This window comes from Rhinopithecus roxellana, chromosome 13 (assembly GCF_007565055.1).
Source record: "Rhinopithecus roxellana isolate Shanxi Qingling chromosome 13, ASM756505v1, whole genome shotgun sequence".
NCBI classification, from domain to species: Eukaryota; Metazoa; Chordata; class Mammalia; order Primates; family Cercopithecidae; genus Rhinopithecus; species Rhinopithecus roxellana.
The window spans coordinates 95,469,624-95,541,712 of NC_044561.1; the positions used below are offsets into that span (position 1 = coordinate 95,469,624).

At 39.2% G+C, this 72,089-nt stretch overlaps 1 protein-coding gene across 3 annotated transcripts; it reads left to right on the plus strand.

Annotated features, from left to right (window-relative positions):
- The first annotated feature begins 11,896 nt into the window (after positions 1-11,896).
- On the plus strand, positions 11,897-56,363 carry TMX4 (thioredoxin related transmembrane protein 4). Of its 3 annotated transcripts, XM_010387778.2 has the most exons (9): positions 11,897-12,774; positions 20,646-20,761; positions 30,837-30,882; positions 32,513-32,641; positions 36,319-36,364; positions 45,591-45,692; positions 49,440-49,503; positions 50,671-51,081; positions 56,055-56,363. In XM_010387778.2, exons 1-8 carry the CDS (start codon positions 12,206-12,208, stop codon positions 51,042-51,044), a joined length of 1,446 nt encoding a protein of 481 aa, XP_010386080.2. In that variant the 5' UTR covers positions 11,897-12,205; the 3' UTR covers positions 51,045-51,081; positions 56,055-56,363. The 3 variants fall into 3 exon arrangements, with proteins under 3 accessions (XP_010386080.2, XP_010386079.2, XP_030770604.1); XM_010387777.2 differs by lacking the exon at positions 56,055-56,363 and having other exon boundaries at positions 50,671-52,307; XM_030914744.1 differs by lacking the exons at positions 32,513-32,641; positions 56,055-56,363 and having other exon boundaries at positions 50,671-52,307.
- Positions 56,364-72,089: the final 15,726 nt, after the last annotated feature.

The following is a 72,089-nucleotide window of genomic DNA, read 5'->3' on the forward strand; positions in this document are numbered from 1 at the left end:
TATAATTCAATACAGTAACCATTTGAAGGAAAAAATATGGTATTTTTAAAAGGTGCAGAAACAGTGTTTGATAAAAGTCAACATTTATTCCTGACAATAATTCTAGGGATAGACAACAATTGCTTAATATGATTAAAGAGTATCTATGAAAAACCTACAGTAAATGTCATACTTAACATCAAAACATTGAAAATCTTCCCTTTGATATACAGAACTAGACAATGCCACTACCACCTTTTCTAGTCAACTTTGTACTAGAGGTCTTAAAGCAATAAAGGAAGAATCATAAGTAAATGGTATAAAGATGGGAAAGGAAGACTCTATTAATTTCTAATATATTTGTGTATGTAAAGAATCTAAAAGAGGCTTGTGTAACAAGTTACTACAAACCTAATGGCTTAAAAACCACACATTTATAATCTCATTGTTTATGGGCCCCAAGCCAAGGAGAATATAACAGCGTTCTCTGCTCATGACCTGAGTTGACCTGGGTGTTTTCAACTGGAGCTCAGGGACCTTTTCCAACCTCATTCATGTTGCTGGCAGAAATAATTTTCTTGTGGTTGTAGGACTGAGGTCCTCAGCTCTCTCCATAGCAGTTCCCAGGGTGGCTGCTTGCTTTTTCAAGGTTAGCAGAAGCTCTTTTTTCAGGAAGAGCCCATTCACTCCTTAAGAGCTCTCAACTGATTAGACCAGGCCTGTCCAGAATGAGCCCGTGTTGATTAGCTCAAAGTCAGCTGATTGGAGACCTTAATCACTTCTGCAAAATCCTTTTATCTTTGCCACACAGCTAAACCTATTATTCATGGAGTGATATCCCATATACTCACAGGCCCTGTCCACATGCAAAGGGAGTGTCCACCAGAGGGCGGAAATCTTAGGGATCATCTTAGAACTCTTCTGGCCACAAAGCTTCAGACAATTTTTTAAAAGTCAGTAAGAGTTTAGCAAGTTTGGTGTTTACAAAACGTATATACATATACAAAAACATTCGTATTTTTATGTACCAGAAATAAAGTTTGAAAAAAATGATAAAAATACCATTTAAAATAGAATTAAAAATTGAATAATTAGTAGTTAATGTGATACATAATTGTATAAGCTATATAGAGAAAATATAAAACTTTAATGAAAGACATTAAATAAGGTGTATTAAAAGGAATACTCTACCTTAATTTATATAACCGATATAACCCCAATAAAACTAATAAGCAATTTTTGTTTGTTTGATTTTAGGCTTAGCTAAAATGAAATAATTCTAGAATGTACATGAAAAAATAGAAAAACAAGAACACCCAAGGAACTAACAAAAAAGATAGACAAAGGGGCACAATTTAATCTATCAGATATCAAGATGTGCCATGAAACATACAAATTAAAACAGTATGGTGTTAGTACAGGAAAGACAAATAGTTTAATGAAACAGAACAGACAACTCAGAAATTGAATTACATGTGTACCAATAGATTATGACAGAGTGGTAGATCACTAGGGAAAGTTAATACAGTTCATTAAGTATTTCTGGGACAATTGGGGACCCATCTGAGAAAAGATGAAATTACACTCCTACTTCACAGTATTAAAAAATTAAAGAGTGTAAAGGCCTAAAAAAATAAAGGCACAAGTGGAAAACTTTTAAGGATAATATAGGAAAGTAGCTTTGTAGCCTTACATTAAGAAAAAAAAGTCTTAAATAGAACACAAAAGGTACTAACAAAAAGTGTAGGTAAACACATTAAAAACTTTAAGAAATTTATCAATCAAAATGATACCATAAAATTATTGAAAAGAAATCTACATGTAACTGGCAAAGAATTTCCAAGATATACAAAGAAATGCTACGAAACAATTAAAAAAAGATAACCCAGTAGAAAAAAATGAGAATAACAATTACCTAGCCCTTTATTAAAGACAAGAAATTGGCCAATAAACATTTATAAAGATTATCAAGGCCGGGCGCGGTGGCTCAAGCCTGTAATCCCATCACTTTGGGAGGCCGAGACGGGCGGATCACGAGGTCAGGAGATGGAGACCATCCTGGCTAACATGGTGAAACCCTGTCTCTACTAAAAAATACAAAAAATTAGCTGGGCATGGTGGCGGGTGCCTGTAGTCCCAGCTACTCAGGAGGCTGAGGCAGGAGAATGGCGTGAACCCGAGAGATGGAGCTTGCAGTGAGCTGAGATCTGGCCACTGCACTCCAGCCTGGGCGACAGAGCGAGACTCCATCTCAAAAAAAAAAAAAAGATTATCAATCTTGTTAGTGATCAGACAACTAGATTAAAATCCCAATAAGATATAGACCCATTGGATTGGTAGACATAGTATCTGACAATAGCAAATATTGCAGATGTCATTTAACAGGGATTCTCATAGAATGCTCATAAGAGTATAAATCGGTACAATTTTGGAAAATAATTCAACACTAGTAAAGCTGAAAATACACACACCTCAGAATTTAGTATTTCTAGCCTATGTAAATAATGTAGAACAACTGGTCCACGTCTGTCCCAAGGTTCATGTACAGCAATGGTCATAGTGGCATTGTCTTTGGTAGACTCAACCGAGAAACAACCTAAACATCTCTCTGCATTAAACTGGACACATGCCATGTTTTGTTCATACAATGCAACAGTAAACAGCAATTTCAAAGAAGAGACCACAGCTACATTCAATCAAATGCATAAGCCTCACAGACATAATGTTGAATGACAGAAGCAATGTGTTAAAGAAAATCTGATGAAAGTATAACATTCATCTAAAAATTATATTCATATAAAATATGAGACTGACAATACTCATGTCTGATATTTAGTGATAACATGCAGAGACAGAAAAACTATAAATGTGGGTAGCAAAACAATTGCCACATAAGTTGAGACAGAGATCGCCTCCAGAGGGAATGGAGGGTGTTGTGACTCGGGAGGGCCATGTGAGGGGCTTCAGTGGTGCTAGTGGTGCTCTGTTTCTTCATTTGTGTGATTTTACATGTGTGCAAATATTTGGGTATAGTACAAGGTTTCTATTGAAATTTTAGCTTTTTATTGTGGGATGCTGTCCTGTGCATTATAGGGTATTTCGCAGCATCTTTGGTCTCTACCCACTAGATGCCAGTAACATTTCATCCACCTCAAGTTCTGACAACCAAAATATCTGCAGACATTGCCAAATGTCCCCTGGGGAACAAGGTCACCTCCCACCCTTCCTTGAGAACCACTGGTGTTCTCTGATGAAAATCTCCACTAATATAATCCAAGAATGGCTGTTACTCATTCACAACAGCCAACATGATTTTTACTTGAACCTACCACATTTTAGCATAAGTGAGAAATGGTAGGACATTTCTGTACTTTGTCACAGGAGCTTTGGCTGCTGCTTATGCAAATCCTAACTTTGAGACTGCTATCATTCCCCAGTTTCTTTATTCAGAGATAGTTTTACAGGCCACTAGTTAATGGGAGAAGAATTTTTAATCACCTTCAAAGATTTGATGAAAATTTTAGTTTAGTTTGGTCTACTGGGGCCTAGGGCATGAGCTCAGTCCAAAACAATGACCTCCCATAATTTTGTTTTAAAACAATTCCCTCTTTTTGGCCAGGTTGTCACTTAGGTGAGAGTGTGACCAAAACGTAGGGCCTTAGCGCCACTCTCAATTACATCATTTTGGGTTTCTGGTCTCAGCATATCATTCATAGGTTATGTACGGTGTCCTCTTTCAGCTTTTGTCATTCCAGTTGAAGAGAGACCATTTGATGTTCTAGAGATGGCTGCACGCAAACATTTAAAACCTTTGAAAGAATACAGCGTACTAGGAAGACTATTATTAGGACTACCAGGAGGATAATATCAACAGTTTGGAGTATGCGCCTTATCCAGGGTCCCTATAAACAAAACCACCTACAATTAAATAAATTAAATAATGAGCTAGATGAAGAGTCTACTCACATGATTATGTGGTCTTTTCATTAATCCCCTAGAACTGAAGTCTTACAATCTACATTTGATGTGTTTCTCCATAGGCCACAAGTGCCAGGAGCTGCACAGGTACTTTTCTGTTTAGCTAATTCTATTATTTAGCATAACTTCCACAAGAGAATGTAAACTCTGTTGTGTAACCATAGCTTTTACAGTAGAATCTGCTGTAGAGCATATCATGAAGGATACATTTCGAATGATTGCTTCTCTTATTCCAAACCATGGAAAAAGGACCTAATAAATGATGGCCTGCTAGAAAAGTGAAGGCCTCCTGATGACAATGTTCTCTTTAACTCATGATGTGGGTTAACTGGAGTTTTGACTGATTATGAGGCAACATATGTACCAGTAAAGTTTCTCACCTACATTGGGTCTTCATTTATTAGCTATCAAAGTATAAGGTTATTCATGTATAAGGCTGGCTGCAAAATCCTTCACAAACAAAAGTACACCCTATAATTGCACATAATAGACCCTCTTTTCACTTCTATTGTTCATAGAGGCATAAGCAAAAAAAAAAAAAAAAAAAAAATTCAAAGATAAGGGTTTCATGATAGTAGAGAAGTATTGATCCATGATTTCGGAAAAAGCTGTTTACATTAAGGATGCCATCTTCTTCTGGAGATAAAATGTCCTGGTTAGCTTTATCTTAAGGGTTCCAATGGGTATACAGTTCCAAGAATGTGGAGGAACTCTTCCCAGTTGTGACATTCTAAACCCAAAGTTCAAGGTCCCGAAGTTTTGCTGTAGTGTGGCAAGGACAGTCTTTCTCTGATGTTTTCAGAAGATCCAATCTTTGGGCTCTAGATTGCAAAGGGGTTGTCCTCAGTGAACCACAAAAAGCTTTCTTTACCTGGTAAAAACACATTATAGCATAATAATCTACCATTATAACATCAGCCCTCTTGCATGGGAAAGCTTTTGTACAACCAGAAAATATGCATTAAAAATGACAATTGAATGAAATCCCTTTATAAATGTTTAAATGGCCCATCTGGTAGTCAAATGGTGAAACCCTTTCTCTACTAAAATACAAAAAAAAAAAAAATTAGCTGGACTTGGTGGCACATGCCTGTAGTCCCAGCTACTTCGGAGGCTGAGGTACGAAAATCACTTGAGCCTGGCAGGTGGAGGTTGCAGTGGGCTGAGATTGTACCACTGCATTCCAGCTTGGGTTACAGAGTGAGACTCCATCTCTAATAATAATAATAATAATAATAATAATGAAATTTTTTAAGCTTTTAAATATACTACCAAAAAAAAAAAAAAAAAAGAAGGGAAAGACAAAAGACAGATTGTTTGGAAAGCTATCTTCCCTCTATCAGTGAGTAAAGGTTTTTGCCTTTAAAAAAATTTTTGAGTCATGATTTTAGCTAAAAGAATGATTTTTGGTGAAATATACAAACTGTATTGGTATAAAATGTATATTTCTGATCAGCAATATGTATGAGCTGCTTTTCATATTCGTATGTAATTTGTTTTTATTCTTCTACAATATTCTTCATTTTCCAGCTGGCTTGAATATCTTTTTCTTAATTATTTGTAGAACTTTTTGAATTCAATAATACTAAACCTTTGTGTGCTGTCTATAGCTCAGATCATTTCACCTGGTTTGACTTTGCTTGATTTTTTTTAATTGTGTGGCAAATTTCCTAAAGCCCTTTCATAGCTTCTGTGTTTCATATGTTACGTAGGAAGGCTTTGCCCACTAGAAGATTATATAATTATTTTCCAAAAACTTTTCCAAGAGCATGTTAAAGTTTGTGCCCTTTCATGAGTGGATGTAGAACTTATTTTGGATATAGATTGAGGTAGAGATATACTTTTTTTCTTAATGAAGAGGAAATTGTTCTAACACTATTGTATATTAGACTAATTTCTCCCACTGGTTTGAAATATCATGTGTGAACATTATTATGTTCATCAATATTTAGTTCCCATGGTAGACCATCTTTTCTTTCTTTTAGGCAAGGTCTTATGATTAGTTCTGGCCAATGGCTTGCAAGCTGGATTGGTAGGTGTTACTTGTGGACTACAAAAGCAAAAAGCTTCCTGCAGCCTTTTATATTTCTGTGATCATGGAAAAGGTTTCATGTTGAGACAGCAGAGATACAAGATTTAAGCAATGTTTATTGTGTAGACCATCCCCAAGTTATAGCTTCCCTAGACAGCCTCTTAGTCCCAAGGTCAATTTTGCACAAGAGAACTTGGCTTTTTGAGTTAAGCCTCTGGAATTTTAGGGGTTGTTTTTTTACTGCTGCCTAAGTCTGTCTTATCCCGACTAATATACGACCCTTAATATATATAAATACCCATAAGCATATGGTTTTGTTTTTTGAGTCTTCATTCTGAACCATTTATTTGCTTCTTCTCATGCCAACACCTCCCTCTTTAATTGTAACTTTATAGCAGATTTTAATACCTAAGAGGGTCAAGACCTACATCATTATTCATTTTCAAAATCCTGTTGGTTAGTTTTAAGCATTATTTTTAAGGTAGATTTTTAAAATTCTATAGAAGGGAACTTGGTGAGATTTGCAATGGTATTGAATTAGATTTATAGATTAATTTATGATAATTGTCATATAATGTCCTGTAGTTTTTTTCTTATGTCTTTTATATTTCCATTAGTTTTTTGAAACATAAGGGGTTTTTTTTTTTGCTATTGAATGAGATCTTTGTCTACATTACATTTTAAAACTAATTCCAAGCAGTGTACAGGAAAATAATTGATTTGTATGTTTCTCTTGCATGCAACTGCTCTTTTCCTCAGCTCATTCATTTGTTTTGATAATAATTAGATGATTTTCTTGCACCACGACATTGTCCTGGGGTTGTTTCTTAGAGGCTTATCAAGTCTTCTGGATTTGTCTCTAGGCAGAAGCCTGGGTGCAATTCAGTGTATTTTCATCGTTCATGGTTTCTTCTACCATCTGTTCTAGTGAAGGGGTGGCCTGCCCCTCCACACCTGTGGATGTTTCTTGTTAGGTGGAAGGAGAGACTTGAGAAAAGAAATGAGTCGCAGAGACAAAGTATAGAGAAAGAAAAAGTGGGCCCAGGGGACCGTCGCTCAGCATACAGAGGACCCGCGCCAGCATGGTCTCTGAGTTCCCTCAGTATTTATTGATCATTATCTTTACCGTCTTAGAAAAGGGAAGTGGCAGGATAATAGGATCATAGTAGGGAGAAGGTCAGCAGTAAGACATATGAATAAAGATCTCTGTGACATGAACAAGTTTAAGGAAAAGTGCTGTGCCTTGATATGCATATGTAAACGTCTCCATAAACCTTTTTAGTGCATAAAGAGCAGCATTGCTGCTACCACGTCCCACCTTCAGCCCTAACGCGGTTTTGTCCTTTCTCAGTAAACAGAACACACAATGGGGTTTTACACCGAGATGTTCCATTGCCCAGGGACGGGCAGGAGACAGATGCTTTTCTCTATCTCAACTGCCAAGAGGCCTTCTTTCCTCTTATACTAGTCCTCCTCAGCACAGACCCTTCACGGGTGTCAGGCTGGGGGGCGATCAGGTCTCTCCCTTCCCACAAGGCCATATTTCAGTCTATCACATGGGGAGAAACCTTGGACAACACCTAGCTTTCCTAGGCAGAGGTCCCTGCGACCTTCCACAGTGTGTGTGTCCCTGGGTACTTAAGATTAAGAGAATGGTGATGACTTTTCACAAGCATACTGCCTTCAGGCACTTGTTTAACAAAGCACACCCTGCACAGTCCAAATCCGTTAAGCCTTGAGTCACCACAGCACATGTCTCTTGCAAGGACAGGGTTGGGGGTAGGGTCACAGATAGGTGGGCTGTGACCCAGGTAGGTGGGCTGAGTCCGAAAAGAGAGTCAGCGAAGGGAGATAAGGGTGGGGCCGTTTTATAGTATTTGGGTAGGTAAAGGAAAATTACAGTCAAAGGGGGGTTGTTCTCTGGTGGGCAGGAGTGGGAGTCACAAGGTGCTCAGTGGGGGAGATTTTTGAGCCAGGGTGAGCCAGGAAAAGGAATTTCACAAGATAATATCATTGCTTAAGGCAAGGACCAGCCATTTTCACTTCTTTTGTGGTGGCATGTCATCCGTTAAGGCGAGGCAGGGCATTTGCACTTCTTTTGTGATTCTTCAGTTACTTCAGGCCTTCTGGGTGTATACGTGCAAGTCACACAGGATGCAATGGCTTGGTTTGGGCTCAGAGGCCTGACAGTAACTATATGCTATTATTATAGAGTTTGTAATCTGAATACCATCTCCTTATCTTTCATTGATTATCCTCTTAATATCTAGTCCTGACCTACTTTTATCAAAGGCATTATCTATAGCTATGTATTAAAAATTTCTACCATTAGAATATAAGTTTTATCCTTCTTTGTAAATTGTTTTCCTACTTCATTATTCAAGGGTAAAATAGGTGTGTTTACACAAATCTCAGCATATGCTTTTGGATGTTTTTTGAATAAGCTTAACAAAAATTCTGTAACATTTAGTGAACACTTAAATACCAAGGCATCAATCCATCTACCTGCCCACAGGCTTGAAAATCATTTTCTCCAATACCTTTTGCATAAGATGCATCTTACAGGACCTACTCACAGAAGGTGCTAATGATGTTACCTCATCAGAGTCCTGGGAATTCCTTTGCCTATTAGGAACCACATATTTTTGTGTAACCATAGCTGCCCTGCAGTGCCACCATTACTCTGGGGGAAAAAAGCCCTTTCTCCTAGTATCAGGAACCAATCTTCTTAAAACTGTAAATTCATGTTTTAAGCATAAACATGGATCACATACTGACCGAGGATACCATTACAGCGTAACAAATTACCCCAAATCTTAGTAGCTTGATATTATATAACAACATTGATTACCTCACAGTTTCTGTGGGTGGAGGTCCCAGCAAAGCTAAGCTTTGCTGCCTGGTTCTGGGTCATTTATAAGGCTTACCCATCTCAAGAGCACTGGTGACAGATTTGCTTCTAGGTCACTCATGTGGTTGTTTGAAGATCCAGTTCTTTGAGGGCTGTTGGGCTGAGGTCTCAGTTGCTTAGGCTGGAGGCTTCCCTTGGTTCCTTGTCACATGGAGCTCTCCACACAGAATCGCAGAGTGAGTGTGCGAGAGGAAAAGAAGATTCCAGCAAAATGGAAGTCTCAGGTTTTTGTAACCTTATCACAGAAGTGATAACCCATCAGTTTTCCCATCTCCTGTTAGAAGTGAGTCACCAGGTCCAACCCCCACTCAGGAGGAAAGGATCACACAAGGGCCTGAATACCAAGAGGGAGAGATCTCGGGAGCAGTGTCAGAAGCTGCCTATTCCAAGTACACCTATGGGATGGGTATTCTGCAATACAGGGGACACAAAGATATACAAGGTAAAGAAAGCCCTTGACCTTGAACAGTTTTTAGTAGTGGTTGGAGGAGAGAGGATAGAGGGTGATAACTACATACAATTGCATTATACTATAAAAGGTATGTGATGAAGTTATTGTATTAGTCCATTTTCACTCTGCTGATAAAGACACACCTGGCCGGGCGCGGTGGCTCAAGCCTGTAATCCCAGCACTTTGGGAGGCCGAGACGGGCGGATCACGAGGTCAGGAGATCGAGACCATCCTGGCTAACACGGTGAAACCCCGTCTCTACTAAAAATACAAAAAAACTAGCCGGGCGAGGTGGTGGGCGCCTGTAGTCCCAGCTACTTGGGAGGCTGAGGCAGGAGAACGGCGTAAACCCAGGAGGCAGAGCTTGCAGTGAGCTGAGGTCCGGCCACTGCACTCCAGTCCGGGCGACAGAGCGAGACTCCGCCTCAAAAAAAAAAAAAAAAAAAAAAGACACACCCGAGACTATGTAATTTATACAGGAAAAAGCGTTTATTGGACTCACAGTTCCACATGGCTGGGGAAGCCTCACAATCAGGGTGGAAGGCAAGGAGGAGCAAGTCATGTCTTACATGGATGGCAGCAGGCCAAAAGAGAGAGAGCTTGTGCAGGGAAATTCCCATTTTGAAAACCATCAGATCTCATGAGACTTATTCACTATCACGAGAACAGCATGGGAAAGACCCGCCCCCATGATTCAATTGTCTCCCATGGGGTCCCTCCCACAACATGTGGGAATTAGGGGAGCTACAAGATGAGATTTGGATGAGGACACAGAGCCAAACCATATCAGTTATACAGAAGAGCAACTGGATCTGAGAAGAGACAGCAGCTCATTCTGCATGAGCTATCAGAGCTACAATGTGGGCTACATGACAGAGACTGAATGATTCACTGGACAACTGGAGAAAAGTGTTCTAAGCAGAATGAAGGAGCAAGGAGACACTGAAGTACACAATGTACTTTGGGAATGGGGAGTAGCTTTGTGTTATTAGGACACAGGGAATTGTGGGAATAGTGGAATGTAAAGTGGGCAAAACTGAAGCTGGGCTGTGAAAAGCACTGTGTATCACGCTAAGTGAAGTTGACTTTAGCATAGGAAAAATAGACATTACAGCATATCGTTGCCTCCAAACATTAATATTAGTGTTGGCAATATTGCTGTGGGAAAAACCCCAATTATGTTTGCACCAACCTAATTTATAAGCTTTTTGAGTCAGACTATGTGCTAGGCATTATTTTTATCTCATATAATCTTCACAGCCACCTTTTGGAGCAGGTTCTATTACTACCTGTATTTTAACAGAACCTTGGTGTTAACTAGTTTTAGCCCCAAATCACATGGCTAGGAAGCGTCAGGGCTGAGATGCCAATCATGGTCTGACGGCAACAGCTCCCTTACCCTCGTCTGTGACTCCTCACCACAAGGTCAGTCCCACACTTTCTTGCTACTTTCTTCCTACTATCCTTTGTCTGAAGGCCAAAAAATGAAATATTTGAACCCACAGTTTTTGTTAAAGATAGGAAGTGCTTCGGTAATGACTGTCTTTTATGCTGCAGATGCTCTCTCTTTCCTTTTAGCTTTTCATTTTGTAAATTTTCCAACAAATGCACGAGTAGGTAAAATAGCAAAATGAACTTAGTTAGCTTCAACACTGACTAATGTTGCACCACTTTGCTTTCACCTATCTTCTTTCCAGTCCCTACATTTTATTTCTGGGGTATTGTAAAACAAATTCTAGACATCATGTTGCTTCATCCATAAATATCTCATTATCTATAACCAATAAAGCCTTTTAAAAATATAGTTATCACATCTTTATCACCTTCAGCAAAATTAATAGTATTTCCTTAATATTAGATGCTATTTTTAAGAATGCTTTAAAACCAATTACATATTCTATGCAAAAAAGTTGCACTGAAAATGATAGAATGATAGAATTCCTGTTTATGAGTCACTTCTTTTTACAAGCACAGTAAAATGTTTTCCATCGAGTTTATGGGATTGATGTGTATGTACTTCATAACAGTGAGTCTTAGTAGCATTCACTGCAAAGACATTTTCTTAAATTCCAATAGTTTGTAAACCCTTGAGTGTTTTATTTTAATGATAAGGGTTGGGTCCACATTGTTTTTAGCTAATACTAATTAATGCATAATCCAGGCCAGATCTTTTCTTCAGGCAAGTTAATTTCCCTCTCCTATAAGTACTGATTGAAATTTGCTCTCATGTGCCCTGAAGTACTTTTAGTCTTATTTTTAAAATTTATTTTAGTCTTTGTTTTAAGCCGAAGGCAGAAACCACATCCTTTTCATGATCTATTAACCACATTACCCAGGTTCGTAGTTTGCACAACTAGTAAACACATACAAAGCACCCTTTGAGAAAGCTTCCTCATCCTTTAATTGTAATCCAGTCTTACACACTAACAGTGTGGTGGTCCCAAGGTACAGATTCATCTAATGTGACCTGCAAAGAAATTTGGAAATCACTTAAGGCTACCCTCATTTTAGATCTGACAAAACTGTAGTCAAGAGAAATGTCAGGTCCATGTTACTGCAGGTGGCAATAGTCTTAACTGACTCATTTTATCGGTTATTACCCATGTTTTTAAGAGTTTCTACGAAATTAACATTTTTTTTTGTAAAAACAAAATGCAATTGCATAGCCTAGTTTCATCAATATCCTCAATTAGTGATGCTTCAATATACACATGCAGAGAGTACTTAAATTTTCCTCTCTTCAGCAAGAGATACTACGTCCCTCCATTTTTCATTAAACGTAAGTGTACTTTGCATCCCGTTGCTTTTATGTTTGCTATTATTGAAGAGGGGATGGATTTTAAAATTATTGGCCATGTTTCCCTTTAGAGAAGGACACACGCGCCAACCCTGCCCTCACTGGAGCCTGGGCAGCAGCGGTGCGTGTTCTAACTTAGGCAACATTGGGTCATCTGTTTATTGTCAGCTTGGCGGTCAGGAAGAAAGGGCGGCGGTTGCTGAGGTAACAGACACCCCGGGCAACGGCAAGTGGAGGCGGGAGGGGGCGTGGCCTCGACGGGCAAGCGACAATAAGAGGTGGCGTCCGCCGCGGCGTTGCGAGCACCGCCTGTCTGCGCTGCCGGGCGTAGGCGGGGTGGTCCCTGCGTCTCCCGCCTCCTTGAAAAACCCGGGCGGGCTAGCGAGGCTGCGGGCCTGGCCGCTGCCTTTCCCCACACTCCCGGCCGAGGAGCCTCGCTCGGCGCCCAACATGGCGGGTGGGCGCTATGGCCCGCAGCTACTGGCGCTGCTGGCTGCCTGGGTCGCAGCTGTGGCGGCGACGGCAGGCCCCGAGCAGGCCGCGCTGCCGGCGGAGCAGAGCCGGGTCCAGCCCATGACCGCCTCCAACTGGACGCTGGTGATGGAGGGCGAGTGGATGCTGAAATTGTGAGTGAGCCCGCCCGCCCCGCACGCCGCAGTGTCCTCGCGGGCGTCACCCTCCCAAGCCCGCGCGGCCCGCTAGCGATCCCGTATTGCCGCCTAGGCTCAACCTAAAACCCCGGACCCGCCCCGCCAACAACCTGCAGCGCCGGTGCCGGGCCGCTCGCGATCCTACACTGCCGCTGGGCTCGACCTGGGGTCCCCGGACCCGCCTTGCCTACGACCTGCGGCGCTGGGGCCGGGCAGCTCGCGCTGCGCATGCGCGTCCAGCCCTCGCGGTGACAGCCGAGGGTGCAGCACATCCCCTCGCTTTGGGGGGGACAGTGTTTTCGGGGTGGACTGGGCAGCTTCCCAAAGGGAGGAGAAGGGAAGGGAGAAAATCTGCAAGCAAAACGTGTGCTTTTAGATATAGGTATGTATTGGAAGGGAAAGGACATTCAGTGACATCCATGAGCAATATGAATATTTAGCACAGGCTAAGCAAGTTACCTGTTGAAGGAATCGCAGCACGGTGAGGGCAGGCCATTTGTATCGTAGTCTTCCTTTTGAAGACCTTGAGATGTCATTGTGAAAATAAAACATAAATATGGATACCTTTTAAGTTTTACAATAAGATTTCAAATAAATGTTGACATTTATTATAACTTCTAAACGTAGGGCTTTCTGGGTAATATTAATAATTGTGCTTGTGTCATAAAAGAACATACACATTGCCCCTTTTAACAATAGAAGGTAAATGGTGGATAGTGCCTTTTCTTTAAGGAGATGGGAAACTACAGTTTTGAGTTAGGAGAAAGAAAAGGATTTGTTGATTATAGTTTAAACTTATAATAGGAAGTGGCCATTTGAAAGAGGCTTGCCGTGGACGGTGGGCAGATGTCTGAATGGGCTTGAGAGGCCATCATGGTGGGCTTGCAGGGAAAATGAAGAATGTCCCGGGAAATGATTGCTGAGACTCTCTCTCTCATCTCTCTCCCCTCCCCGCCCAACATAAAATCTTTCAGGAAATTGCCACATCTCTTTAGCCTGTGGTTTCTGGCAATCTGTATACTACTATTTAATATTTGTTTTACGTTGAGGACACAGACAGAAAATTGGATCTTTCCTTTATCCAAGACCAAGTTTTGATTCTTTCAATTTAGATTGCAAGCAGGTGCCTATGGAGTGAAAACCTCAGTGTGAGATCAGAGCCAAAAGTTATGTCACACAGCAGATTACATTACTCAAAGAACATAAGGTATGTCACCCCTTCAAATGTGCATTTACCTCTTAGTCACAAAGAAGGAGATATTTTAGACCTCAAAATGAAATACCCTTGGTATCATAATAAATCAATGAAATTATTAAAGGGAGCTGTAGACATGAATTATTAAAATATTCCACTTAACTATTTTTGGAAGGAGTTGAGGGGGTCATACTCTATTTGAGAAACTTTAAAAAGTGGAGCTGTATTAAGACTTCCATGTTTGTAATAATTTTAAGACTTTGAGATAAACTGCATTTTGTCAGCCAATACTACAGAAAGTTCTCTTTTCAGTAGGTGCTTACAAAATGTACTTTTTTCTAGATGTCATGTTTCGGGGTAAAACTGAGTTTGCATATGTATGTAAGGAAAGTTAAAACAGAAAGGCTTCATTTTTAATGACATTAACTCCTTTATGGTTCCTTTTGGAATTGCTTTGTTTTTGGTAATAGAATTAAGAACAATAAAGCCTCGATAAGTTTTTAAATGAGTGAGAGCCAACAACGCCTGTGCTTGGCCATGTTGATGGTTCAAATTTTACTTTTTTATGAATGTGTAAACCTAAACATAGTAATCAATTGCTCTGAGTTTGTCATGTGTCCAGTTGTATGGAATATGCTTGGGCCGTGATGCAAGATGAGTCATGTAATCTGGAAGTAAGCTGTGTAGACACAAGGTCATTTTAGTAGACGTTCTCTTTTTATCGAGTGCACTTCAGAATAGGTGGCTAGGAAGCAAGGCTGTAAAGGAAAGTTGATCCAAACCATTCTATCCAACTTCTTTATACATATTAAAACCCAAGTGCTCATCCTAAAGAAATATTTTGGTTCTTATCTATTTGTGATCTATTTTTTCTGTATTATTAGGTGATACTCTTCCTCCTTGCTGTGAAAAAAAATCCAATACTTAAAAAAATATAAAATTCATTATATCCTCATTACCACTATAGGCCTACTGTGAATTTCTAAGAGTTCATTTAAATAGCCTATATGTTACCAGATTTTTTTTTTCGATGTATATAACAGAGAAAAACAAAATGCATTAAAATTAGCTTCATCTTAATACTTAGTTCAGATAAACTGGTCATACATAAATGGAAATTGTTAGTAGTTCAAAGATGTTGTAGTTAACTTCTTTAAAGAAACAGATTGAGAAGCTTTTGTTGTAGTTAACTTCTTAAAGAAACAGATTGAGAAACTTTCCACTAGTATCAAAATGTATTCATTACTTTGAATGACAGTTCTTATTTGTTCATTTGCTTATATGCTCTCTTTCATCTGCGAATTTTTTCTTTTATACCCTGTGTCATACAGATCCCCTCTAATGCAGTTTCTGGTTATGTTGGTATAGATAATTTATTCTTAAGAATCTAGCAGTATTTGGCAGCCCTGAGACATGAAAAGCTTCTATTATGAAATTAAATTTGGTTATTTTTTCTTAGTCTTTCAAACAGTCAATTTTTTGGATTCTTGCAATTGAATTTCCAGTGTTTTAAAAATATATCTGTTAAAAGTATATTTGCAGTAATTCACCATTTCTATTCTGACATTTTTAGAAATCTGAAGAGTTCTCCCATTGCTATATACATTTTCCTTAATTCTATGGGCTTATTGTTATTATTATCATTTTTTAGATGGAGTCTCACTTTGTTGCCCAGGCTGGAGTGCAGTGGTGCGATCTCAGCTTAATGCACCCTCTGCCTTCCGGGCTCAAGCGATTCTCCTGCCTCAGCCTCCCAAGTAGCTGGGATTACAGGCACCCGGCTATGGGCTTATTGTATACTCGTTTGCCCTTTTTCTGAATTAGGAAAAATGATTTAATCTTTAAAAGACTTTCTGATGCATGCTTTTCTCTATTTCCATTGTTTTATACTACTCTTCATTCAGTTCCTTTGCAACCTTTTGCTACTTTCAACACTTGCTTGGCTCTCATTATGTCAGTCCTGGAGAAAATGACTTTTGTTCTTTTGAAACACAGAAGTATGTAACATGATACATTCTGGTGGCCTTTTCCCCCAGAAGAAATAGATAGCCAAGTGGCTTAATTTTGATATTCAAGCTGATACTAAGAGGAAAAGTATGTCTTTGGGTTAATTTACCTCTGTAAAGCATATAAATCTTTACAAATTATTGCTTTTTCTTATTTTTGTTCTTGGGGTGATCATGTTTCAAAATTTAAATTAAACACCTGGTGATGGAGCAAAGCTGTGTTTATTTCCATAGGACATCTGGGTTTTAGTATTAGCTTTGCAGCCTTCCTTTATACCTGGAAAGAATGTGTTGAACATCACTACCTTAACTTGCCCATGTCAAACAGTTAGCATTTCTTGCAGTTTAATAGATTGTCTTGATGTCTTGATGGAATGTTTGAGAGATAGTCATTAAGTGCTTGTGTGTCAGGTTCAGTGTTGGGGAGCTGGGAAGGTGAAGAAGAATGAGCCTTCCAAGAGATTGGCCTACTGTGCTCTGAAGAAAGTATGTAGTATAAGTTATAACCATTGATTTAGTAAATGTTTACTGAATGCTTCCTCTGTATTGGACATTCATCAGTGTTTCCCAACAGGGCACTATTGGCATTTTGGGTGGACAGTTCTTTCGTGTGCGAGAATGGCCCACATGTTGCAGAACCTTTGGCATCCTTGCCCATTATATTCTAGTAGTAGTCTCAGTCATGCGACATCAAAAAATTATAACTCCCATCCCCTGTGCACACTTCCAAATGCTTCTAATTGAAAACCACTGCTGTAGGTACTGTTATGGGTATTTAATAACATGCAAATGTTTGATTTTAGATAGTTTCCACAAAGAGTTTAAAGTCAGGAGAAAAGAGAGTGTAGAGAAGCACTGGTGAAATTAGAGTCAAAACAGAAGAAGAGTTGTTTATTATTGGTAAATAAAAATTTATCGTTAATAAAATTTCCTTTCTAGGAAATATCTTTAAGTAAGTCCGTCTCTGAAATATTTAGCACACCTAATGAAATCTTACACCAAATTCAGTAAGTTCATGGAGTAAAAGATTCAAGGTCCTTCAACCACGTTACATCCCTTCAACCACGTTACATCAAGCAGAACCTCAGGTCAATTTGTACATGAATACTAACATGGACAACGAAAGCGTGCTGTTGAATTTTGTTTCCCAGAAATGGTTAAAAACATTACACTGACATATAAGTTGGTGTAATTTACCAGAGCTTTTTGGCTATCTGGAATATATTTCAAATATCTTTATGAAGTTTACTAATTTTACATACCACTGTGACCTGCAAACAAGTCAACAAAAGTTCAGTAGAAAAGATAACAATGGACAGTTTATATGACTATAATGGAGCTAATTGCTCTTGGAGCCTCTTAAGGATTATGTGTAAGAGGCAAAGTTACGGCAGGTCATATCTTTTATAGTTCTTAGGAGAAGATTGCCAATGCGAACTAGTATGAAATAAATATTAATGAAGATCATGTTCAGTTCTTTCTGATATGTTTAATTTATGCATATATACATAAATTATATATATATATGTATCTGTGTGCACAGAGCGAGAGATGAGCATGAAGGTCACATGACTGATCCCTGCATTCATTTTGTCCCTGGAAGTATTTTACTTAGTTTCTAAATTCTTATACAAATGACTGTTCTTTAGATACAAAAGAATATTAAAAACTTTAAAAACTGCAGCAACAATGGACCAGTTCCCATGCTAAGGACTCAGAGCTGGCTTATCTCTACCACTGAAAGAACATCTGGGTGCATTCCAATCAGCTGTGATTAAATCTTTGAAATAATGGCATTAACAATGCCACAGACCAGTGGATAGCAGCTATATAGAAATGGCATATCTAAAATTACCTTAATGGCATATATGAGGACGTATTATAATTGTATATCCGAAGGTCAGTTTCACCAAAAACTAACTTAGTAATAGCCTATCTAGAGATTAAGGCCTGTATTTTTTAAATTATGAAACATGCATGATTTAATAATTACTGATGTAGCAAATGTGCCTGTGACTTATATACAAAGAGAGTCCTTGGGAAATAAAGAGGATCTGAAGTTCATTATATTATATTTTACTTCAAGATAAATTCCTTATTCTTGTTACTTTCTTATAACTTCTGTCTTTCTCCCTCGGCATGTTGGTGTTGAGTTTTATATACCTTGATGATTTTTATCAAAGAAATACTTCCATCTGGGTTCTTGCTCTGAGTGGTCTTAAACACATCTCTATACCTGCTTTGTCTGTTTGGCAGTGAGGCTGTAAGGTCAGATGAGCTAATGCATCATAAAAGTGTCTTGAACCCCAAACAATATTACAAATGACGTTTGTATTAATGGTTGCTCCTATTAAAGAAATATGTGCCTGCTATATTTCATCTAATCTCTCAGTAACCTTCTAAGGTAGCTACTGTTATCCCATTTTATAGTTGAGGAAACTGAGGCAGGGAGATATCATTAACCTGTCCAGAATATCATGGTTAATTCCTGATTGATCTTTCTGATTGTTCTGGCAGAGCTCTTATCCAATATCATGGAATGCCTGTTGAAATGTACTTAATAATTCAGACTTCCTTTTTTTCCCTAAAGTTTGCCCACTGCCTGAGTCTCATCTGTTACCTGGATATTTAGAAACTACGTAGAAAATAGCTATTTTCTCAGATGAAGAATATGATTTACATTAAAGTTGATACACTTGTTTATTCAGCAAACATTTATTGAATACCTACTGTATATTAAGAATGTACTTTGCCCTGGAAATACAGAGACACGAATGTTTTAAAAAGTCTACATTCAGGCCGGGCGCGGTGGCTCAAGCCTGTAATCCCAGCACTTTGGGAGGCCGAGACGGGCGGATCACGAGGTCAGGAGATCGAGACCATCCTGGCTAACACAGTGAAACCCCGTCTCTACTAAAAATACAAAAACTAGCCGGGCGAGGTGGCGGGCGCCTGTAGTCCCAGCTACTCGGGAGGCTGAGGCGGGAGAATGGCGCAAACCCGGGAGGCGGAGCTTGCAGTGAGCTGAGATCTGGCCACTGCACTCCAGTCCGGGCGACAGAGCGAGACTCCGCCTCAAAAAAAAAAAAAAAAAAAAAAAAAAAAAAAGTCTACATTCAGAGATGTCAGCAGATTAATGTCAGGAAGATTAATGACGTTTTAGCATGATCTTGGAAAAAGCTATATAGTAGTCTTTTCTAGAGATGGTAAACAACTGTGCTTGCTAAGTCTTGCTGCTTCTAGGGCTTGTCTGGAGAAAGTAATGACTGCTTTGCCTTGGGGTAGCCCGTTCTCTTCTGGGTTCTGCCTAATTTTCAATACTTTTTGTGAAATAAACGCATTCCTTCCCCTAGTCTTGGCTTTTTAACCCCTGACTCATCTTTTATAATGTGAAATATCAAAATCCTGCACAATTTCAGTTTTTTGTTTTTGTTTTGTTATTCAGGAAAGTTGGTTTATGTGTGTCATTGCATTGAGTTTTTTTTGAATGGTACTTACCAGCATGCTTTTGCACAGTTCAAAATTTTGAAGGGATTTGTAAATGATGACCTGACAGGCACCTATGAGCCTAAATCTTGTTACAGGATTTGATCAGTTTTGTACTTTTCTCCTTACTTTGTTTCCCTTCCTAAGGCATTTTGAGTGTGTGAGTGTTAAATTCTATTGGCAGGCATTCTTTTCTACTTCTCTTTCTCTCCCCTGGCCCCTTTCCTCCCTTAATACAGAAATAATAGGTGCCACATTTTGTAAAAACAATTCAGGAATGGAACAAATGATAATAAATTGGAGGGAATTGACATTTTAAAAATGCTCAGCCTGCTTACCCACAAGTTGGTGTATTTCTCTATTTATTGAATACTTTATTATGAAAAATTTTAAGCAGACACAAAAATAAGAGTAGTATAGTTTTTGCCCCCATGCGTATCTCTATTCATCTCTGGATTGTACCATCCACAAGGAGAGGAGGCACCAAATCTCCTTCACAGTTGTACTCTCAGCTTCTACCATAGTGCTTTCTTAGTATTTATTGAATGAAAAATACTGTAAAAAGTAGGGTTCTGACTTGAAAGTCGAGGTATTTTTAACTCCTGCTAAATTTAAGAAAGTGTTGGATAGAGCTGGTTTGGCCGATAGCTTCTACTTTCCTTTTCAGAATGTTTCAGAATTACCACAGATTTTGGAAACGTTCTTGAGGATGCTCAAGCAACAGATCTGGTCTCTGCCCATCAGATCTATAGCTCTGATGGATTTGAAACTGGTTTGGCTAGTTTAGGGGCACCCTGTGAAAATTGTTCTCCTTTAGTGGGGCACTGAAAAGAGTGCTTACCCTCAAAGATCAAAAGCTATCTGGAGAGAAAAAAAATTGTATGAATAGCATTGAAATAAAATGTTTATGGATAATAATTATTGGAAATATTCTCAAACTTTGGCCAAATTTTTTCCTATAGAATTGACATTCATACATTAAATCCTAGTGGGGACAGTGTGCTTCTGTTTTTCTATGTCAAATGACTTCGGAAAAGCCTCTTTTTATAATTCCCCTTTTTTAAGAATTTATTTTTTAATTTAAATACTTGATTTCTCTATTTTGTTTTGCAGATTTCTTCTGTATGTTTATCAGTATAATTCTCATTCTTCTCTTATAGTTATGCCCCGTGGTGTCCATCCTGCCAGCAGACTGATTCAGAATGGGAGACTTTTGCAAAGAATGGTGAAATGCTTCAGATCAGTGTGGGGAAGGTAGATGTCATTCAAGAACCAGGTACTGTAAATGTTGAACATAAAATGCGAAAGTTTAACGACTTTTTATTTTGAATTTTTTTCAAGCATATAGAAAAGTTGAGACTCTGGGATATTGATTATCCATGAACTGGCCACCTTTAATTAGCAGGTGGCCTACTTGGATCTGTCTCTGCATGTATGTGTTTGCACATACATATTTGCATATATAATTCTATTTTTATTTTGCTGAATCATTTGAAAGTAAGTTATCGACATCATGATAATTTACCCTTCAATTCTTTAGCACGTTGAAGGCTTCTTAATTATTTCCCATGTGTCTTTTTTTTTTGTATAGTTTTTTGACTGAGGACCCAATCATGGTTCATAAATTACATTTCGTTGTTATGTCTTTTTAGCCTCTCGTAATCGACAGTTATCCCCCATCTTTTAAAATGACATTGATATTTTGAAAAGAAAAGGCTAGGATTTTCCTGTTTCCTTATGGTAACATGTAACTTATAAGAATATTAACTTATACGAGTATGTTCTGCAAACTGAGAGTTTAGGTGCATGATTTAGGTTAGACATTTATGGCAAGAGTACTTCTAAGATGATGCTGTGAGTTCATATTACATCTCATTAGAAGGGATATGCTATCACCATTAGTAATGTTAAGTTTGAGCACTTGGATATGGTGGTGACACTAAGTATCTCAGTTATGAAGAAAGGATCTCACATTGTGATTAGCAATAACCTCTGGGATGATTCTTTGGGGTTTTAAGATCCACGAATGCCTGAATCAGATATTATATTTCACTGTGGTTCCAGAGAGTGAATTTCTAATTCTCTCATTCTGTCTACACCGATTAGCTGTGAATGATATAATTTTTCACAAGAATGAATCATTTTTACCCCAAAGAGTGGAGCGATATAGAGACTTTTAAATTCTGGAAAGATATATACAATAAATTTGTGTTTGCAGTTTTAAAGTAACTGTATATTATGTATAAAATGAGAAGAAAAGTTGGCCTTTTATAATCTAAATCTCTAAAATGTGGCTATTTTCAAATTTTAACAGTCATCTTTTTCATTGACATTCAATTTATACCTACTGTATCCTTTCATCCTTTTACAAGGGCAAAAAGAAGATGGGCACAGAAGTGTAGACATTTATTTTCTATGATAAACTATGAGTTCAAAAAACACTAAGTAATGAAGTACCAGTTACTTTGACAACAGAATAGATGGTACATGTTAAAACTGATGTATCAACAAATGCATGGAGCGAGATTTCTATTAAAAGCCATGAATCCTCATGCCTCTATCTTTGTAAGCATTTGAAACAAATCCACCTGCCTGTCCTCCATCTAGAGACGGACAAGATTTTGGCTGTTATAATAAGTTAATTCTGTTTGGAGGCTAAATCACTGCAGATACATTTTTGCCGGAAACTTGTTTTCATCCTTAGAGTTTAAGTAAAATAAAATCAGGTATAAGACTTGTTAATTAGGCCGGGCGCGGTGGCTCAAGCCTGTAATCCCAGCACTTTGGGAGGCCGAGATGGGCGGATCACGAGGTCAGGAGATAGAGACCACTCTACTAAAAAATGCAAAAACCTGGCCGGGCACGGTGGCTCAAGCCTGTAATCCCAGCACTTTGGGAGGCCGAGGTGGGCGGATCACAAGGTCAGGAGATCGAGACCATCCTGGCTAACACGGTGAAACCCCGTCTCTACTAAAAAATACAAAAAACTAGCCGGACGAGGTGGCGGGCGCCTGTAGTCCCAGCTACTTGGGAGGCTGAGGCAGGAGAATGGCGGGAACCTGGGAGGCGGAGCTTGCAGTGAGCTGAGATCCGGCCACTGCACTCCAGCTTGGGTGACAGAGCGAGCCGGGCGAGGTGGCCGGCGCCTGTAGTCCCAGCTACTCGGGAGGCTGAGGCAGGAGAATGGTGTAAACCCGGAAGGCGGAGCTTGGCAGTGAGCGGAGATCCGGCCACTGCACTCCAGCCTGGGCAACAGAGCGAGACTCCCTCTCAAAAAAAAAAAAAAAAGAAAAAAAGAATTAAACAGGCTTGTGATGGGTTCACAAATCTTATGTTTAATTATAGTCCTTCCTTCTAAAAATGTAGACTTGCAGCTATTTTTAACATTATGAATTGATTAGGTTTTCTTGATGATGAAATAAGAGATAGATTGATTTTAAGAAATATTTTAATACATTCAGTGTTGACTCAGTTATTTATATATCTGACATATATATATTTGAAATACTCATTAAAGAAGAAGGAAAAAACTCTGGAATTCTGTAGGAATACTGAAAAAACGAAGTCTAACAAAAGATTATTATTTTGTATGTTTGAACAATTTTTTATAGGCAGAGGCTCTAGAATTCTTTTAAATGATAAAAATTTAAAAAGTGCGACTCATAAAAAATAGGAGATAAACTTATACGTCATGATTATTTGAGAGACCTAGAAAATATTTCATTTTATATTATATGGTTTTAAATTTATAATTTTACTTTGAATTACAAATTTAATGCTTTCAGTTAATCTTTTAATAGCGATTAGAAGTAATGTGTTTATTCAACAAGTATTTGAATTTCTACCATAAACAGGCCCTGTAATAGATACCAGTGATACAAAGGTGAATAAGGAGGACAGAGGCCTTGCTCCTCATGGAGCTACATTCTAGTGGAGGAGATAAATAGTAACGAAAGAAAATTGGCAAATAATATCAGATGGTGCTAAGGGATATGAAGAAAAAGTAGGATAAAAATGTACAAAATGGCCGGGCGCGGTGGCTCAGGCCTGTAATGCCAGCACTTTGGGAGGCCGAGGTGGGCGGATCACGAGGTCAGGAGATCGAGACCATCCTGGCTAACACAGTGAAACCCTATCTCTACTAAAAATACAAAAAAATTAGCCGGGCGTAGCGGCGGGCGCCTGTAGTCCCAGCTACTCGGGAGGCTGAGGCAGGAGAATGGCGTGAACCCGGTAGGCGGAGCTTGCAGCGAGCCAAGATGGCGCCACTGCATTTCAGCCTGGGAGCAGAGCGAGACTCCGTCTCAAAAAAAAAAAAAAAAAAAAAAAAAAAAAATGTACAAAATGATTGGAGCTACCTCTTAAATTAGGATGGCCAGGGAAGGAGCAGAGATAAATAGGTTTCGATTTTTCAAGACCTATTTAGCCAGAGGTCTTGATAAATTGAGGAAGTAAATTTCAAAAGCTTTGTGAGAGGAGCATTCCAGGCAGAGCAAACACCATGTGCAGGTAGGAGTGTACCTGGCTTATCTGGAGAACAATAGGACCACCGATGGAGTACTTGAGATAAATGGGGATGGAGAAGTAGCTAGGGACCACACCCTGTGAGGTCTTGTTGCTGTGGCAAGGAGTTTAGATTTTCTACAAAGTATGATAGGGACCTACTGGAAGATTGGAGCAGGAGAGATATATGATATGATGTATGTTTTAAAATAATTCCTTTGGCAGCTATGTGAAAAAATTGACTACAGGGGATCAGAAGGAAGCAGGGAGAATGGTTAAGAGGTAAATCAGTAGTCCAGAGTTGAGAAGATGGTGGCTTGGACTAGTAACAGCAGTGTTAAGTGGTGGGATTCTTGAGATACGAGGATTTTCTGATGGATTGGTTGCCAGCTGGGGTGGAAAAGGAGAAAATGGAGAAGACTAAGGAGAAGTAGGTTTGGGACAGGGGCTGAGTTTGGGATGTTAAATAGGCATCCAAATAGAGAAGAAATAGAGATGTAAGTTTGAGGCCCATCAATATACTTGGCATTGGAGCTAGAAGAACAATTCAGATTATCTAGGATATGTGTGTGCCAGAGTAGTGAGAACTGACCACTGCAACATTTAGAAAAAAAGAAGTTGCAGCCAGGTGCAGTGGCTCACGCCTGTTTTCCCAGCACTTTGGGAGGCCGAGGCGAGCGGATCAACTGAGGTCAGGAGTTCAAGACCAGCCTAGCCAATATGGTGAAACCCTGTCTCTACTAAAAATACAAAAAATTAGCTGGGCGTGGTGGCGGGTGCCTATAATTCCAGCTACTTGGGAGGTTGAGGCAGGAGAATCGCTTGAACCCAGGAGGCAGAGGTTGCAGTGAGCCGAGATAGTGCCATTGCACTCCAGACTGGGCAACAAGAACATAACTCTGTCTCAAAAAAAAAAAAAAAAAAAAGAAGTTCCATCAGAGGAGAAGGAAAACCAGTGAGATAAGAGAGAGAGGGAGAAGTAGGAGGGTCTGGAAGCCAAGTGAAGAAAGATTGGTCTTAATGTGATACTAACTCACTGGCAAGCCTTTGGGGCAGCTTGCCTCCATCTTGGAAGCAATTTATTTATTTCCTTTTTACAAACACTGACATCTTGAATGACCAGTAGAAACTCGTTGAAATGATATTATTTTTCCCCACAGTGAGCACTTCACTGTGTATTTCTGTATACAAATTTCTATTTGGTTGCAGGTCTTCATTAGTGTATTCTTGCCTTGCCACAAAAGTGCTAGTAAGGAGTAATTTCAATTATTTCCCTGTAAGTAAAATTTAAAGAGGGGAAACAATAATTTTTGAAGTGTCATGCATACTCTTTAGTTATTCTTGTAACTCTTCCATCAGTTATCTATTAAGATATTCTTTTAAGTATTTTAAAGTAAGATTTAAGATTTATCAATGAAACGGGAAGAGTTCCCTTCTCCCCTCACAGGATGTGCGATGGGGATGTAGCTTGCTTCTTTTGTGCCGGCTGCTCAAACCTCCAGGGGGAACAAGCAGATGGGCAGGCTGTGGGGCTCCGATCCCACCGCAGCATATAGGGGTGAATGTTTACAGCTGAAGCCCCAGTGGGGGTGTGTTACTGTGTGCTCTTTCAGTTTAGCCATCCATAGGTGGCTTGTGTTAGTTAGCTCAATTAGACCCCCCTGCCTTATCACAAGGACAGAGGGCTTCGTGCGTTGGTGTACCAGAAGAATCGGATCACATGTGGGCTTGGATAATGAGTGCAAGGTTTTATTGAGTGGAAGTAGCTCTCAGCAAGAGGGGAATGGAGTGGGAAGGTGGTGGTTTTCCCCTAGAGTTGGGCCGCCCAGCGGCTGGTCTGTCCTCCAACCACACTGGCCAAACTCTGCCAGTGTCTGCTGGTGTGTTCTTCTGCTGGCGTGCTCCTCTCAGCATCCTCTTGATGTCCAACCCCTGTGTGTTCTTCTGCCCATGTCTTCCTCTTGAAGCCCAGCTGCTTGTTTGTGTGCCTGCTAGAGACTCGGGGTTTATATATGCACAGGATGGGGGTGTGGCGGGCCAGGGTGGTCTTGGGAAATGCCAAATTTGGGCACAAAAACAGAAATGCCTGTTCTTGCCTAGGTCCATGGGCACAGCCCCGAGGGTGGCGCCCTCTCCAGGGGCCCCTCTTTCCCCTCCCAACACTTCGGCTGCCCCTCTCCCATATCATCAAGACAAGCGACTATAATCACGTTGCATTTTGATGGCTGAGATGCAGAAGCCGAGCAAAGGGCAGCCCTTAGATTAGGTTATATTACATTGCCTGTTAAATACTGCATAGATCAGGTGATGTTTCAGTTAAGTTGACTTTGAGAAATTAAATTTAATGAGTATATGCTTGAACCTTCTGTTCTATGCAGATGAGCTTAGTTGTCAAGGACAGGAAAACAGCAGCTGCTCATAGAGCCCCCGTGGGTGATGGCTATTTCACTAGATTAGAGGTAAGCCAGACTCCTTCCACAGCCAAGAGTAAGCATTGTCTTTAAAACTACTGATTAATGCAGAAGCCAATTTAGTTTGCTGTACTTTTAGTGTTACATTTTTAATTTTATAGTTGTAAATTTTATCTTGTATTCTATTATGCTGACAACCTTATTTCAATCTCAAAGGTAAGGTTAATTCTCCTTTTTTTTTTCATTGTGTTTTCCTTCTGCTGCCCTCTTTGGTGATAACAACAACAAACGTTTATCTCTGTTTTACTCAGAAAACTGAGGCTAGGATAGATTTAGTAACATGACAAAGGTAACACGCTAATAAATAGTACAACAATTGCTAATAGACAGCTATTAGCTATCTCTATTTTCTTTCTTTTTTTTTTTTTTTTTTTTTTTTTGAGACGGAGTCTCGCTCTGTCGCCCGGGCTGGAGTGCAGTGGCCGGATCTCAGCTCACTGCAAGCTCCGCCTCCCGGGTTTACGCCATTCTCCTGCCTCAGCCTCCCGAGTAGCTGGGACTACAGGCGCCCGCCACCTCGCCCGGCTAGTTTTTTGTATTTTTAGTAGAGACAGGGTTTCACCGTGTTAGCCAGGATGGTCTCGATCTCCTGACGTCGTGATCCGCCCGTCTCGGCCTCCCAAAGTGCTGGGATTACAGGCTTGAGCCACCGCGCCCGGCAGCTATCTCTATTTTCTTAATACTGAACTTAAATAATTTCTGTTGCGTTTTGGCTTATCAAAATGTAATTCTCTTTCATAATTTTTTTCTTTCTCTAAACTTTTAATTTTTCTTTTGCTGCATGTGTTTAAGATAAGTTTTCTGATACAATGTTAAAATCTATCCTGCATTCTCCATTTGTGCCCACTTTATGTTGCATCATAGTCTTCATTTTAAAGTGGAAGCAACCGTTAAAGTGAAAAAGGCATGTAGAAAATTTGGAAGGCTTTGTGGCCTTTTTTACTGAAAAGCTTGGGAGTATACTTGTTTCTTTCAAGCTTACTGAAGTTATTGCAGTGAACTATTACCCTGAAACAAGCTGCTATTATGATGTTCAAATTCTTTGTCAAGATCCACATTTAACTTACTGTTGTTAAACCCTGAAGCCACAACCTCAGATGGTGCTTCTGTGTTCCAAGTGGTCATGTTTTAATTTTCAGGTAATGAAAATTTCTCTTGACACTTCATAGAATCAGTGTTAAAGGTTAGAAGACATTTTTGGAGCACTGAGATGAGACCCGAGTTTTCAGATGTCCTTTAGCCTCCCAGAAGTGACTTTTTTTTTTTTTTTTTTGAGATGAATTTCTTATGGTGTTGGATCTACAAGGATTTAGTAGTGTGTCATCATCCAAGGAGGATTTTGTCTGTTCTGGATCTTGTTGTTGTTGATATTACTGAATATATCTTTACATGACAGAATATTATTCCAGGCAGCAAACTGAACTCGTGTCTGAGGTGGGTGCTGCAACCTTATTAATATTCCACATAGGTTGTCATTTGAAGAAATACAAACATAAATGAAAGTAATCTTGAGGTGATATAATTTATTGGTCTTTATTTTAATAAACCTTCATGGCCTTGTAAATTGGTACAGTAGTCACTGAAACAACATAGCAATTCATATCAAGAAACATAAAGTTATTATACCCTTTAATGTAGCAATTTTGGGAACAACTCTCCAGTTATTCCTTTTAGCCAGAACCAGAAAGATGCAGAAGAACCTCAGAGACCATCTGTCACTTTGACACCTTTTCTTGGTACTCACTGATTTTCTTTTTTTTTTGAGACGGAGTCTTGCTCTGTCCCCCAGGCTGGAGTGCAGTGGCGCGATCTCGGCTCACTGCAAGCTCTGCCTCCTGGGTTTATGCCATTCTCCTGCCTCAGCCTCCCAAGTAGCTGGGACTACAGGCGCCCGCCACCACACCCGGCTAATTTTTTTGTCTTTTTTTTGTGTGTGTCTTTTTTTTTTTTTTCTTCTTCCTTTTTGTGGAAAATGGGGTCTCGCTGTATTACCCAGGCAGGTCTCGAACTCCTGGGCTCAAGCTATCCTCCCGCCTCTGCCTCCCTGAGAGCTGGGATTACAAGCGTGAGCCACCGCGCCCGGCCAATTTTTTTGTATTTTTAGTAGAGACGGCGTTTCACCATGTTAGCCAGGATGGTCTCGATCTCCTGACCTCGTGATCCGCCCGTCTCGGCCTCCCAAAGTGCTGGGATTACAGGCGTGAGCCACCGCGCCTGGCAGTACTCACTGATTTTCATGTGTACATTTATTTGTAAAGATAATTTATGTTTTCTGAAATAAGGTGCAATTTCTAAAAGACTTAAGACTAAAGGCTCCTGAATCTGGAAATGTTTTATATATTGTATAATTAAATGTGTTTTATGAAATATTTTTCTACTTATTTATTTACTTCCTTATTTATTGTCATAGCCAGTGATGACTAAGAATGTACAAAAGATTTTAAAGAGCAAGTTAAAAAATCACTTTAAGTTATACCTAACATTTAATAGAAATCTTCTCTTTATTCAGATAAAAATAAAATTTGAGTAAAAAATGTTAAGACATGATGAGATACTATTTAATTTCTTCATTCCATTTTAAAAAACCATACAAATAAAATATACATCCCTAATACCGTAACTGTCCTTAGATTTTTGGCAGGTCATAAGAATCTATAGTTAGGTAAGAAGTAATGTATGAAACTGTTCATAATAATTATCTTAAACCAAAGGCATATACTAGTTTTTTAAATATTTAGTATTATTTTAAGTATTTATTTTAGTATTTATTTTAGTATTTATTTTAAGTATTTTTCCCCTGGCAATTTAGAATTGGAAGGATACTGTAGGATACCCTTGTTCTTCTCCAGGGTGAAATCCCAAGCAACGTGAGAGATGAAAATGCGCTTAGAAGTGCTTGTTACAATCCTCAGTTGACCTATTTTTGGGTCACTTGTGTTTATATTACTGGCGACACACCTTTTTTTCCAGTGTACAATGACAAATTTTTGTAGTAAATGTTTCTTTTTGTGACATTGACTTTTACTACTCCAGAGTACTGTGTTTCCTTTTAAATACGGTTGAGATGTTTTGGAATCCACTTGATCTGAAATGAAATATAAAATACAGAATTCTTTGAGAAGACTCATCTTTTGTTACTAAATTATGTTGAATATGTATTTAATTTATAAAATGGGTGAAAGTCAATCTCCCATGTTATTAAAAGTAAAGCTGCAGTGTTTTGAATTGCAAGTGACCACAGAGATGTATGATTTGAGCAACTTAATTTGAATAGATATTTGATTTTGTTCACATTGTTCTACAGTGGGAAAGGCAACTGTGATGGAAAAATGTTAAAATGATGCCTCTGTCATTTTTCCATGTTGGCCAGGAGGATCCTTAAGCTTTCATTCTCTTTACTCATTCTTGGTGCCCATGCAAATATTATTTATTTGTAACATTTAAAGGGCAAGGATCTGTTCTTTACTCCTAGTCTCATTCAGCATTTTTTTGCACACTTACTCTTTTTTTTGATATTATTATTCTCCGTTTGTGGTTGTGATTGTGATTATTTGAATAAGTTATTTCCTTCTGCTACTAGACTATAAGCTCTGTGAGAATAAAGGTTGTACATGTTTTTATTCATCCATGTGTCTTGAGCGGTAACAACAGTCTCTGGAACAAATAAGGTGCTTGGTAGATACTTGTTGAGGTACTAAGGGTTTTATTTATCTTTGTCTTTACATGCACATAGCATAGCATTTGATATGTACTTAGTGTTCAGTAAAGGTTTGCTAAAACAAATTGGAAAAAATGCTTTTCACGTACATATATTCTTACAGATTTTATACTTACAGATTTTATAAATGTATAAACATTATACATGATCTTAAGTGTTTCATATTACTTATTCTTTTTAAACTGATGACTGATGTAATCATATCTGTAGTATGTTGAGTCCTTCACTATGTACCCAGCACCACGCTAAGCCTAATAATACTTGCCCTAATCTAACTTTAGAACAATTAAGTTAGGCTTTTATATACCCATTTTACAGAAAAAAGGTGACTGAGACTAAGAGAGGTTAAATAATCTAAAGTTATAAAGTTAGTAAATGGGAAAGTCGGTATTTCACTTTGCAAAACCCCAGTTTGCAAGGCTCTAAATTCTATCCTTTCAGCCTCCTTACAATCCAAGTGATACAAGTTGTATGTCAGTTACTGGAAAATGTTAGGTAAATAAAAATGGGTAGAAATGAAATTTCTTTAAGTCAAAAAAAATAGTAAATGTGAATCAATAATTGCGATGATTTTAATAATGTGATATGAAGGTAAGCTCAAGAATGCTTGTTTTTGGAGGACTTAAGTATAACTTTTATTCTGTTTATGCTTCTTGTAGGTTTGAGTGGCCGCTTCTTTGTCACCACTCTCCCAGCATTTTTTCAGTAAGTTTAAATAATCTTCTAATCTTGCAAAGATTAGAAATCAATAGACGTGTACCAGGAATTCTAAGTTGTCTTCCATGACCGCCACTTATTCAGCTTAACATGTGAGGGAAACAAGGCTGGTGTGCTCTGAGTGAAAGCTGTGACAAGAGAAGCTTTCCTGGAGTGCTGCAGAGATGGAGGTCCTAATGTCAGGGGTGGGCAGGAGAAGTCAGAGATTTCTCTGATGGTATTAGAGGTGGGGTAATTCTTAATATCTAACTAGGAGTGCATTAAGCCAACAAGGTAGAGAAAGTCTTTCCAGTTAAAGGAGATAGCATAAAAAAGCCCAAGAGAGAATGAAGTACCTTTTGAGAACTTTGAACTAGTTCTTTATGGCTGGACCACAGGTATAGCTGGATCATGCTGAGTGATGAGGCCAGAGAGACTCAGGTACAGGCAGGGGAAAGACAAAGAAAGTAGTGGATTCCAAAGAAACATAGGCGGTAGGAGCAGTGGGACTTGGTGACTGATTAGCCATGGGAAGGAAGAGTCTATGATGACTACTAACAGGCCATGTGTAACTAACTAGTAAAAGTTATTGCCTGCCTTCAAGACTAGGAGCCATGAAAATTAGAAGAGGTTTGGAAGATAGAGACAAAAATCCAAAAGATAGTGTGACTTGCCCTTCCCAGTTCCAAATGGAGAAGTCTAGGTACAGTTTGATGTCAGGATCCAGAGTTCAGAAGAAAGACCTAGACTGGAGATACATATTGAGAATTCCTCAGCATTGAGGTAAATAACAGTTGAAGTACATCTAGAGAGAACATGTATGGTAGGAAGGGAAGCAGGTCAAGGATGGAACCTGGGATTGGCCAACATTAGGACTTCTGCAAAGGAAGACAGTAAGTAAAGGAAATGGAGAAGGGATGCTCAGAGCAGTAGGAAGAACTTCAGGGAGCTCCTGTTGTAAAAGCCAAGCAAAAGGAAGAAGGAAGTGGTATTCAGCAGTGAATGAACAATGCCAGTGACAGGTGAAGGAAACAAATAGATACAGCACTTAGGGGTCATTGGAGACCCCCAATATGAGTGGTTTCAAGGGAGTCCTGGAAGCAGATCCTGCACTTGCACCAAGTAGTGAATGAGACATAAAGAGAAGAAAACAGCAAGCCTAGACTCTTCTCTGGGAGCCCTGATTGCGGCAAGTAGGTGAGAGGGCAGGTTGAAGGGCGTATGAGGTTTTTTGTTGGTGTTTGAGGAGAGGGCCTTGAATGATGTAAATTTGAAAATGTGGTTACAATGTTTTAAACTTGATAACTGGCTGTTTCTCTATTGTAAGAGAAAAAGTAAAGTAATTGGTAGCAAAAATAATAAGTAACTTGCCATATTAAACACTGACAAGAACTCTGCGTTTAGTCACACATTGTACGGTGATAACACAGAATGTTAATGCTTTTAGGTTGGGATTTCTCACTTGTAATAAAGCTTATTAATGCTTTCTGATTTATGTCTAACTATATATTTTTCAATTGAGTCAATTTAAAATTCAAGTGGCGTTCAGATGTATCGCCAATAGCTATTTTAACTTTTATTATCTGTAACGTCTGTTATTTTAATGCATTTGCTTTCTACTTGTTTTCATAATGTATAGTGCAAAGGATGGGATATTCCGCCGTTATCGTGGCCCAGGAATCTTCGAAGACCTGCAGAATTATATCTTAGAGAAGAAATGGCAGTCAGTTGAGCCTCTGACCGGCTGGAAATCCCCAGCTTCTCTAACGTAACTTAATTTTTTAATGACAAGGTGTTACTAATAAAACAGGAGGTTTTAAGTTAATAGCCTGTGGGTCTCAAAAAAAGCCTCTGTTTTTCTTCACACTTACTTCCGATTATCCAGATTACTCATGGCCATGCTTAGCCCATGCAGTATTTCTGGTTTTGTGACCCACATATGTTTCAGCTGGTTTTTAGTACACTGGGAATTAAGTAGCCAGATTTGAGTGGGTTACAGAATGCCTCTTTTCCAGCTTTTGCACTAAGCCATGATCACTGTTTTTCTCCTTACAAAATATGGTATTCAACATCATGACTTAAAAGGAAGAAAGACTTTGCCATTCCTTCTTCCTTTTAAGTTATTGATGAGATAGAGAATAACTCTTTATTGAATTATAGTTTATGAAGGAATTGCTATTATATATTATGTGGAAAACAAAACCTGTGGAGTCATTGGCTGCCTAGCAGAATACCACGGGATAGCTTTGGCCTTGACGGCAAACTGTGTAATACTTGGTGAGCTAGATTAGGCCAAACCATAACAACTTTTTCCATAGTTGATTTTAATTTTGAATGGATTGTCATATATATAGATAATTTTATATTAGTAAATACAAGTGTAAGAAATTTCCCTACTGAAAAAGGAGCAAATCAAGCAATATTTCAGGAGTAAATCATCTAGTGGCATCTATATTAATATTAAGGAAACACACATAGCTCACTCTAAAAACAACTCCTCTCTCACATTTCATTCTACAACCATTTGAGCACTGATTTAGCCAGATACTTTTCTAGGTGCTAGGTATTCAACACTGAACAAGACAGACATTCACCGCAGGTACAGAGAATCATAGTCTAGATAAGGGTGGATAAAAAACACAGCAACATACTTTACAAAGACAGGGGATAGCTATGGGGTTATGGACCTGCTCTTCTGTATGGAGGGAGCAGGAGGCATTTCTCTGAAGGGAGGCCTCTAGGTGAGATCTGAAGGACAGAAAGAACTAGCTTAGGCAAAGAGCAGAGGGAAGATTATTCCCAGGAATGAGTATGGCATATGCATAAGCCCCAGTTTGGAAAGGAGCTTGGTGTACTTAAGGAACAGAATGGTGACCAGTGTCAAGCATAGTGAAAGGGAGTGTAGGATGAGCTGAATAAGAGGGGCAGGCTGAAGCCAGATCATGCAGGGCCTGTGGCCACAGGAAAGAAGTTGGAAGTTACCAGCACACACAAGGAGAAGGTGACCCTTAGGAGAGGAGATTAGAAAGGGCAAGAATGGATGAAGCAAGTCAAGCCTTAGAGTGGTAGCTTGTGTCAGGTGGCGGCAGTGGGGATGGAGAGGCTGTGTGGATTTAAAATATGTTTTGAAGGTAGGCTTGGCCAAAGTGAAGGAGAAGAAGGATTCATAATAAAAACTTACAAGTTTCTGGTTTGAGTACATGATGGATCTTGGTACTTGTTATTGCCTTGGGCAAGAGAAAATTAAGGATTCTGTATAAAACTTGTTGGGTTTGAGATGCAGACTTTGTAGAACCGTCACGTTGGATGCTGTATTAGTCCATTCTTGCATTGCTATAAAGGAATACTTGAGACTGGGTAATTTATAAAGAAAAGATGTTCAATTGGCTCATGGTTCTACAGGCTGTACCGGAAGGATGATGCTGGCATCTGCTTGGCTTCTGGGGAGGCTTCAGGAAACCTACAATCATGGTGGAAGGTGAAGGGGAAGCACATAACACCACATGGCCAGAGTAGGAGCAAGAGAGAAGGATGAGGAGGCACCACACTGTTAAACAACCAAATCTCCTGAGAGCTCCCTCACTATCAAGAGAACAGCACCAAGAGGATGGTGCTAAACTATTGATGAGAATCTGCCCCCATGATCCAATCTCTTTCCACAAGACCCCACCTCCAGAATTAGGGATTACAGTTTATTAGGAATAACGCTTAGAATTTTAAGGAAATTGAACACTTGAACAAAGGATATTTAGCAAAGCAATTTTATTTTTGCACAAAGGGGTGCCTTTTTGGCCAGTCGCCATGAGAGCACACTTGAACAAAGGGGCACGAGAGCCTTTATTTTTGACGCAAGTCTTGCCCCTGTACCCTTTTTTTATTGGTCTGGGTCAGGTGTGTAATCTAAACTAATTTTCGTTGGCTAAACATTTGACTTTTTTTAGATAAAAAAAGTCACGTAAAAGAGAGAGGAAAGAGGAAGGGGTGTCTGTAGTTAGTTAGAAAGGTTTTTTTTTTGGTTTTTGTTTTTTAAATAAGGAAAGGAATGTGAGCTGGTACTGATAATGCCTGGTACTGTGGCATGCCTGGTCATTTAACAAAGGCAGAAAAAAAGAGGCGGGGTGGGGGGCCTGTAACTATGAATTAAAAGATTAGGCTATTTGAAGAGAAACTCTATCATATCTCACAAATTGAACCTAAGATTTGGGTGGGGATACAGATTCGAAGCATATCAGATGCATGGAAATGGGCCCCCATGAAGAATTCAGGAACACAAAAACCTACAGACAGTGTTGAGGTGAGGGGAACACCTAGAAAGAAGGAAAGAGAGAAGAGTACTTGGGGATGAGTCATGGGCCACCCTCAAATTAAGAACCTGTGTTGAGAAGTCTGCCAAAGGAAACTGAAAATGAGTACCCAAGAGGTAACATGAAAACTAGGGCTGCCATTTTCCAGAAGTGTTCAAGAGGAAGAGTGTAGTCTCTTGTGTCCCATGTTATTAAGAGGCGAAGGGAGATCAAGTCTGAGACATGGACATTGAATGAAGCATGGTGAGGTCATCATGGCCTTGACAATCAGTGTTCCTGTAGTGGCAAGGGTGGAAGCCAGATTTGAATGGATTAAAGATACAGTAAAGAAGAAACAGTATGTGTAGAGTGCTCTGGAAAAGTTTGTGAAGCTGGAGGGCCATGTGAGGTCCAGGGATACTCTTTCTAAAAGGTAGAAGAGAGTAGAGCATGTTTATATGCCAGTGAGACTGTTGTAGGAGAGAGAGAGAGAAGTTGCTCATGCAGGAAGTGAGGATGAGAGAAAGAACCAAGTCCTAATAAGACCAAATGGATAGGATCCAAGGCACAAGTAGAGGAATTGGACTGTGATAGGACAGTTAGACTTTACCTGTCATAACAAGAGAAGGTGGATGCAGGTGGGCCCCAGGCTCAGATTTGGTAGTGGGAAGATGAGATCACGTGGTGGCTTCTGATTTCAGTGACATATGAGGAGTGCTTGTTAGCTGAGAGTACATGGGGATGGGAAGATGTGTCAAGTTTTGAAGAGAAGGAAAAGGAAAGGGGCTAGTATCTTAGTTAGAGCTTATAAAGTACTGGACATTATTAACTGCCCACTTAGGCTTAGGACTATGAAGCAGAAAGAACTGTCATCTGGTTATGTGATATTTTTTCCCTGGAGACATTCAGCTGCTCAGGGTTGAGATTTTTGCCAGGTAGGTACAATGAAAGGAGAAAGGGCCAAGGAATTGGGATAGATTTGCAGCAGAGTGATTCAAATGATAGCCACTGAATCTAAGTACTGTAAGAACAGATACGAATCTGGGAGAGGGGGCAATATTTAGCAAGACATGGAGGGAAAAGGACCAGTCCTCCTGACCTGATTTTCATTATTTTTTCTTACATAGTATATATGATCACTGTTTCCTCTATTTTTTTTAAGGATGTCTGGAATGGCTGGTCTTTTTAGCATCTCTGGCAAGATATGGGTAAGTAATCTTAAATAAAACATTTATATTTGCAGAGAGGTTGTTAAGAATAAAAATAAAGCTTTTAAGCAATAGGAAAAGAAACATTTCTAAGTACATTTATAATTTCACCCCACAACTACTCTCATGTGGGGTTTCCGCTGGTAATGTCTTCATGTAGAAGGGCATAATCTGAACAGGAACCTGTAACTACTGTGTCAAAGTCTTATTTTCTTAGATCAGTGATGGAGTCTTTCATCCAAGCAAAAGAGCTTATGTGATTTTACTTTATCTTATGTTCACATTGGCATATCTCCCTACATAGGAAAGATTATCTAAGCCTGAAAGTAGTTCTGTGTGTCAAGGGTTAGCAAACTCTAGCCTGTGGATGGGCTACCTGTTTTTGTCAATGAAGTTTTATTGGAACACAGCTACATTTATTCATTACCTATTGTCTATGACTGCTTTCATGCTACAATGGTAGAGTTGAATAGTTGTGGCAGAGACACAGAGAATTGTGGCATACAAGCTTGTAATATTTACAATCTGGCCTTTAAGTAATAGATCCTTGCTGTATGTGATTGTATAATTTCTCTGAGTCATTTCAGTGGGTTAGATCTGTTATTCAGGTTTAATATTTGAACCATTATATAATGTTGAATATGTCCCATAACCTTTTATTCCCCTTCTCTATAGGGGAGGACTAAATCCAACCAGATTGAGCAAAATTGCTCTGGAATTAAATATAGCTCAAAATATTTCAAAAAGTCTTAGAAGTGAGTCTCCCTATATATGTCTTTTCTATGCTATGATTGTAGCTTATGGTGTCATGTTTGGAACATAATATTCAAAGAGTTTGGGAAGATTCTTGTTCTGTTGCTCGTACACATTCATATATGTTGAAAGACATTTAAGAAAAACCTTTTGTATTCCACTTTCTCAGTTACATTTATATTCTGCCTTGTGAGATAGAATACCTACTACAAGGTTTTTTGGTTATTTTTCACAACAGAGGCTAATTGAAGACTTGGTTTCAGTCTTTCAGGTTAAAATTTAACTTTTTTTGGGCATTTGTCTATCACAATAAACAATAACTAATATTTCCCCCTCTCCAGATAGTTTGAGTTTCATGTGGTTTCCTTCTGCTGCTTTCTTAACATTGGTGAGAACTTGAATCAAGGGCTGAGAATTATGAATTGCAAACTGGGAATTGAAAAGAGATTCTGCCTTTTGCAGTATGTCAATATTAAAGATTGACAGAATCATGTAGCCTGCTAGCTGTCTGAGCCACAGAGCATTATACTGTCTAATTCAACAGAAAAATTGTAATAGATGGTTGTTAGGCAGCATTGACTGTGAAATTTTAGCACCAAATCTATGATAAGTGTAGTAGAATTTGTTCTGCAAGTTAAGAAGAGCTTAGATGAAAGCTGATTATGGCCTTCATTGACTGTAGAAGAGAAGTTTTACTTTCAAAGAGGGTAGCAGGGAAAATACATAATGGCTCTGACATCATATAGCTTGTCATTTGGAGCTTAGATAAACAAGTTTAAATAAGGAGTTACAGTTTTTCATTATGTCATGCAGATGATTACAATGTGTAACATTTAGAGTGTGTCAAGGCCAGGAGTGGGTGTTTTATCTTTGTACACACAGTCCCCAGCTATGGGCAACACAGATGTATTCTGTGTGGATGCATTAAACTGGAGAGAAAGAGCCGTTTGGAGAATAGAATGTGATCCATGTCTGAATAACTAATGAATATGTTCTTCTTAATGATTGAGAAGTAGAATATATGTATTATATAAATGTATGTTTATAATTTCTTTCCAGATATTTCCAAAAGGAACCAAAAATGATCATTTTATAAGATAAACTAAAATTTGGCATGCAAATAATTACATTTTATAATTGTAAAATATAGAATGTAAAATGTACAATTATACAAATGTATAGTTGTAAAATAGTTTTATCTAGTATTAATACTATATCCTTTTATAAGCGTTTGCATGGAGTAATTTTTCTATTTTCAACCTTTTTATTATGTTTTAAGTAAATTATAAAAAGTATATAGCAAGAAATAATTATCTGATGAATTTAATCCATTTATATTTATTGGGATCACTAAAACATTCATCCTGATTGTAGGGTGTGTGTATGTAGGGGAGTGGAAGAGAGTTGCACATAAAAGAATGCAAATGATACAGTGTTAGATTATTTTGATCTCCGTCTGTGTATGTATATTACACATACATTTAATAGTTTGTGAAATCTGATACTACCCTCTGTATCAGCATGTAGCCTCCCCAAGCCTCTTGCCCACTTTTGTGATTTATTCTTAGAAATAAGTCCCCATCCTTTCATCAGATCTCTAGGAAGGTCTCTTGCCACCTGTATTTCTAGAATTTGGCTCTTGTCCTCTTATTTACAAGGTATATAATCTCTGACCTAAAGAGACGCAGTCCTTGGCTACCCATCAGGTCTCTGGTTCCCACTTCCACCTTTAGTTATGGTCTTGCCTTCCTGTCTTTATAGAGTCACTTAATCAGCCAATCCTTCCAGCTGACTGCCCTGCCTGCTCAGTTAGCTCATTCAGCTGACTGTTCCTTTAGTCAGAGTTCCTCACATCATTGTTGAATGTATAATTGTGGCAAACTTAATTGTTTTTTAAATCATGTCTAGATCATATGAAACTGCAATGCAAATATATTAATAATGAACAGAAGAAACAACTGTACATGGTGAGACAGAGATAGACTAGGGATGGGAGGTGGAACCAAAAAAGTGTAAAGTCTCAGAGAAAGAAGATTAAAAAGATGGAAGAAGGAAAGATGTAGAATGGCTAATTCCAGTGAGACAAGATTGTTTATGCCTATCCATAGTCTCTTTATTTTACTGAAATATCCGGATACACGTACAGATAGAAATGAGTCTTTTCTCAGCAACAGTCTTCCCTGGATGGGTAGCTGGTTAGATGTAAGTATTTCTACAGGGAATATAACAAAACAGTATAATGGATGTTTATATGGAGTTTTTGTGTGTATATAGGAAAATACTTAGAAAGAGATCAACAGTAGTTTTCTCTGATATTGGAATTGTGGGTGATTTTTAAAAACCTTTTTTTCTATAACTTCTATTTTTTTCTGTAATGAAAAAATGAAAATAATGTATTTAGAAGATCAGAGCCTGTTGAACTAGTGATTATCTAGAAGATATCTAGAAGATCAGAGCCTACTGAACTAGTGATTTCTTAAGGGGCTTGAGTTTCTTTCTGCCTTAGAAGTGAAGCCAACTTGCTAGGTCGCACATTCTGGAGATAAAAGCTGGTCCTCAAGATTCTAGGATCCCCTGGTGATGAGACACTCACGTGGCTGAATTCCTATCAACTCAGGAGTTGGTTTAGTTTGCATTTGGCCTTCTTAACTTTATACCAACTTCCCCTATGTTCTTGCTTGAGTAAATCCTTGAGGTGAGAAAGTCCCTTGAATAGTCTTATGAGGCAGTTCCTGTGAGCTTCCTGCTGTTACCCTGAATCCCAGGATCCTTGATATTGTCATTCATAACACAGTGTGGATAAGAATAGATGATCTCCAGTGTTCTTTCCATCACTAAATTTAAATTCTTTCCAATTCAGTCATGATGGCATTCACCTGTATATTTTAATTTTTATATAAACTCACAGAAGTAATTACCACATTAACTTTTAATATCTGTCCTTACAGATAGTCTCAACATTTTACCCATCTCACAGATGGAGTCACTGAGGCCTAGGAGATGGGATAGTTAGAGGAGTTTCTCAGAGAGTTGACATCTTCAAAGGACAAAATTCATTTTGATTTTATATTATAGTAGCAACATAAAATTTCTTTAAAATTGTATACAACTTAAAGTGACTAAATGAAAAATGTTAATACTCTAATGGATGGTACAAGGTGAGGTAAATATCATGAAAGCAGTGTGCAGAAGATTGAACTTCAGGAAGCATCACTACCAAATCTGGTGGCAGAGTTAGGATTAGAAGTCCTTGGGTTTTGTGTGTGGCACATGTGTGCAGAGAGACCATCCAGTCTTCTGTCTTTCCTTTTTTCACAGTTGGCTACAATGCTACAGAGTGGCACTATCCTTCTCTTCCAGAAACACATTGTTTCACACTTTGTGTCTAGGCCCCTGAATCCTTTTATTTTTATTTTTTTCCTGGCATAGACTTGTTCCTAGAACCCTTTGAGCACTTAGTGCAGAATCTGGTACCTAGTTATGTGCTTGATAATTGCTTTTTGTTAGTTATATTTATTAATCATTGTTGTCTTCATTATTTTACTTTTCCCTTCTCTTTATAGGCAACATGGAATACTTTTGTTAATTTTTTAGCCAGTGCTGATAGCAGGTTTAAAATAGGGTGCTGTGGCAGTTGCTCAGCATATAGGTTGAGAATCCCCAAATCCAAAAATCCAAAATCCAAAATGCTCCATCATCTGAAACTGTTTGAGAACCAACATGACACTTAAAGGAAATGCTCACTGGAACATTTTAGATTTCCGATTTTTGGATTTGTGATGCTCACCTGGTAAGTGTAATGCAAAAATCTGAAAAAATCACAAATCTGAAGCATGTCTGGTCCCAAGCATTTGGGATAAGGGATACTCAACCTGTATATGCTTTTGCTAACTAGGTTTAGCATTTAAATGTTTTTAAAGCGTTTTCTATTGGATTTGGTGAATCTCTGCGGTTCACTGATAATATAGGGTGTAACTTCCCTCTCCTAAATGTTACTGTTGTTTTGAGAGGATGTAGGCATATGGCAAATTTTAGCTAAAATAAGATGTGCTACATCCTTGGGAGGACAATCTGTGTGATGGGTGCTACCTTCCTTTTTATTAGAATGACGTGACAGAAGACTTAAGGCTTTATTTAAAATATCTGATGATAAACATTAAAAGCCGTGAACATTTAGACTAGAGAAAAACAAAGTGTATTTTAAAACTTGAAAACATTCCTCTGTGATTTACATAGCATATCTCTTCTCAATGTTTTTTTCATATAAAAATGTTTAGGATGTTTTGTAGAATGTTATAGTGAGACAGTGGTGCACATCTGTAAGGTACCTCTCATAGATCCTACAAGAGGCTGCGAGGTTATGTTTTGTTACAAGTGCTGAGAGCTAAAGCATGAAAGAAGTGAAACGTTGGCCATCATTGAAGAGTCTTTTCTAGCTGTTTCCTTGCAAGGAAGATACTTTGGGGATTTTGGCTGTGTCTGAAAGAGATAAAGGGCTTGTTCCAGAACTCCTCAGAGAGTATACCCTATGACACGGGTGAACTCTAAATCCAAAGGCTCTCTGTCCTTTAGGGCCAGCCTAGGTTTGAATGAGACTCTGCAACACTGGGCTGGACGAGTGAGTGGGTGTGACTAAGCAGTATTTAATCCAACCTGCAGTAGTTTAGACTTCCAGCGGGAGTGCTTGCCTTTCTGCGGAGAGAAGGCTCTACCTCAGATGCATGGAGGCCTTGGCTTGGCTGTCTTCCTTAAGTCTATCTGACCACTGATTAGAATGCTGTTCTCATTTATTCTGTTGTAATGATGTTTTAATTTCGTCTTCTTACTCAAATATGCATGTAGCCAAAATTAGCTCTAACTTAATCGTGTACTGTAATAGTATAAGATATCATGCCCATCAGATGACATTTTAGTGCATTTTCAGTGAACAGAGTAAGATACTTTTTTTTTTTTGAGACAGAGTCTTGCTCTGTCACCCAGGCTGGAGTGCAGTGGGGCAATCTCAACTCACTGCAACCTCCACCTCCTGGGTTCAAGCAATTCTCCTGCCCCAGTCGCCCAAATAGGTGGGACTACAGGCGCATGCCACCATGCCCGGCTAATTTTTTATATTTTTGTTAGAGATGGAGTTTCACCATATTGGCCAGGCTGGTCTCGAACTCCTGACCTTGTGATTCACCCGCCTCAGCCTCCCAAAGTGCTCAGATTACAGGTGTGAGCACCGCACCTAGCCCAAGTAAGATATTTTCTTATTCATCTAGTACAATAGTATAAGGTATCATGCCCATCAGGTTACATTTTTGTGCATTTTCCGTGAACAGCACGGGATATTTCCTTGTGGTAAGCACGTATAATATTGAACAAGGATCAGTGTTTTCCACAAGTGAAAACTGTCACTTTGCCTAGTAAGTAAAGAAACAGAAACACAGTGATCTAAAACTGAATTGGATTTTATTTAATAAGCTATTCCTTTGGAAACATATATAAAGCAAAACTTCAAGGACATGTTACCATTAATCCTAACACTTATAAGGGGCTTTAAAGCTGTTGTAGACTCAAAGTAAAAAGGTAAATATTTATATCTGTACTTGTGAAAGTACAACCTGATTAATGAATCGTTACTAATAATGACCTAAAAGACCAGAAGATGGCAGAGTTTCTCCAAGAAACTCAAATCCCTTTAAAAAGGAAGTTGATACAAGAAAACTGAAGTGCAGCTTATTAAAATAAGAGGATGTTTTGAAAGTACTAAGTGTTTGAGTCAGAATGCAATACTTCAAAAGCAAATGATTTAATGAAATTAAAAAGTAATGTAGAAAGTTTCTTGAGAGTTGCATTAATCATTCATTTTGCAGAAAGGGCATGAGATACTATATAGAAGGACTTAAAACTGCACATTATTTTACCTAACCATATGAGTAAGATAAATCAGCAGATACTTATAAAGCAAGTTCTAGAATATATTCATGGGTTGGCACAGAGGCAGATTGACTTTGACCATCCTCCAATTCTTTGGCACATTTTAGGGTTTAATCTTGATAATACTGAGTCCCCCGAGAAAAGCATAAGTTTAATACGTAGTATTTTCTAAAGTAGGAAGCTATACAGTAAATTTTAAAACTTCCATTGAAAAGAGTTTGAATGAAATGATGTTTTGATAATCCGAAATATGCCTTTTACTTGCTGAGTTGTAAAATGCTAAGTTACCTTTTTTTTCTTTTTTTCGAGATGAAGTCTTGCTCTGTCGCCCAGGCTGGAGTGCAGTGGCACAGTCTCAGCCCACTGCAACCTCCGCCTCCTGGGTTCAAGCAGTTCTCCTGCCTCAGTCCCTGAGTAGCTAGGATTACAGGCACATGCCACTAGGCCCAGCTAATTTTTGTATTTTTAGTAGAGACAGGGTTTCACCATATTGGTCAGGCTGGTCTTGAACTCCTGACCTCGTGATCCGCCCACCTCAGCCTCCCAAAGTGCTGGGATTACAGGCGTGAGTCACCCACTGCGTCCAGCCAAGTTACTCTTAATAAGCAGTTGTCCTGGCTAAACACACACTGATGACCAGTGCCATCAACAGAGGACAGATCCCAGCTTTGCAGTTTGAGAGTGTGTTTACCTTTCCTTTGAATAAATAGCTCAGGCATTTGATGCATCTTTTCCTTATTCAACAAATACTGATTGAACACTTTGATTCCATGTGTCAGTGTTTAAAATACTTGCTGAGTCTTTAGCTCTATCTCTTCTGCTGAATAAGAAATTGTAGAGATATTTCAGATTATGCTAAATCAGTTTACAAGCTTTTTTCTTTGTTTATTTATCATTCCAAATTAAGCCAGAATAAAATATGTTAATTAATTGCATTGATGTAAGCTAATAAACCAATGGGAGTGATTTAGATTTTTTTTTTTTTTTTTTTTTTTGAGACGGAGTCTCGCTCTGTCGCCCAAGCTGGAGTGCAGTGGCCGGATCTCAGCTCACTGCAAGCTCCGCCTCCCGGGTTCACGCCATTCTCCTGCCTCAGCCTCCCGAGTAGCTGGGACTACAGGCACCCGCCACCTCGCCCGGCTAGTTTTTTGTATTTTTTAGTAGAGACGGGGTTTCACCGTGTTAGCCAGGATGGTCTCGATCTCCTGACCTTGTGATCCGCCCGCCTCGGCCTCCCAAAGTGCTGGGATTACAGGCTTGAGCCACCGCGCCCGGCCGTGATTTAGATTTTGAGAAATAGGAAATTAAAATAGAAACTTGGACTCATTTTCATCAGCCTTACTGGTTCTAGGCAAGTCATTGTCATTACCTTGCTTGCTGATGATATTTGGAGCCATATCATCTTGTGCTTGAATTTTAGTTAATGGCCATTTTTGAAGCTGTCAGATTCTTAAACCAATGACTGAGTCATTGTGAGGAAGCATGGCTCCTGCAACTCTACGTCTAAGTAGACTTTGATGTTTTGACTTTGAAATAGCAAGTTCATATCTGTTAATTTCTGTATGATTTAGCATGTAAATAATTTCTTTTTCTTTTTTTTTTTTTGAGACGGAGTCTCGCTCTGTCACCCGGGCTGGAGTGCTGTGGCCGGATCTCAGCTCACTGCAAGCTCCGCCTCCCGGGTTCACACCATTCTCCTGCCTCAGCCTCCCAAGTAGCTGGGACTACAGGCGCCGCTACCTCGCCCGGCTAGTTTTTTTTGTAGTTTTTAGTAGAGACGGGGTTTCACCGTGTTAGCCAGGATGGTCTCGATCTCCTGACCTCGTGATCCACCTGCCTCGGCCTCCCAAAGTGCTGGGATTACAGGCTTGAGCCACCGCGCCCGGCCGTAAATAATTTCTAGCTATGATTATGTCCCTTATTTTTAGAGTGTTGGTCGTCAAATAGAGTCTTAGGGAACAGTAAGCATGAAGGGATGTACACTCTATTCAAAGACTGCTGGAATCTCATTTACTCATAATAAATTAACCAGAAAAACTGATTCTTCTGTCTACTGTTACATTTTACGTTTTCTGATAATTTACTAAACTTTGAAAGGATGAATAGGTGTAGAGCAATGAGAGTCTGATTAGAAAAAAGGTATGGAGACATTTTAAATGGTTGACGTTCTGTAAGTCATGGTTTAGTTTTACTAAAAAGTCAGAGGCCCAAACCAATTTTTTAATGAATGCCCTATTATAAGTAAACATTGAGATGTATATAATTATTAGGGGAGGAGGGCCAAAAGCATCCATCATGGTAGAAGAAAGGACTATCAAAATGATTCTACCAGAATTCTATCCAGATTATGACCTCTAAGCAAGTATAACTTTTTTTTTTTTTTTGGTAATGACTTTGATTACTACTCTGTTTCCCAATATTATAAAATTGACTTGTTCTTTAAGAATCATTTAGATATATAAACCTATGTATGTAAAAACAACAGCTAGAGAGGGAGATTGAAATATTTTTGGTTCTCTTAAAAATTAATACTTTTTTTTTCTTCTGATTCCAGCATCTTCACAACTATTTCACAGTGACCCTTGGAATTCCTGCTTGGTGTTCTTATGTCTTTTTCGTCATAGCCACCTTGGTTTTTGGCCTTTTTATGGGTCTGGTAAGAGATAATACCAAACCTTTTTCTATCTTTAAGGCAAAATGGATTTCATGTACAACTAAAAGGCAACCAAGAAAGAAAAAGCACATAAAAAATAGTATTTTGTGTAATCTAAGTAGTTAAATAGCATTTGCTTGTTTGAGACTGCTTTCATTGGTAATGTGAGATATAGTAGAAAATGCATTAAATTCTTATCTTCTAATCCTATCCTTTAAGTATTTTGAAGATGTGTACTGCCTAGACTATAGACAGTGATTAAAAAAAAAAAAAGAGAGAGACCGTACTTGAATTGGTAGTTTCTAAGACAACTGAGTCAGCTGTGATTTCACATGTTGCCTACTTAATTAGAACACTGTAGTGATAAGGCCAGTGTTTTGAATTTGTTCCTTGGGTAGATGCAAGATTTTTGTTGTTGTTCTTATCCTCCAGTTTAAAACTAATCCTGACTAGCTGCTTATGCATACACTCTGGTTTTCCTGAGATAGATAACGTAGTTAAAACAACATAGTTATTCTTTGGGCATGAAAATCAGTATGCAGTATATATCTGTGTATTTTCTCCCCAGGTATTTCAGGCAAGAGTTGAATAATAAATTTATTTATCTAACTATATAGGCAACTATAAATGTTTAGCATGTTGTACTTTTTATTATTTTTTTCTTTCTCTTAACCTAATCTTGATTAGTTTGACTGCATTTTAAACCCTAACTAAGCCAAAAAATTTTAAAAATCCTTTATACTGTATACTAATCACATAGTTCCTAAACACTATAATGGGAATAATTGACCATTACTAAAAATTTATGTCAAAGAACAGAGTTTAAGGTAAGATTATCTTAAAGTCTATCCTTATATTTTATAATGAATTTTGACTCTTCAGCAAGTTCTTTTTAAAAATAAGCTTAAAATGTTAACAATTGACTTACAGTAAGTCATAACTCCAAGAGGCCAAAGAGGCTCGATTTGACTTTTCCATGAACATGCTTAATACATATCATGGCTTATCTTTGAAACTTGGCTCCTGATGTTAACTTCAGGGATAGGAATGGGACTTACTTAGATATCTGTATATGTCCTTCATTAGGTCCTGGGTATGTTCTGTTCTGTTGCATTAATCTTTTTGCTAATTAACATGTCCCCATTGCTCTCGTCTAAAGGGATTCGACACTGGATATAAATAGAATGTGATTGTCTGTGCTTCTCCCATCTGTTGTCTGATGCTAGATTTTTCTAGCAGTGTGTTTTGGGGCTACCATAGTGTGAGGTTCTTGTAGGGGGAACAGTATGAGGTCCCAGGCGAGTCAATGATGGAGTTATAGGGAATGTAGGTTGTGTGTGAACTTGTTGGAAGACTACTGAAAATGCTTAGAGTTTTAGAATATTATTTTTGATGTTGACTTCAAGTCCATGAAATTGAGTCAGGCCTGCCTGCCTACACCTTGGATTCCTTTGGAAACCTAGATTCAGATAATCAGTGCAGAAAGGTTATTGGAGGCTTGGCCTGAAGTAAGGAGAGAGTGATTCTAGCCTGTTCAAGTGATTAAGTGAGATAGACTACCCTTCCTTAATAAGCAAATAACTTTAACAAAATATTATTAACTTTTTTAACAAAATAATAATAATTTCAAAGCATACGAATCATAAATTTAAAAAGATTCATATATTTATTGTTGATAAGTTTCCAAAAAATAACAAACACATATCTGTGTTCAAAGTGCCTGTTTTAGGCTGGGCACAGTGGCTGAGGCCTGTAATCCTGACACTCTGGGAGGCCGAGGCAGGTGGATCATTTGAGCCCAGGAGTTTGAGACCAGCCTGGGCAACATGGTAAAACCCTGTCTCTACAAAAAATACAAAAATTAGCCTTGCATGGTGGCACACACCTGTAGGCCCAGCTACTTGGGAGGCTGAGGTGGGAGGATCACTTGAGCCCAGGAGTTCGAGGCTGCTGTGAGCCATAATCTTGCCACTGTACTCCAGCCTGGGTGACAGAGCTAGACCCTGTCTCCAAAAAAAAACAAAAAAACAAAAAAAACCTCTGTATATATATATATACATACACACGCATATATGTGTATATATATATACACACACACAATGCCTTTTCTGTAACTGTTAAGTATATTAAAGTAAACACACAACTGCTAGAATTTTTGCCTTTAGTAACCTTTAATTTCTTATGTACTTTTAACTTGTTTTGTGAGAGTTATACAATTTGAAACAGCTGCATTCTTTTCCCATTTTAAATCATCTATTCCAGAATGACATTTTTGTTAACTTCTAGGATGATAGAGAAGTGTTTCTCAATTGTTTTCATATCTTAGCCACATAGGGAATATTTAAAATGTAGCATGCCAGGGTAAAGGTATACTGAGGGTCAAAGCTGCCTGAGGCTGGCTCTGAATGGCCCAGACTCCTTGAAGGATGACATGTCTGTTGGGAAGCTAGGATCTAAATTTTTTTTTTTGTAACCTCACCAACTAAGTCAAAATTAAATGACTAAGTTAGATAGACTAAACCTGAGATAAAATTGTTGAATGTACAATTTTCCAGAATAGAAGAGTAGGATAAATTAAGGTGATGGATATGGTAATTAACCTGATTTGATCATTATACTGTATATACATGCATTGAAACATCACATTGTACCCCATCCGTATATATAGTTACTGTGTGTCAATTATAAATAAAAAAGAAAAGTCAGAAAAAAAAACATGTCCTGGAATAGCCAGTAAACATATAACTATCACATTAAAAGGTAAGGTTTTCAAACCGGAATCATTTCAGATGGGATGTTTTTTTTCTCTTTGTTGTTCAAATTGATTTAATGGCTTAGAGCTTATTGTTCCCCAACCCACCAAGCCTTCCTGCAACTCATTGCCCCACCTCCTGGGTCTCCTCAGTTTGGCATTCAGGGCTTTCTCTGGATCCAAGATCCCCCGTGGAGATCCAACTTGGTTTAGCTTAGAGCAGCCGGGCGGTGCTGCTGTTCTCTCCTGACTGCCCAGGGCATTAAATGCCCCCTCCTTCAAAGTCATCCTCAGTCCTTCCCCACCCACAGTTGGCTGTAATATTTGTGAAATGTTCTTCCACTCAATCACGGGTTACCCATTGGTAAGGGACAGCCTATATAAAGAGTTGTTTGGTTGTCCAGAATAGTGTATTTAAAAAGACTTGGTTCATAGTGTCTATCTTCTTATACCTGCTTGGTTCATCTATTTTTTTTTTTTTTTTTTGAGATGGAGTCTCGCTCTGTCGCCCAGGCTGGAGTGCAGTGGCCGGATCTCAGCTCACTGCAAGCTCCGCCTCCCGGGTTTACGCCATTCTCCTGCCTCAGCCTCCTGAGTAGCTGGGACTACGGGCGCCCGCCACCTCGCCCGGCTAGTTTTTTGTATTTTTTTAGTAGAGACGGGGTTTCACCGTGTTAGCCAGGATGGTCTCGATCTCCTGACCTCGTGATCCGCCCATCTCGGCCTCCCAAAGTGCTGGGATTGGTTCATCTATTTATAGTGGGTTCTCGGTAGACTTTTGGCTTTGTGACCACTTTCTAAATTAGTATTTTCCTTTATTATGTCACATTTGAAAAGTAGGAAATTCTTAATTATATCCTTGTCTCTTGTGAAGACTTTTGACTAGCTGCTAATTATTAGTCTAAGAATATCTGATTATAGAAGCAAGGCCTAATTTTGAGGCCCTTTGGTAATAAATGTCCTAGCTATTCACTGTAAAATCACTTTTTCCCCTCCAGGTCTTGGTGGTAATATCAGAATGTTTCTATGTGCCACTTCCAAGAAATTTATCTGAGCGTTCTGGTAAGTACGATAAGCTCCTGTGATCTATAGTGGTTTTGGAATTCTGTGATGTGCCTTTTTGTGCTCATATAGATAGTGGGTTTTCTCTGTGATTTACTAGGTGACCAAATCACTACCACATTTCTTAAAATATGTTTTCTAGGTAGATTTGAACAAAAATTATTTTTCTCCCTTTCTTAAATTAGGAAATAATTCATTTTAGCAATTGCTTTTTCTTTTTAAGTGTGTGCATTTCATTAATCAGTATCATATTTTCCTTTATTCTAACTAGAACTAGAAGGGAAGAAGGAAAACTCAATATATATTGAGTCTACTGTGTGTTAGTAACTCTCCTAAGTCCTTTAAAAGCAGTCTTCCCAAATCCTTGCACTGCTGCACACTTCTGGGGCCAGGTGCCCCTGGATTTGCATGTCTTTATTCCAGACTATTTTTGAGACTGCATAAAGATGTTCGTGAGACTTCGTAATTGTTGAATTTTATGTGGGAGTTTAAGTAAACTCATGCTTCTTTTTAGTTCTTGAAGTTTTTGAGGCTTTGAGACTTCCATGAATAATTTGAAAATATGATTCTTAGAATTCTTAAAAGTAATAGAATCCCAATATCAAGCATTTTAGGAAAGCAAATGAAAATTTATTAGCTCACATAACTGAAAAGCCCAGGGACATTCTAGCTTCAAGCACGGCCCGAGTGATGTTAGGTTTCTCTTTCTGTGTGGCTTATTCATAAGAGCTGTTGACAGTCCTTGTGCATTTTCTCTGTTTAAAAATCCCTGAAGAAAAAGAGGCTTTTTCTCCTGACTCTGACTCAGAACTCCTGGGGAGTACTTTGAGTGGCTTAGCTTGTCACGTTTCTGAACCAATCACCATGACTGATAGAGTCACTGAGCTTTCTACAAGACACAAAATACAAAGCGTAAAGGAAAATTTGCCCTTGTTGCCCACGTGCCCTGCTTAAGTCATTATGCTCCATGAAATCTCCAGAGACAGATGGAGAAGCCCTAAATGGGGCTAGGATAACAACCGGAGAATCTGTCCTCTGTGACCATAGCTTCAAGATAGAAAAAACTGTCACTTACCCTCTATTTTTGTTTCACAGCTAAACACACTCCATTGATTACTGAATTACCCTTGTTTATTCAGAGGATATTCCTCTTTCTTCCCTCCACAGAGGAGAATGGGAGGTCAGAGGAGGCTCATAGGGCTGAACAGTTGCAGGATGCAGAGGAGGAAAAAGATGATTCAAATGAAGAAGAAAACAAAGACAGCCTTGTAGATGATGAAGAAGAGAAAGAAGATCTTGGCGACGAGGATGAAGCAGAGGAAGAAGAGGAGGAGGAGGACAACCTGGCTGCTGGTGTGGATGAGGAGAGAAGTGAGGCCAATGACCAGGGGCCCCCAGGAGAGGACAGTGTGACCCGGGAGGAGTTAGAGCCTGAGGAAGCTGAAGAAGGCATCTCTGAGAAGCCCTGTCCAGCTGACACAGAGGTGGTGGAAGACTCCTTGAGGCAGCGGAAAAGTCAGCATGCTGACAAGGGACTGTAGATTTAATGACACGTTTTCAAGAATACACACCAAAACAGTATGTCAGCTTTCCTCTGGCCTGCAGTTTGTACCAAATCCTTAATTTTTCCTGAATGAGCAAGCTTCTCTCTTAAAAGATGCTCTCTAGTCATTTGGTCTCATGGCAGTAAGCCTTGTGTATACTAAGGAGAGTCTTTCAGGTGTGACAATCAGGATATAGAAAAACAAACGTAATGTTGGGATCTGTTTGGGGACTGGGATGGTAACAAGTTCATTTACTTGGGGGTCAGAGAGTCTTGACCAGAGGAGGCCACTTCCAGCCCTAATTAGCACCTTCCAGAGACAAGGCTGCAGGCCCTGTGAAATGAAAGCCAAGCAGGAGCCTTGGCTCCTGAGCATCCTCAAAGTGTAGCGTAGACGCCTTGCTTCCTTTTCTTGTGTAAAGTATTTATTTTTCTCAAATTGCAAGAAACATCTGGCACCACAGTGCATGAAAAATCTTTTATAGTTAGAATTTGAAAGGGTCTTAGGTATAGAGAGCAGCTCAGAAGTCATCCCAGCCGTCTGAATCTCCTGTGTTTTATTTCTTACCTATAATTTTTCCAACTTTTCCACCATGGGCATTCAGGCTCTCCACACTCTTCACAATTATCTCCTGGTCAGAGGACTCCAATAGCAGCCACGTTTACATGAACTGTGTTTGTTTATTCTGACCTAAGGGTTTAGATAATCAGTATCCATAATCCATGAAGCCGTGACTGCCAAACATCTCAAATGAAATGTAGCCATCAGAGACTCAAAAGGAAGTAAGGATTTTACAAGACAGATTTAAAAAAATTGTTTTGTCCAAAATACAGTAGTAGTAGTTGTTGTTTTTAAGTTTTCTTAGCAATATTTTTCAAGCCAGAAGTCCTCTAAGTCTTGCCCAGTACAAAGTAGTCTGTGAAGAAAAGTTGAATACTGTTTTGTTTTGTTTTCATCTCAAGGGGTTCCCTGGGTCTTGAACTACTGTAATAATAACTAAAAAACCACTTCTGATTTTCCTTCGGTGATGTGCTTTTGGTGAAAGAATTAATGAACTCCAGTACCTGAAAATGAAAGATTTGGTTTTGTTTCCGTCTTCTGTAATCTTCCAAAGAATTTTATCTTTGTAAATCTCTCAATACTCAGTCTACTTTAAGTACCCAGGGCGGCTAATTTCTTTTTAAAAAAATCTATCCATCTATTTCTCTCTTACCTGATTTATGTGTTAGAATAAATTCATGAAATTAGATTCCAAGCATATGAAAGATGCCTAAAGTTGATTCTATGCCCCTTGGATCCAGACAGAATAATGAGTACAGGTTTAAGAAATTCTAAAAGTTTCTGTCATCTTTAGAAAGGAACATGCAGTATATTTCTATCTGGCTGTTTAAGTAACCCTTTCTTTGTATTAACCGCGAGCACGGAGCTCACTGTGGGGGAGGTTCTGAAACTCTGCCCTCCTGTGGTTGAATGAGGATGTTGCAAGACTTGCACAAAGGAGGTTATTCTTCTGACAGCATCAATTTTTAGAGATGGTTCTTTTTCATCTTTCCAATTCAGTTACTTGACAGTCTTCTTCCCCAGTATGGTGAAGTTTGTTAAGAGTCACCAGTAATTGTGCTTTTCAGATAGTAGTGCAGCTTCAAGATCAAGGCCATCACTGGGCTGATGGGTTGGGAGAACCTTACCATGTGCCTGCCTATTTCCTACCGCCTTAGTCACTGCCCATTTCCTGCCCCCTTGGTCGCTGACACACCTTCACCCAAAGTGCCATGGTTCTGATGGTGGCAGTTCCATCTCCCTGACATCAGGAAGCTTTTCTGGATCAGAGCAGAGCAGGGCCTGCCTGCCCTCGTGTCACTGAATTTGTTTCTCTTATAATTAGCTGAAACAGAGTTTTCAAAGAACAGTAAACTCAGGTTCAGAGGTATTATGGAATAAGAATGGTTTTATAGGCCGGGCGTGGTGGCTCAAGCCTGTAATCCCAGCACTTTGGGAGGTCGAGACGGGCGGATCACGAGGTCAGGAGATCGAGACCATCCTGGCTAACACAGTGAAACCCCGTCTCTACTAAAAAAATACAAAAAACCAGCCGGGTGAGATGGTGGGCGCCTGTAGTCCCAGCTACTCGGGAGGCTGAGGCAGGAGAATGGCGTAAACCCGGGAGGCGGAGCTTGCAGTGAGCTGAGATCCGGCCACTGCACTCCAGCCTGGGCGACAGAGCGAGACTCCGTCTCCAAAAAAAAAAAAAAAAAAAAAAAGAATGGTTTTATAGTTTGGCTTTTCTATATAATGCCTCCCCCTGAAACTGAAATAGACTAGAGGGGAGGAAGGGCAGAACTTGCTTGCTCAGAGATCTCATACTGAAGCACCGTACAGGCAATCCACATCTTTCTTCCCTTTGAAGTATAGTCATTGGATGGGATGAGGTGCGGGCCTGTTGGGTTCACAGGGCCCCAAATAGTACAGGTTGAACATTCCTGATCCAACAATCCAAAACCCCAAATGCTCCAAAATCTTAAACTTTTTGAGTTTCAACATTTTGTCAGAAGTAGAAAATTTTACACCTGACTTCATTTGACAGGTGGCAGTTACAGTGCAATCAAAACTTTGTTCCATGCACAAGATTCTTAAAAATATTGGATAAAATTACCTTCAAGCTGTGTTGTATAAGGTGTATATAAAACATAAATGAATTTTGTGTTTAGACTTGGGTCTACTCCCAAGATACCATCCTTATATATATACAAAAATCCCCAAATCCAAAAATACTTGAAACACTTCTGGTCCCACACATTCTGGATAAGGGATATTTGACCAATATCTAATTATATAATAAGAAAAATATATTTTCTTTTTTTTTTTTTTTTTTTTTTTTTTTTTTTGAGATGGAGTTTCACTCTTGTCGCCTAGGCTGCAGTGGCACAATCTTGGCTTACTGCAATCTCTGCCTCCCTAGTTCAAGGGATTCTCCTGCCCCAGCCTCCCAGGTAGCTGGGATTACAGGCATGCGCCACCGTGCCTGGCTAATCTTGTATTTTTAATAGAGACGGGGTTTTGCCATGTTGGTCAGACTGGTCTTGATCTCCTGACCTCAGGTGATCTGCCTGCCTCAGCCTCCTAAAATGCTGGGATTACAGGCGTGAGCCACCACGCCTGGCAGAAAATGTATTTTCTTGCTCAGCAGTACTTTAAAAAAAAATTGAAAGGTGAGGAGAAAAACATCTTGGAGAAGAGGACCCATTAAAACTTTAAATATCTGTAGAAACCATTTTTCCTGATTTTCCCTTTTTTAACATCATGGCAAAGATGGGTTTTTTCCCAAATGACATGATAAGTATGTAACTAATTTAATGTCTTTCCACTTGAATATTTTAGGTTTGTTTTCAATACTTAATGATATAAAACTAAAGGAGAAAAGTCAACCTAAAATAATTTAAGATTAAAATTATGTGAACATTTCTATAAGAGTTTGTGGGTTTTTTCTGTAGATAATATATTTGATCCAGAACTCAAGTGCGTGGAAATACGATTTTGATTTTTAAAATCTAAAAGAAAAAATTAAAATCATGTTTCCCTCTATTGCAATACCAGTTATTTAGTCACAGAATGGTATTTTATGTAAATTAAAATTAGGTGAATGCAATGCAGGTAACTGGTTTTGGAATGGGAACGTGCAGTGCTTTATGTTTGGGGAGTTGGAGCAGGGTGCCTCTTCATCAATTAAAAGGAAAGTTTGAAAGTTCTGATTACCTTTATGTTGGTTTCTCTTATTATTTATCTCTTGCTAGATCTGCTAAACCAACCCAGCTTGCTCAGAGATCTCATACTGAAGCACCGTACAGGCAATCCACATCTTTCTTCCCTTTGAAGTATAGTCATTGGATGGGATGAGGTGCGGGCCTGTTGGGTTCACAGGGCCTTGCACTGCATGGGCACATACTTACAAGCTCATCTTGTGCATAGAATCCCTGTCTGTTAGCCACAGGCCTCTTTAACTACATACATTCAAAATAACTACTATAGTAGAAAATAGATAAGCTTCAGCTGAGTTGGCTTTTGATAGTGGAAAAAGCCAAAATTTGACTTTTTATGACCAAAATTCCTTGTTGACAGCTGTAATATTCTGATATGATTTGGGAATATATCAGTCTACAGAACCTGCATCCTGTAAGAACATCTATGGGGTAGATGATAAAAGTCATTTTTAAGGCAAGTACTTACCATGTGACTTTTTATTACCAAATGCATCAGTAGTGGAGCTGGTATGTTGTTTTATAGGATGGAAACATTGAAAGTCCAGAGAAAAATAAATTTTAAGAAAAGGTGGAAAAGATAGGGTAAACCTGAGATTTCAGCATAAAATCTTTAGTATGAAGTGAGAGAAAGAAGAGGGAGACTGGTTCTCTTGCTCATATCAATAGGCTATCTGTCTTTCATCTTGGTGTTGCAGTGTACTTCTGTCAGTATTATAAATATGTGGTTGACCCATCCTGTCAGATGTACCAGCATTTTTGAAAGAGTTCGTTCAAATCTCTTATGCCAACAGAAAAGTTCCTTCTTGTGTAATATCTCTTTACCTCAGTCCTACATTTTGATTCTCTGGAGGAGATTTTAGCTTGTCTTAAAAAGCCAAATTTGGAGTCATCAAGCCTGCTGAACCTGATGGGGCAGCTTTTTGAACAGCTTTCCGGAAGCAAGAGCTTCAGTTGAAAAGCCCTTTGATCGCTTCAGCCCAGGACATGGCCTTCACATGGCTTATTCTCAGTAAAGCTTTATGTAGACTGTGACACTGTATATGTGTGACTCATACAACTTTGACGTGTTTCTGAAGTAGTTGAATCATATTTGTTATTAGCCTCTTTGTGGAAATGCAATTTTTATACTAAAAACATTGCTTATTTGCAATGCAGTATGTTATAAATGTGTTGTTTATATTATTTGTATTAGTCTTAGCCTAATGAACCTAATTATTTTTCTTTCTGTATTTTTTGCTTCCTCAAATAGCATCTGCAGCAATTGGAATGAGAAATCCAGATACGTGTTTCAAGTAGTACATTGCCTGAATCACAAATCACTTGATCACAGTATTGTATATAATCCCTGATCCTATTTGTTTCATTTTATTGTAAATTCCCATTTGCATCAAAACCTAATGATAGTGATTAATAAGTAATCACTTTAATTAATTAATAATCGCATTAATAAGTAATAAACAAATGGTGTATTGCTTTTCATACAAGTGTTTTCACAAAAGCCATTTGCCTAGGCAGCAAAAAATATTAATTTGTTAAAAAAAATTTTCCTTCGTGTCCATCCTGCATCTAGTCTGTTCATTCATTCTCTCTCTTTCTCCCTTCCTGACTCGGTGAAACTCAGACCACGTGCCTTTTAGTTGCTCTGGAAAGTGCACAAAACCAAGACTGGGTCCAAAGATCCAAGGCCCTTGCAGCCACTGTGTTGCCTTCAGAAACCTCTGGGGTCTCCCTCTGTCCTGAGGTCTTGGGGTAGCCAGATGGCAAGGGATGCTACTAATCCCCCAAGACACTGGATTGGCCTTGTCCTTGGGGCTTTCAGAAACTCCCTTCTACACCTAACGCTCGCCACCACTGTAGTGGAAAAACATCAAGGAGGTAAGGTGAGTCCTTGAAACACCCTCAGAGACTGAAACAATGGAGATTTGATTTTTGTCTTCTGGAAGATGGTGGGGGATGTGTGTAGTGAGAAGACAGTTATTAAACCTGCACACCACCAAGGCCCTCCCTCAGAGATACTGGCTCAGAATGCTTATTTGCCTGTACAGAGTAAAAGGTCTGTCATGCTGTCTGCCTAGAAGACTTTGGTTATTCATCCTTGCCTATAGCAAAACTTGCAGCTTTCAAGCCAGCAACACTGAATTACAAATTTAACCCCCTGCTTTGCTCTAGTCTTGAATGCTCTTTGGAACATATTTCACAATAATAGAAATTCTTTCTTAGAACATGTGAACTTCTTGATACTAATAACTGTATTACAGTAGCCCAGGCTGTACTAACAGATCCCCCAAATCTCGGGGACTTTAAGAACAAGAATTGTATTACTGATTCACAGAGGCCAGGCCAGGCATCCCAGGCAGGCTCTGTCCTATGCAGGTTTTTCTGTGCCTCAAGGTCAAGTGAGGCTTTGCTGTTTAACATGTGGCTGCTGGGCTGGGCATGGTGGCTCACACCTGTAATCCCAGCACTTTGGGAGGCCGAGGCAGGTGGATCACCTGAGGTCAGGAGCTCGAGATCAGCCTTAGTAACATGGTGAAACCCTGTCTCTATTAAAAATACAAAAATTAGCCAGGCGTAGTGGCAGGTGCCTATAATCCCAGCTACTCAGGAGGCTGAGGCAGGAGAATTGCTTGAACTCGGGAGGTGGAGATTGCAGTGAGCCAAGATCATACCATTGCACTCCAGCCTCGGCGACAGTGCAAGACTCCATGTCAAAACAAACAACAACAAGAAAACGTGGCTGCTAAGGTGGCTGTGATCATTTCCATCCCAGTGAGTCAGAAGGAGTAACAGATGGAGGAACATTGCTGAGAGATTTTAAAGCGAGGCTGCCGCGCATGTGTCATTTATGTTCACGTTTCCTGTGAGAGAACTTAGTCACAGGGTCATGCCTAACTGAAAGGAAGACTAGGATGTGTAATCTTTGCTGTGTGCTTAAGAACAAAGGGAACTTGAGAGCCAGCAATCTCGTGCCACAATGACTTTTTCTTGCCCACCTTTGTAAGCCTAGGACCTTCTATAGAGTAAGCTCCTGGGACATAGTATAAATGCAGATATGGCAGGAGAGGACAGAGTACCTATGGCCTCAGTGCTGGCGATCTTCCTGCTGGATTTGACCACTGTGGCTCTTCAAGGTACCAGAGTTTTCAAACTGAAAATTGTCATTTCATGGAGTTTGTATTTTACTTGGGAGGGTGAATATTAGCAGGAAAAGTTACAAGTGGAAAAGTTAACATGCTATATGAGTTTATAAAAAGGAACCTGACCTAGGCTGAGGGTGTAGATGGTATGTGTGACCAGGAGGGCTACATTTGGGGCTGCGGAGGCTGAGGTGGGTATGGGACCCCTTGGGCACACACAAGCAACCTTTAAGCAACGTGTGTGGAAACAGAGGATAGCACTGATCTCAAAGAGAATGTCTTTACTAAGCCATCATGGTAGATTCTTGCCCTCATTTTCTTTCTTATGCGGGAGTGATGGAGGCACAGTTTCTTACTAATCTTTCCATGAGCTTTTTCTCATTTCAATATCTTTGATATCCCAATCAGTAGGCTGGGCACAGTGGCTCACGCCTGTGATCCCAGCACTTTGGAAGGCCGAGGTGGGTGGATCATTTGAGCTCAGGAGTACAAGACCAGCCTGGGCAACATGATGAAACTCCGTCTCTACAAGGGATACGAAAATTAGTCGGGCATGGTGGTGCCTGCCTGAAGTCCCAGCTACTTGAGAAGCTGAGGAGGGAGGATTGCCTGAGACTGGGGAGGTTGAGGCTGCAGTGAGCAGTGATTGTGCCACTCCACACCAGTCTGGATGACAGAGCAAGACCCTATAATAATGACTTCAAAAAGCAGCCCATGATTATTCTTAGCTGGGGGGAGAACTGCCTCATTCATAATATGTAAATGAAGTGGTGATTTATGGCCAAACCCAAGTCAGGGAGGCCTTTGTGTATAATATACCAAAAAGGGTTTTATGATTGAGTAAGATTTAAATTGGTGACCTTTAATAGGCTGATCATGTGAATCTCCAAGGATAAGTTTAGTTTCTAGCATTTTCAAATTTACTTGAAAAGTGATATTGTGAAATAGATTATTTGAAAACCATCACACTACAAAAACTAGAAATGCTTACTAAAATATAACCAGTATCGTTTTAAAAATAGAACTGAGCTCAAAAGAGAGTAAGAAAAATTCACAAAGCCAAAAACCAAGATGTCAATAAATATGACCTGATATCAGAACTACCATCAGTGGTGGTGGAGAGAGCAGCAGCTCCCTTAGGTAACCAGAGAGAGTACATTTTATTGTCCATGTAGGTATAGGATGCAAAGCCTTGACTGTAACCAAGTTAGAAAGCTGGAACTGATACTACATAAAATTCCCAGCTACATCCTTGGTGAAATAAAAAATCTCACTAGAACATAGACACTTCAAGAAACCTTTTCTGTCTTAGCCTGGTCTATGTGTTGAAAAATAATAGACTTCCCTAAGAAATCACAATCAATGGTCTGACCTCACACAACTTTGAGTTTGAATTTACAGTAGCTTCATAGTCTCAAAAGGACCTAAACCAAAACAATTCTCATAAAAGGGCTAATGGGGTTGGCGGGATGTGCACATGGTGGGGTGGGGGAGGGGGAACGGATATGCCAGCAGAAGCAAGCACAGAGCTGCTCTTGAAAACACCCTCAGTCTGGCTTAAAGATTCCGATAGATAAAGTCTCACTTAAACTCATAATTCAAAATTACATATCACACAAGGAAACTATCAGATAGCAAAGTGAGACTTGCTTAAACCCTGGGGATAAAATTATTAAATAGAAGCTTTAGATGAAAAGAAAAATAAGCACGTAACACATAACACAAAAGAATTAAGCACTTTTTTCCCTCAAAATAATGTATTTTAGGTTCATCCATCTTGCATGTATCAGTAGTTCAATTCTCTTTATTGGTGTGTAGTATTTCATTGCATAAATATTCAATGTGTTTCTTATACCTTCCACTATTCACAGACCTATAGAGAGTTTCTAGTTCTAGCTGGTCCTAGAGTATTTTGATTGTGAGACATCCCCTGGACTATTTTACTAATAATCTTTGGGAGAAATGCCAAAATGTTAGAAATATATTCCTCAGGATTTTCCAAGATTTGTTCTTGTAGAAAGCAACATATATTACCCTAGCAAGGAGCAGATGTTTGAGAACACAAACACTGGAACCCGTCTTCCTGGGTTTGGATCCCAGGAAGACTCTGGGATCTGCCACTTGCCAGCGGTGGTGGGAATTTGAGTAAGTTACCCAACTTCTCTGTGCGTCATATTTACAATGGGGATAATAAAAGACTTCACATCCACTAATGAAGGTCTAGACAATTTTAACCACCCCTCCCAATGAAGACAACCAGGAAAGCTGATTTTAAAATGTATGTATAGCTACACACTTGAAGGCATCAAAGTTTACAAGATGATGAAGGATATCAGGCCAAGATCTAGGAGAAATTGTAAGGTCAGGAATGTGACCCTGTTGTTTGGGGCTGTGTTTCTCCTGAGGGCATTTACTGTTCATGGAGTAGGGGTAAGCGGTGTGTTGAGAGGCTGAGTGAAGGTTATGAGAACTTTATCTTCTGAGGAGACAGGGAATGGCTAAGGATGGGAGGGCCTGTGAAGGACTCACATTAGGAATAAGGATGAACCATAAGGCAGCAGACCCCACAGACACTGAAACTCAGCCTTGGCCTATCCAACTTCTGAAATCAGGATGATGCAATCCTGGAAGTCAGTGTAAATGCTGGGGGAAGTTAACTGGTAGAGGTTGAGTTCCTAGGTTGGATGGCGAGTTTTCTACCTTTTTTTGCTATGAGATAGCAAGCCATAGTTTCAATAAATCCAGAGGTTCATAAAGCTTTATCATTGTGGACTATCGCATTCAAAGGACTATAATCTAGCTATCGAAAGTGAAAATCGACTCCTTATTTTTCTTTCTTTCTTTGTCTCTTTTAGTCCCCAAAGCTATCCCTGTGCTCCACTTCCCCTCTTCTTGTCTTTATGCCTGAAAATTCTCTAGGGTGTTTCCAAAGTGCAAACACTAATTGTTCTCTTTTCCTAACCACTCTCCTCTTACCTACTACTTCTCTGTCTTTACTCCTGAGAGAAAGCTCCTTTCTCCACAGTTCCCTTCTAACACTCTTATCCCATCTCTGCTTATAAGATTCTTCTCACTGCATAATAAAGCCATGGAGCTCCAGGAAAGTACTAAATACCAAAATGGCGTTGCCAGAATTTTCCTTGATTGGGGAGGAGGTGGGTGGGAGGCCATGAGTATCCACGTGTCAAAAGGAGCTGTGCCTATGTGTCTATTACACTTTACATCAGCTGCCCCCCAACTTCTCTAGTGTATACTGGGTAGATCAAAATTCCTGTCAGGCACTTCACAAAGAAGTTCAAGCTTAGCTTCCTCCACCAAAATTCATCATGGTCCTCTCTGCAAACACTGGAGGCAAAGAATGGGAGAACTCCCTGATGGTCAACATATTACATTTAGGATTTAATGACTCTCCCTCCCTCCCTCCTTCCCCATTTGGAGACTCTCTAGTCCTCTCCTCCAGTCCCCATTCCTCAGGCAAGGAAAGATGATTCAGTATTAAATACCCTCAGGGTGGAAACTACCACTAGTTCTCCTCCATGGTAGAAGTAAACACGGATCATGTCCAGTCATCCAAGTTTGGCTAGGCAGACTGGGGTGATCCTCATGTAGACTCATCCATGTTGAGTTCTTAAAATCTCTCATTGCAGGAAACCTGCTTGCCCTGGAGGCAAATTGGTGCCCAGTCTCCAAGAAGAGCTCTCTGTGGGCCCATGCTTGGCATTTGGATCCTGCTTATGTTCACCCCTTATTAAAAGACTAACAAAGATGGAGTGTTTTTACTATGACTTCTAGCTCCCTAAATCTGTTCAAGGCCTCCAGTGTGAGCCCCATTATATGGTCTTGGAGGCTGTTACATTTCATTCATTTTCCTCCTCAGGTCATCTTCACCAATAATGAGAGGTCATATGACTCTTGCTTTAGGATTAAAACCCAGAAAATAATGACTTGCTCAACCATCTGCTCTAACCAGGACATTTGCCAAGCCTCATTCCATCACTCCTGGCAGACATTCCACCTTAGGAATTGTTTAAGCCACTTGCTTCTTATGGGTACATCCTCTCAAAAACATCTATAACATGAATAGCAGCTTTTCTAGCTATAACTTTATAAATCGGCCCTGGTGTAGGATAGTAGGTGCTGTATTTCTTAGTTTTGTGTCCACACATAACATTTTAGTGTAATGCTCAAATCACAACTCAAGGTTTTTCAATTTGGCCCTTCCTTGGCCTGTTATTTTCCACAAATTTCTCAAGTTTCTGGGAGCTATTAGCCTGTTGCAACAGTTCCAAAGCCTGGTTGAAGTTGACTTCCATGGCAGCAGCCAGATGCCTTTGGAATGAATGTGCTCAGCACAGTAGAGCAGGCAGCAGATTTGACTGACTGCTCCAAGCAGGATTGACATGGTCTGTCTGCCTCTGTTAAGAATGCAGTGTGTGTTCTTGAGAAATGAGAGGGCCACTGAAGCTGTCTTAAACTTAATATCCAGTTTGCAGTTTCACAAGGGATATTTTTCTTTTAAAGATAATCTCAATTTTACTGCATTATATTTGTTTCATAAGTCTGATTTTCAAATTGGAACCATGCGTCTCCTCCTCCTTCCCTACAAAATTACAGTTTTTATTGTATCAAAGCCTCAACCACATTGCTTGGGCCTTCTGGAGTTATAAGAACTCACTCTTAACTTCCTATTTATTTATTCCATTGTTCCAAGAGTCTGGTTTTCATGGCAAGTATACACTATTGACTCAGGCAATAATTTAAATCAAGGTGCAGTTGGGTATCACATTATATACCCGAAGACCTGGAGATTCACGTCTAGAATGTAACCCATCTAAATTCCGTGACTCTACATGGCCCAGTATTTCTAGCCCACGAAACTCAGCCCAGGAGCCAGAAACACAAATTATTTTATCTCTGGAAAAATCATGAGAATCTAATTTATTATCTAGACTAACATTTCTTAAAAGCTCCGTGCATTTCTTTTATTATTCTACTCTCTCATACACGGGTCCCTGGGGCTGCTCTTCGACTTCTACCTTCTTTCGCATTCTCCATTTTCTTCCCTCACAAACTTTCCCTTCCATACTTTTTGCATAAACTCTTGCTTTTTTCCTTCTCCTTCTCCATCCCTTTCAAACCTCAATTTTTCTCCTTTCGCAAGTCTCAACCTTTTCCACTACAAATATTTCTATTTTTCTTTTTCCTCTTTCCTCTTTACCTGACTGCCCTAAGTTTGTATAATAGGGTCTAAGGGTAGGTGGAGCGGACGAAGCAAGAAACAGGAGAAAACTATGTTATTCCTTGCTGAGGCCAGGAGGAAATCGTCAAACACTTATAAATTAAAGATGATATAATTTGTTACCTCTGTGGACTATATTTTTGCTGACTACCTCTCCACTAGCACCATCTTTCGGTCTTCGATCTAAAACCAGAAATAAGACAATTGTTCTTCCTTCCCCAGCACTTACTTATAGCAAGTTTCACATTTGAGTGAAAGATGTTATATTCAGTTTCCAAGTTAGTGACAGTAATTCCTTTCAGTTTTTCTTGCATGCCTAGAAGTGAGTTAGCCTTGAAGGTGTAGAAAAAGCAAATCTCACACTTGCTGCTCCAGCATAGGAAAAGAATTGTCCTTCTGCCCCTCTTTTTCTCTCCATGTCACTGTCATAAAGTTACCAAATGAGTAACTTTATAGAATGGCTAAGGTATTTAATTCTGAAAGCAATTCAATTTTGTATGTAAAAATTTATCCAGAGGAATTCGTTCGTCTCATTTCATTCTGGTCTACTCAAAGAAATAGACTTCCAGTCACAGCGATCATTATTAATCAGTTTTCTTTTATGTAAAAGAAAAAAAATCTAAAGCCAATGGGAAATTCAAGAAAACTTATTGTGAAAGTTTGCACAAGTATGGGTTGATTTTTTAGAACTACAACTTCTCTAGTTTAGCTAAAATTCAACAGAGACTTCTACTCATGACATAACTCAGTGAACACAAAAAGATTGAGAGTTCTTGTAAAAAATTTCTAAAACATGCATTGCTGCATCATTTGTCAAAAAAAAGCACTTACGCTGAAAGACTAGAATATGTTTCAATTTACAGTAACCGCCATAAAATAATAATTTGTGAAGTCTTCTGAATTCTGATTTCCTGAACTAGCTCAGTGTTTTCTGCTACAAACTTAACCAGGAGATTTACAGATTTGTTATTACCTGAGTGAGTGTGGCATGATTTCAAAATCCTCAAACACTCTCATAATTTACCTTTGGACTGGAAAATAGCTCTTTAATGATAAAAAATGAATACCTTGAACTTTTCTGTTATAATAATCCAGTTGAAAGTTGCTACTTAACAATTTTTTTGGAAGTGTAATGCCAATTGAGGATACCATCTTTTGAAATGTGTTTTGCGAAAATTAAGATAACGTGAGAGGTTTGATTTAGATTCCTGTGTTCCATAGAAGCAGTCTGGTGTGAGCACTACCTTTGAGTCAGAACACTTAAGGTCTCCCTCAACTTACCCACTACTTGAACAACACTATGTAAATCATTTAACCCTTCTGTTCAGAATCCAAGCTATCTATGGCTTAGTATCCAAAGTAATCTGACTTGATTATTCCATAGTCTTCATCAACATAATTTTATTATTCCAGAAAACACTTGCCCAGAAAGATGAAAGTTACAAATAACTATACTGTGTTTTTCCAGAAACTTTCTAAAAGACTCATCAGACTCTTCAATAGAAGGCATCAAATGATAGTGTTCAAGTTTTTTGCCTTACGGTGTTCATTGATCCTACTCTGATCCTTACCCAGGCCTAACCAATCCTCCTGCCAGTCTCAAAGAAATACTTAAAGGAAACTTCCACATATCAATAAATCTCCCAATTTTGCTATTCCTCCCTCTGAGATACAATTAAGACTGTTGAGGTAGGGCTGTGATACCACAGTAAGCAATAAGCTCAACTTTATCCTATCAATAGGTTGTTTTAGGGAGATTCTGGGAAGCCAGCATTGGACATGAGACTCAGTATCTTTTATTTATTAAATGATATTGTTGGACTACACTGGTGGTTCTCAACTGGGGTTTTATACTAGAATAACTTGGCTTTTAAACGTTACAGATAAGTTATTTCAGAATTATTTCAGAATCCCTTGAGCAAGGTGGGCTCTAAGGATGTGACTGCAATCCTGTAGGACTTCATGCCCAGAAGGGCCCAGAGCTGTGCTTAAATGCTATGTTATTGATGTTATTATATTTTATTAGTATTATTGAGACAAGATCTCATTTTGTCACCCAGGCTGAATTGCAGCAGTATAATTGTGGCTCACTGCAGCCTCGACCTCCTGGGTTCAAGCAATAACCCTCCTGCCTCAGCCTCCTGAGTAATTGGGACTACAGGCATGTAGCCACCATGCTCGGCTACTTTTTGTATTTTTTGGTAGAGATAGGGGCTCACTATGTTGCCCAGGCTGGTCTTGAATTCCCAGATTTCAGCGATTCTCCCACCTTGACCTCCCAAAATATTGGGATTACAGGCATGAGCCACCATGCCCTGCATTTTCACTTTGCATGGAGTTTGCAAATTGTGTAACTGGCCTTGCTCTTTGGAGATAAAGTGTGAACATTTTTTACCTCTTCAAGTGATTTTAATGTGCGGCCAGGGTTAAGAAACAGGACGAGGACTTTTCATTGAACTATAAAACATAACAATAATACAGCTGGCATTTATTGAGTGTTTTACATGCACTATCTCATTAAGAGATGAGATTTGAACCCCAAAAGTCTTAGTTCTCAATCTGTGTGCCAAATCATTATTGCAGTCACACATGGCTTAATGATGAAGACACATCCTGAGAAATGTGTTATTAGGCAATTTTATTGTTAGGAATATCATGGAGTGTACAAATTTATATGGTAGACTCTACTACACACTTAGGCTATATGTAGCCTATCACTCCTAGTCTACAAACCTACACACCATGTTAGTGTGCTCAATACCGTAGGCAATTGTAACACAATGGTATTTGTTTATTTAAATGTATCCAAACATAGAAAAGGTTCTGTAAAAATATGGTATTATAATCTTATGGTACCACTGTCATATATGAGGTCTGTCTGTATATGTGCTGACCAAAACATTGTTTTACAGCACCTGACTATACAGTGCCTCTGTTGAGGAATGGATTCCTTAAGCCAATATCTAGTGAATGCATCTATATTGATTTGCTATTGCTGCAGTAACAAATTTTCACAAGTTTAGTGGCTTAAAACAACCCAAATTTATTATCTTGCAATTCTGGAAGTCAGAAGTTATGAGTCTTAGGCAGCTAAAATCAGAGTGTCAGTAAATTGCATTCCTTCTGGAGGCTTCAGGGAAGAAATTGTCTCTCCCAGCTTCTAGAGACTGCCAGCATTCTGTGGCTTGCGTTCTGTCATTCCAATCTTTGCTTTCACCTTTACATCACATCCTGGGCTCCTGCCTCACCCTCCTGGGTAGCTGTGACTAAAGGCACATGCCAGCTAATTAAAAAAAATTTTTTGGTCTTATTTTCTTGCCCCGGCTGGTGTCGAACTTTAAGGCTTTAAGGGATTCTCCTGCCTTGACCTCTGGTACTGTCAAGATTACAGGCAGGAGCCACCATGCCTGGCTGACTTCGGTTTTTAAGTTTCATCATCTGGCCATCAGTTCAAATGAGAGAGGATGAGGCTTGGATGAGGATGGTTGAAATTCACATGGTATTTAATGGTGGGAATTGGGACATAATTTCGTGTTAAAATGAATAGGACATGTTACTGGATTAGATGTAGATGATGAAAGAGAAAAGAATTAGTAATGTTTCCTAGGTTTTGGTCTGGGCATCATGGGTGAATGATCATGAAAGATGAAATTATTGGATTAAGCTACTGTTAGAAGTGAATATCTTATTTTGTATTTCCATCAGACATCTACAACTGATAGAGTTGTAAAATAGCTCAAAGATAAAGACAGACTAGTACCAGATAATCTGGAATGTTGTGATCTAAATAATTGTAATTTTCCATTGAATCACATATATTTTTTTCCTACATATAGATATTCTCTGTGAAGGAATATTTATTAGAAATCCATGGAACCTAGTTTGGGAAACTACTTTGGAATATGTTGCTTTTCTGTAAGTGTGCCAAACAAAGGAGGTGGACAAAAGGCAGATAGGCGGATAGATTATGTGCCTCACTAGTCGAATTTGATTCCAAGTACTGCTTATTTTATATGTATCCAAACATTTTGAGGCCTTACATATCCTCTATGTGCAGGCACCATTTATTAATAATATTATTAGATTTTTTCAGCAGTAGATAATAACTCCAGACTAGAAGAATCATAAAAACGCATTTTCTTTCTACTTAGAAATGTTGACTAAAATAAAAATCTGACTATATGACCATATTTTTTAAGTCCATCATTTTATATTCCTGTGCTTTTTCAACTGTCCAATGAGAAATTGTTTTCTGTAAATTGAAAATGATGCTATCTCTTTTCCGGAAAATACTGATGCCTATCAATACTGAAACCTTACTAACAAACTTTCCTGTTACTGAAAGCTGAAGAGGCAGAATGATTTGTATCATATCTATCCACATGATTTCTGGAAAATCCTATTAAGATAAAAGGGGTAAGAACTGTGAGCTGGCCTGCTTCCCAGTGTTGTCTAACGACTGTCTAACTAAAGAGATAAATGTAGATACTCAAGTGAAGAAAAAAGGTAGAAGCATGTGTGCTGAGGACTTGTGTGAAAACGAGGCTAATGTTATTGTTTCCAGAAGTGACATAAGAGGTCAGAGGGGACAATTGACTTAGATAATATTTTGACAGTCACTTGATACTGAAAATGTTCAGATGGATTTTTTTTTTTCTAATTCTCTTTCTACTGCAAATTCACCATATTCTTTTCAACATTTCAACCTAGTTTTTGTGTGATTTTTCTCTCTTAAGGAAGGATAAGATCGGGTTCTTAAAACTCTGTTCATAGGCCGGGCGCGGTGGCTTAAGCCTGTAATCCCAGCACTTTGGGAGGCCGAGACGGGCGGATCACGAGGTCAGGAGATCGAGACCATCCTGACTAACATGGTGAAACCCCGTCTCTACTAAAAAATACAAAAAAAATATCTAGCCAGGCGAGGTGGCGGGCGCCTGTAGTCCCAGCTACTCAGGAGGCTGAGGCAGGAGAATGCCGTGAACCCGGGAGGCGGAGCTTGCAGTGAGCTGAGATCAGGCCAGGGCACTCCAGCCTGGGCGGCAGAGCTAGACTCCGTCTCAAAAAAATAAAAAATAAAAAACTCTGTTCATTTAACTTTCAGGAATCATTCCACAGTGGGGAAAGCAAGGCTGAGAAAACAAAAGAGCTGCAAGATTTCTTTTTTCCTTCCTTCCTTCCTTCCTTCCTTCCTTCCTTCCTTCCTTCCTTCCTTCCTTCCTTCCTTCCTTCCTTCCTTCCTCCCTCCCTCCCTCCTTCCCTCCCTCCCTTCTTCTTTCCTCTCTCTCTCTGTCTCTTTTTTTTTTTTTTTTGAGAGGGAGTGTCGCTCTGTCGCCCAGGCCGGAGTGCAGTGGCGCAATCTCAGCTCACTGCAAGTTCTGCCGCCCGGGTTCATGCCATTCTCCTGCCTCAGCTTCCTGAGTAGCTGGGACTACAGGTGCCCACCACCATGCCCAACTAATTTTTTGTATTTTTAGTAGAGACGGGGTTTCACCGTGTTAGCTGGGATGGTCTCAATCTCCTGACCTTGTGATCCACCCACCTCGGCCTCCCAAAGTGCTGGGATTACAGGCATGTGCCACAGCGCCCGGCCTTTCTTTTGTTTTTAATTGAATAGATAGGGTCTTGCTATGTTGCCCAGGCTGGTATCGAACTCTTAGCCTCAAGGGATCCTGCAGCCTCAGTCTCCCAAATTGGGATTACAGGTGTGAGCTACCACATCTGGCCCACGAACAAGGTTTTATTATAACATTGTCTCATTGTAACTTAGAAAGAAAGTCAACCACGGAAAAACCTATGATGTGCTCCTGAGTTACCCATTGCTGGGGTTTTACAGATACATAAAAAATGGAACACCTGAAAAATGGTCTGTTTTTATTTTCTATAATGAAAATAGGTATACTTCCCTAGGTGCTGCACAGAAGTTGACAAGCAGTCTTTGTTTTCCTTATTATAATGAGGCTATTCACATAAGGTAAATTCATAAGAGCTTACAGAACCTTAGGAACATTCTTTTGTTTTTTATTATCCAGGAGAGATCTGGGATAGTGATGATCTCATCTAACACACTGAGTCTTTCTTTGAACTTGACAGCTGTTAAATGGGTTCATTAAGAAAAAAGGCCCGTTACTCAGGACATAATCCCATTGGCAGTATCCTGACACAACTGTTAGGGTTAATATCTACCTAGATGCTGGGATTCAAGGTTAGAATATTTGTTTTGTATCTATCTTTTTGTATAGAGCAGATAACTTCTTCAGTTAGGATTTCAAAATGCAAAGTGACCTGTCTTAGCAGTTGGTTAGATATTTTATCTCTTTCTAATGTAACAAACTATGAGGTCCTCCATTTTTTTTGGCACATGGTTTTATAACAGGATTTTACAAGGAAACTGGAGGGGAATCCATCATTCTACTCCTGTGGCATCAGAAGCTACATTCTGGGGCACTTCGAATATTCTCAGAGTTTCTCTTCTGCCCTGGCTGACAGTGTTTGATTAATTTAAAAAATTTCACTCGAGGCTGGGCACAGTGGCTCGTGCCTGTAATCCTAGCACTTTGGGAGGCTGAGGCAAGAAGATTGCTTGAGGCCAGGAGTTTGAGAAAATATTTCAGTTGATAAAAGCCAGAACAGAATTGTCAAATCAAGATTTTTCTTATCATATTGAGTATAAAAATCACAGAATATGCACACATATATGCATACCCATGCTAGAGAAAACAAAACAAGAATTGCTTTTAATGAGTATTTCTGGAATTTTACTCCATGAGACTAATTTCAATGACTTCTAGTATCACTGGTCTTACAGATACTCTAATATACTATTGCTACAATTGACTTCCAGTTAACCATAAATTGCAACTTAGCTTATATGTAAGGTAAGCTGCAATTTCATTTATTTGTATATATAAAACATTATGTGTATAGTATATGTGCATGTATCTATGTGTATATATATAATACATATCATGCTGTTAACCTTATTACATCCTGTCTTTGGCATCGCAGTGAATTGCGATCTGGGTCACTGCGGAGCTGCGTTTGGATGCTAGTAAAAGACACTCCAGGCCTGGTGTGGTGGCTCACGTTTGTAATCCCAGCACTTTGGGAGGCCGAGGAGGGCAGATCGTGAGATCAGGAGATTGAGACCATCCTAGCTAACACGGTGAAACCCTGTCTGTACTAAAAATACAAAAAATTAGCCGGGCGCAGTGGCAGGCGCCTGTAAGTCCCAGCTATTCAGGAGGCTGAGGCAGGAGAATGGTGTGAACCCAGGAGGAGGAGCTTGCAGTGAGCCGAGATCGCGCCACTGCACTCCAGCCTGGGCGACAGAGTGAGACTCCATCTCAAAAAAAAAAGACACTCCAAACTTAATAACTTAAATCACATGGAAGATCATGTTCTGCTGTGTGAAAGAAGTCAGGAGGCAAGCTGTTGAGGGTTTGTATGGCATCTTTGTGGGCCTCAGGACCCAGGATCCTGTCTCTTTCTGCCCTGTCACCTTTGTCTCTGGCCCCCACTCTCGTGGTATCTCATCATCCCAAGATGCTGCTGGATCTTTCTGCATTCTGAACAGAAAGAGGGAAGAAGATGGCAAGGGCAAAGAGTGGGCCTCCCAGCCAAGCCAGCCCCCTTAAGTTATTTAGGGGAGTGGCAAGGGGACCGGTGGAAGGTGGAGAGCATTTTTAAAATTGTATTTATTAACAAATAAAACACATGCCAGTTGGGCAACCTAGTGTACTAATATGAGATTTAACCATTGCTTCTCTTTCTTAGGACCTGACAATACAAAATTTGGAAGATACTTGATGTACCTATATTTAATATGAGTTCACAAAAAAATAACACTTGGTAGTATACTAATACTGGAGTTAACTGGCAGAGAATGATGCTGAAACATTCTCTGCATAGATCAGGGTGGTAGTTCCAGTGTTTGCCACTGAGGAACGAAGACTTCATTTGTTATTTCCATCACCCTTCATACCACTGGACCCAATGTTTCTAAAGAAGGGACAACCACAGAAATTGCTTTCATAAGAAGAATTAATGTCTTCCAATTTTGTCTTAGCCTAAGATCTGTATATCTTTTGTTGAGTGAGTTTACATATTAATTTTATATATTGTAATGATGTATTATGCATAATCATACGATATATATCAATATATTATATTCAATGAGTATATTTACAGTGAAAAGCAAAGAGACTATATTATTATAACTTATGAAACCTAATGCTGGGTAAACTCATGATTTCCACTGAGAGTTTTCAAAAATGGTTAGTATCAGTCCTCACATCATTAACTTATGTTGGTCACACTGAACATTTGCTACTAATGGTCCCAAAGCAGATAAAAGAAACAGTCCTGCCAAGCAATCCCTCCGTAATAATAAAGTAGAAGATAAACATTGTTTTCCCTTTTTTTTTTTTTTTTTTTTTTTTTGAGACGGAGTCTCACTCTGTTGCCCAGGCTGGAGTGCAATGGCGTGATCTCAGCTCACTGCAACCTCTGCCTCCTGGTTCAAGCGATTCTCCAGCCTCAGCCTCCCGAGTAGCTGGGATTATAGGCACCCACCACCATGCCCAGCTAATTTTTTTTATTTTTAGTAGAGATGGGGTTTCACCATGTTGGCAAGGCTGGTTTCAAACTCCTGACCTCAGGTGATCCACCCGCCTCGGCCTCCCAAAGTGCTGGGATTACAGGCATGAGCCACCACACCTGGCCAAATGTTGTTTTTTTATTATGCTATTCTTTGTGAATAGGCAACTATCTTTGCTTACCACAAAGGATATTTCCAGCAATTGAGCTGAAGTATCAGAATGTTTTTGAAACCATTTTACATATCTTAAAAAGACTGAGTTTTTTATTTTTTACATTTATCGACAAAATGAGGAGAGGAGGGGTAAAAATG

Bases quoted from the DNA above. Each gene is read 5' to 3' on its own strand.
- TMX4 (XM_010387778.2), top strand. From the start codon at position 12,206: ATGTTTCCCTTTAGAGAAGGACACACGCGCCAACCCTGCCCTCACTGG. The intron at 30,883-32,512 runs GTAAGTTTAAAT...CATAATGTATAG, and splicing joins ACTCTCCCAGCATTTTTTCA to TGCAAAGGATGGGATATTCC. The intron at 32,642-36,318 runs GTAACTTAATTT...ATTTTTTTTAAG, and splicing joins AAATCCCCAGCTTCTCTAAC to GATGTCTGGAATGGCTGGTC.